Here is a 60,948-nt window from a genome sequence, read left to right as displayed (position 1 = left end):
AGGTGTTTGGGATCCTCTGGTCTTCTCTTCTGTGCAGTGCAGTGCTGTTTAACCATCAATCAGCAGTGGAGCAGCTGAGGGTGCAGGACAATTTCTCTTCAACTCCCTAGGCCAGTTCTCCAGGGCAGATTTTGTCTAGAGTTGGAGTCTGTTTTCACCAATATTTCTGTAAAATCCATGGAAGAGCTTATGTTTACACCACCATAAAAGTGTGTCTTGCTGATAAAGCTTATTTTGCTCACTGAATTGTTGTAGGTTCTACTGATAAAGCCTGCTCTCGCTGCTACTGATTGCAAGTATGCTAGGTTTGCTGTGATCACTAACCTGAAGCTCCTCTAGTGTAGATTAGACTCAAATTACTGAGAAATCTGATTGTGATGTTAATGTAATGCCCGGAAGATCAAACCTCCATGTCCTCTTCACAGGTATCATGGTTTTCTGAGATAAACACTTTTTATAACTCTCCTGATGGATTTCTGAGCTGTTGTTCAAACCCAGCCAGGAAGGTGCTTTCTAGCAATCTCCTCTGGTGCACCCAAAGGTCTCTGTTCCCTGCAGTGCCATGGAGTTCATTCCGCCCTGTTTCCCTCATATCTTTCTTTAGAGACCAAAAGATCCTTTAAAGTGCCTTTCAGCCGGTCTCTTCCAGGAGCCTAAGGAAAGCCATGAGTTTATGGACGGGCTTTTCCTCCAACTGAAGGTGTTTTCCAAAGAGGAGCTGGTTTCTTACTACCCCTCACTTCCATTGCAATGTCTTCCATTAAAACCAGAAGAGCCAGGCACCAATGGTCTCATGGCAGTGTCCTGGCTGTGTAACTGCAGACGGGGCCATCCCCAAGGCTTTGGGAGGGCAGGAAGCCTTTGGAGGCAAAATGTGAGCGCAATTGCCGGCTAAGCATCATAGATGCCCCGAGGTGAAACCATGAGTCTGTTTCCCAGGCTAGAGTGTGGCCACCAGCAGGGACACCAGGTGGGGCCTGGGGCATGGCTGGGGCATGGAGTGCATCTCCCATTCCCACCAGCACAGTCCCTGACTGGAGCTGTTGCTTGGCCCAGCCCGGGAGTCAGGATTTGCAGTGCCTCACCATAGCGCATTCTCTGGTGCTCCTGAAAAGGCTGCTGTAATGCCATGGGTAGGAAGAGTTTGTCCTCTTCCATGCCAGCCCTGGCTTGCTGAGAGGCCGGGAGGCTCCAGCGTGGCGCAGGAGGCAGCTGGGAGTGTGCCGTGGCAGGGAGGAGGGTGGAGGAATGTGGAGGTCCTTTCCAAGTGCTGCCTTGATCCATCAGGTACTTGGCCTGAATTTTCTTCCCCCTCCTGCCTCTCCTATCTGAGCACTTCCCGGGGGCTGCGGGCAGAGATGGGCTCTCCCAGCACCTGGCCTGATACTCCTCAGAGAGCTTGCATGGATTATTTGCTGCTGCTTCGGATCAGCTGTGCTGGGCAGGAATGAGAGGCAGGATGGGGATGCCAGAAGGAGCTAAGCTTTGCTTGCCTGGAGGGCTCCAGGGAGGCAGGAGGCGTGGGATCTGGCTGGGTGTGGGACATACCTGTGCCCTTTCACCCCTCGGGCATCCCTACCCAGTGCTTGCTCTGCAAAAGAAGAGGCTCCACTTGCACAGGGCAGGGGCTGGGCGCTGCTGGGCCAGGGAAGCAGGAGGGTGCTTTGGCCAGGGCATGGCCAGGGGTGCTGTGGGCAGTGGGTGGGGGTGCCTGGTGGGCAAGGGCTGGCTGCAAAGGCCTTGGTGATGAGGATGTGTTGTTCCCTCTTCGGAAAAAGTCAGGACTTTTTGCATGTTTCTCATGATCAGCCGATGAGGTTGCAGCCCCTGGCCCAGGTGCAGCTGTGGTTTGGGTGTGCTGGGCATTTACAGTGCCTTTATTGCTTTTGAAGATAAGGGCATGTTAGTATTTTATTGCCCCCTTTCTTCATCTGAGGCACCATCCAGAGCAAGAAGAAGAGAGGGGAAGGACTCGTTTCCTTATTATAATTAATGATAATAATTATATTCCTTATATATATGACGGGGGATTAGTCATTGCAGCCTGGCCCTCCAGCAAGGGGCTGCAAGGCTCCCTGCTCCATCATGCTGTCCTGGGAGGCGAGGGCTCCAGCCCTGGAGCTCGGAGGAGGGAGCTGTCCCCACCCAGCCCTCTTCCCACCCCTCCTCTGCTTTTCCCCTGCCTGGCCATCCCCCTTGCATCCCACTCGTGTCCTGAGCTGGGGCTTTGCTCCTCCGTGGCTTTCATGCAGGAAAACCCAGAGCACCCTCAGCTTTTCTCACAGAGCTGGTGAGGGGCAAGAAGCGACCCGAGGGCCTGGCTCTGTGCTGCGCTGGCTGGTTCGGCTCCATTGCTTTGCTCACGCTCACCGTCGGCGGAGCTGGCTCCCAGGGCAGTCTGGGCTCCCGTCCTCTCTGGCCCTGGGCTGGGCCGCATCCAGCCTGCCCTCAAGGACCCGGCTTATTGATAACAGGGAATGTGGCTATTGCGTGAGGCAGAGATAACCACTGCCACCACATTCATGCACCCAGTGTCCTTCCCTTCCCCATCCTCCGCTCCTGCTGGTAAAGAAGTGGAAAATCCTTTTCAACCTGCCTTGCCCTGTAGCCAAGTTTCACATCGTTGCGTGCGTTCAAGTTAAAGGCCAGGAAAGCTGGAGGGGACCAACCTTCTGCTCCCTGAGTCCACCCATGCTTAATGCAGGGGCTGCCCCTTGGCAGGGCCGGAGGCACGGGGGGCTGGGGAAAGGCTCGCCCCCTTTTCAGTGTGACGCTTGTCAGCTCCTCTCCTGCTGTGCCGTGGCTGAAGCCGCTGTGCTGCACCCATGGAACGGGGGTCTGGCGTTGCACAGGTGAGAAAGAAACCTGAGGGGCTGTTGGGGACACGGAGGCCCCTTGCGGTGCCTCTGCCCTGTGCTTGTCTGTCCAAACCGCAGGCGTTGCTGTACCTGAGCTCCTCGCTCTGCCTGCCCTTGCCTGTGCTGGCTGCCTCTCTCCTTCAGGGGAAAGCTGTGCAGAAGCTGGCTCCTCTAAAACCAGAAATCTTCCCTTCTGCTGCTTCAATTAAAGTGTTAATAAACCCAGCAGCAATCAAACTCTGAATCGAGTGTTTCAAATGCCCCTTTGTTTAATTAGTGGAGCCCCCCGCCTGCAGGCACAGGCAGCGCTGTCCGGCCCGCAGCCTGGGGTGGGAGGTGAGGGGCGAGGACGCGGCACCCGGGAATTCCTCTTCTTCAGAGGCGCGACCTCTCATACCAACTGTTTTCTCGCCTCCTCTCTGCACCAGCTGCCCAGAAACAAAACATTTATGGCTGAAGGACTTAAGTGACCTCACGGCATCTTCTGGGGGCTGCAGCCGGCAGGCTAAGCCCCTTGCACGCTTTCCATCCTCTGCACCCAGGGCTCTCTTTTCCCCAGGGCAACAATAAGTAACTCAGCCGGCCCAGGGTCAAGGCTGCGCTTTGTCCCTTGGCCATGGAAAGGGGGCGACTGGCCTTTGCCTTGAAATCCACCCTGGTCCCCTCCAGCGAGCGTCACCCTGAGGATGGGTCCCCGTGTGGCCCCTTGCTCGGTGAGGAGGGGAGAAAGCATGACTCACCATTATCAGGAGTGTGTTAACCCCATGGCAAATATGATTTCACTGGTGCAAGGGTAATGGTGGTGACGTCTGAGCAAGGAACATGGTCCCCTCCTCTCTGGGACCTAATCTAAATTGCTTTATGAGGGGCCAACAGGTAGACCAAAGCCTCCTGCTCCCTGGGGGACAGGGAGCCAGGGCAAGGGGGTCCCCGGGCAGCCCTGTGCTGTGGCACAGCAGCGCAGGTGTTATCTTGCCTCCGGTGGTGGGACGTCAGAGGGGGCTCGGTGGTTAAAATGGACTTGCTCCTCGGTGGGCTGTGGAGCTGGGCTGCCTACACCTCCTCTCCTCCTGCCGTGCGCTGGCATGCACCCAGCATCCCCCGGTGCCACCGGCAGCCTGTGCGAGCTGTCGCGCTGCTGCTGCTGTGCAGGGCTGCGACCATGCAGCATGTCCCACTGCTGCCGAAGGGTCGCGTGGAGCAGTTTGGCCCCTGCCTGCCCATCCCTTGCAGCTTGCTGATGTCTCGCTGGTGGTGTTTTTCCTCCCAAAACAGCCCCCTGCAAGGACCCCCAGGCTCAGGACCCACCTGCGAGACCCCTCTGCAGCTGCGTTGGGGTGCTCAGCCTCCACCATGGCCAGCGGCTGCCTCCAGTGCTTGGGACCGTGTTGCCTCCTGAGTGCTGATGCTCACAGCATCCTGGGATGGAGATGCAGTGATGCCAGGGCTCGCCCCACCGCCTGGGAACCTTGACGTGCCACATGCACCCGGGGGCAGCGAATCCCCCTGTGGGCACCCCCGTCCCAGTGATACCTGCACCCTTAGAAGCAGAGCAGGGCTGAAGCAGGGGGTGTTGCCTGCCATTAGCCCCTGGGGAGCTGTGCTTGCCCCCACTGGCACCCTTGCAATGGTGGCACATGGCAAGCTCCCAGCACGGTGCCCAGGGACAAACCATGCAGGGGAGTGACACCCCTCCCACCCCCTGACAGTGCTCCCACCTGCCTGGGCTCCTGGGTGGCAAAGCCATGGTGGGGGGACGGGGGCCAGGCCAGGACAGGGGAAGGGCCAGGGGCACTCTCTGCGGTATGGACCTGCCAGGTGGGCAAGTGTGGCCCCTACCACAGCCCACCATGCTGGGGGAGCTACCAGGGCCCCTCAGTGCCGGAGGAAAGCTCAGCCGCAGCCTGGCTAGAAACACAGATTTATTGTGACATTGGTTTGCAACCAGCACTCAACCCCCAGCGGCAACTCCAGACCCATGCAGATGCCCTGACCCCACTGTGATGCCTCCAAGGCCAGCAGGCTGGTCCCTGGGGGCACAGGCCCACCCATTCCCATCCAGGCAGGCTCTCTGGGGCTGCAGGCTGGTGTCCCACTGTCCCAGGGGCTGTCTGTGGGCTGGCAGCACAGAGAAGGGAAGAGAAGCTGGATTCAGGGTCCTTCACCAATGTAAGACATCGGCTGGGATCTCTGAGCAGTCACAAGGCTCTTGGGATCCCCAGGGAGAGAGCGGGGTTAAACCCCCCAAGCATGTGAGTGAGAGGGCTGAGCATGGGAGATGCCGCCATGTCCTCTCCTCCTACCGCGCTCCCTCGGTGCCAGCCCAGATGCTTTGGGAAGCTGGGAGAGATGCCAGCCCAGTTCCCACCTGCCGCCGCTACACATATCCCGTCAGGTTGTAGGAGTTGAGCTCACTCTTCGTCTTCTGCGTCTGGCTGACGGAGGGCCGGGGACTCTTGCTCGCCAGCAGCCGGGGCTGGTAGGTGCTCGTGTAGGTGGTTGTTGGGTCCCGGGCAGGGCAGGAGGTGCAGAGGATGAAGCCGCCGACGAGGGAGAGGAGGGAGGAGATGATGCCCAGGTAAAGTGCCTCCCCGAGCTCAAACTTCATGCTGTCAGGGAGGCTGGGGTTGCGGAAATCCCGCAGCACCACATGGATGTTCCACACCAGCGGGATGAAACAGAGCAGCCCCCCGAGGATGAAGACAGTGCCGCCTGCCACCGCCACCCGGTCCTTGCCCGGCGAGCCCTGGCTGAAGACGGTGCACCTCATACCCACGACGGTGAGGAGGCAGGCGAGGGACGAGACAGCGCAGGAGCTCACCATCAGGGCTTGGGCCGCCTGGATGTCGGCAGGCAGGTTGAGCAGGGAGCTGTAGATGTCACACTGGGTGATGCCCGTGCTGTACGTGGCGCACTCCATCCACAGCCCCTTGGTGAAGCTCACAGCTGTCACGATGCTGGAGCCGATGTAGGAGCTGGTCTTCCAGCTGGGCAGCAACGTGGCTGTCAGCGTGCCGATGTAGCCCAGGAAGGCCACGGCGTAGCCTAGCAGCTGGAGCCCCATGGAGACCATGATGGGGGCTGGCTGTCACCTCCCCGGGGTGCACGGCTTCTCACCTGGCTCGTCGTCGGCTCGCTCCCACGCGCTTACCTCCCCATGGCCCTGCTAGCGGGTCTGCTCGCCGCACCGCAGCTCCACCCCACTCCCGGGGTGCTGGTTTTGTGCGGGCACCGGCGTGTGGGTGGGAGCCAGGGGGAGGAGAGGTTACCTGCAAGAGTGGAAAGCAATCCCTCCCCGATTAACGATTGACCCAAGCCTGTGGAGGAGTGCCAAGCGCCCTTTCACCTCCGCTATCTCCCCAGCCAGACTTCAGAGGCAGAGCAGCGCTGCCCGGGAAGGACGCCAAAGCCCTCCCTTGCACGGGGGCCACGGGCAGGGATGGAGAGCTGGCCGCTGGCAGGGGAAAAGCGCCTGCTGCCTTCCTGGGGGTCCCTTGTCTTCTGTGATATCCCGAGCCAAGGAAGCCAAAAAGCTACGGCTGCACCATGTTTTTTGGGACCTGCCGGAGGCGATATCAAGTGGTGACCCTTCCCAGCCAAGGAAGGGGAATTGCACCTCATGCCCATCTGCATGGGGCTCACCCAAGGCATCTGCAGCCACCCACCACGCACCCTGAGCTACCAAGACTCCGCTGGGACAACGGGATGTGCCCACCATGGCTATCAGCCCTTCTGTGCTGCTGGGGATGACGATGGAGAGGGATGCAGGTGGCAGTAACACCTGCATCCCCAGGACAGCCCGGAGGTCCATGGAGGGCAGAATTACATCGGGGCAAAGCACGCTGGCAGCATCTCAGGGATGCTTTCCAGGAGCACCCCAGCCAAGCGGTGTGACCCGGCCCTCAGTGGGGTGAGCATACTGGGGTGCAGCTTGTGCTTGCTGCTGCCAGTGGGGGGGTTTCTGCTGGTGCCATCTCCTGCCCGCAGCCCTGGGTGAGGGGGGTGGGCAGGGGCAGTGGAGTGGGGTGGTTTGTTTTCCCTCTGCCTTGTTTCAAAACTTCCCCTCCCGTGGCGTCTTGCGAAACTGGACTGAGCCCATGCCACATCATGCCGACACCGCGGCTGGCGGCCTCTTGCTCTGGGAATGCTCCCGGCTGAAAGTGCCGCCACCGCCCAGTGCCTCTGCTCCTCTCCCCATCCCCCCGCTGGCACCTCAAATGCTTGGTACCAAAGTTCCCCAACTTTCTGTCCCCTTTCCTGTGCGCTAACCAAGACCTCCTGCTCTGTCTCAGGGGTGTTGCTGCAAAAGAAACACCTAGGGTGCTCAGGGTTCTGGCAAAAAGTCATGGGAAGGTTGTGCCAGTGCTCTGAGGTACTTACGGAGGTGGCTGCAGACGTGGTGCAGGACAGAGGGTGGCCGTGGCTGGGGGTCACCCGGGACCAGAGGTGGCTGTTCGGGGCAGGGCGAGTAGCCGGGGCCCCGGCCAGGGGGATCAGAGGCTGCGAATTGTTTAGCTACGGCTTTGCAAAATCCACCTGCAAATCTCAGCCTGGATCAGAGGCTTATTGCAGATCAGAATTAAACCCTTTCGGTGTCGGGAAGGACTGGGGAGCTGGGATGCCTCATTTTGCTTGTTGTCTATTAATTATCAGGGTAGGTTTGCCTAAGTAGCTCAGGTCTGTGGCTTGCTGTCACCTTTCTGGCCAGCCTTGGTGGCCAGCGGGTGATTGTGTGCCACCATCCATGTGTCTGCTTTGGGCTGCATCGCCTGTGCTGGGGTCAGAGGGGCAGTGAAACACCAGCAGGTTGAACTCCCCGTGCCCGCAGGGTGAGCTTGGGCTTTCAGTTCGCTCCTCTTGGCCCTGCTTGTCCTCTGCGGGGTTTGTTGTTGTAAGACTCCTGGCCCAAATGAGGAGCAAATGGAGACAGTAATAAGGGCTGCGCTGGCCCCGTGCCCCCTCCCGCTCACCGGCTGCCGCAGATGGAGAGGGGCAGGGAGGGCCTCTGGTGACAAATTGTGCTCAGAGCTGAGCAGGGTCCAGCCGCCGTTTGGACAGGGGTGTTTGGGTGCTGATAGCAAAGCTACAGCAGGGACCATTTGCTATTTTCTTTCCTTGTCCCAAATTGAAACCCTCCTGGGAGCAGGAGGTGACCTGTCTGCGAGCAGCACCTTGCCTTGAGCACTTGGGCAGGAGCAGCAGGCAGAGAACGGGATGTGTGGCGGTGCTGGGGGAAGGGGGAGGTGAGCCTTGCACCCTTGTATCGAGAAGCTTTGCTTTACCTCCCGGTATTGTCCACATCTCAAAAAGCCAAAGGAGAGGGCAGGGAGCACAGGCAAGCAGGTGCTCTCCTCACTGTGCCAGCAGTGTGGAAACGGGGCCCAGCAGCTTCCCGGGACGATGCCCCTGCCAGCCGTCTTCCCTCCCTGTCCGCTCTTCAACTTCCCATCACCTGCCTCCTGGTTGCTCTGTGCCTGCCACCACTGCAGCCCATCACACTGTCCCCATCACCTGGTCCTCATCATGCCCATTGCACTGTCCCCATCACAAGCCCACCACACTGTCCCCATGGCATGCCCATCAGGCTGCCCCAGCACTACCCATCCCTTCCCCACACCCCCCCTCCCTTATGCAAATGGCTACAAAGAGCATTTAATCATCCTTGTTAATTGTCTCTGCCCTCCCCTGTTCCCCCCTGGGGATTTTCTCACAAATGGTGTCTAACTTTTCCCTTCTGTGTTTTGCTTTTCCACCAAAGATTGCAGCCCCTCCGCCCCCAGCCTCCCCCCCCCGACCCTCTGTTTACACAACTGGGACAAATTTCACGCCCTGGGGACTGCTATCCCCCCCACCCCCAGTCCCTCGCTCCCCTGCCCTTGCCCCTGCCCCAAAGAATTTGTGAGTCATGGGCCAGGGCAGGGCTATAAAGATGTCCTCGCCAAGGGTCTGCAGTGTTAGAGAAGACACTGTTGCCTGCCACCATGGAAGCTGCTGCCTGTTGTCTGCCTCCCGACAGGCTCCTGGTGCCTGGAGCCAGTGCTCCCCTAGCCCTGGGGCTGGAGCAAGGGGGAAGGTACCTGGGTGCTGCACAGCCTCGTGGGACTGGGGAGGGTGGGGAGGGCAGGGGGTGTCTGGGAGGTGGGATGGGGAAGGCTCCAGCTGGATTGGGGTGAAGGCTGTGCAGCTCCCTACTCTGATGGGGACCCTTCTGATCCCAGCAGCTCTGAGTTGGAGAGAGGGGACAGAGCCTGGGGTGCAATGCCGGGGGCTCCCGGGGTGCTGTGGGGCTGAAACAGGGCGAGGAGCACTGAAGCCAAGGTGGTATGAGTGCATCCACATGTGCCTGGCACCCTAGCCATGCACCCAAGCAGGGGCTGAGCTGGGCGGGTGAGGCTGTGGGGCTGGGGGTGTGTGGCTGCGGTGGGGGGGGAGCAAGGCAAGGGGAGAGCGGGCCAGGGTGGGCGGCCATCGCACTGAACCCGCTCTCTGCACCTAGATCTCTGCCTCTCTGGAGACCGTGGCTGCCCCGAGCAGGGGAGGGAACCGAGCAGCGGAGGCAGCAGACGGACACTGTGAGTTCCACATTCCCTGCTGCGTCCCCCCCCAGTTTCCTGCTGGCAGGGTTGGGGTCTCTGTTTGGCAGAGAACCAGCCTCTCGCCCCAGACTCCTTCACCCCCAGCACTGTTGCATGGCAGTGCTGTGCCCACCTCCCCTGCTGCATCACCTCTCTGCCCCACAAGCCACGCAGCCTTGCTGGGGCAGGGCCAGGCAGACCCCCCCGCACAGCCACAGCCAGCACAGCCGCGCCGCGGGGGCCTGAAAGGGCCGCCTGTTCCCAGGCCTGGCAGGCATTCCTCAGGGGGTTAGCGGGACGCCTGGGCATGAGCTTTTGAGCACGGGGCGGGGGGGGGGGGATTACACTGGCAAAAAGCCCGTCGGGAGCGGGGATAGATGCCAACCTCCTTCGTGAGGGCACGAGGACCTAGACCCAGGGGCAGAGGAGGGGGGAGATGCCGGCTTCGGGGCAGGCTGACCCTGCAGGGCTCTGCCGGGTCTGTGGGGCATCGCCGCCCGCCAAGGGGAGAGAAAGGTCCCTGCCCTCGCCGCCGGCTTGGGGTGCCCGTGCGCCGTGCTGGCGCTGTGCCGGGAGGAAGGGGCAGCGGGAGCCCCAGGGCAGGGCCCACCCCGACTGTGTCTCTGCAGGCTTGGGCTCGGGAGGCGGCGGGGAACGGTGGCCCTGACAAAGCGCTGGCGTTTTTCCACCACCCAGTCAGGTACGCTCCCCTGCTGCCGGCGCCCCGGCCGGGACCGAGGGCAGTGGGCAGGCAGGGGCCCTCACCCCGGCTCTGCCCACGCAGGCTGCTCTGGCCCAAGTCCAAGTCCTTCGACTATCTGTATGGCGTGGGGGAGAAGCTGCTGGAGAACTTCCCAGTGCAGGCCACCCTCTGCCTCTACGAGGACTCGGGCAGCGAGGAGGAAGAGGAGGAAGAAGAGGAGGAGGAGCCAGGGGACATGGCGTCGCGTCCCCCGCCGCAGGCAGGCAGCGCTGGCAGGCCGGTGTGAGGGCGCGGTGAAGCAGGCGAGAGGGCAGGCCCGGCGGCACCGAGGAGGTGCAGGCAGACGCCTGCCCCGCAAGCAGCGGGCACAGACCCCACCGCCGGGGGTCACCGGCCCTCAGGGGCGGCCCTCGCAGTGGCCGCGGGGCCCCGCCCGCCGCCCCCGGCCCCCGGCCCCCGGCCCCCGGCCCCCGGCCCCCGGCCCCCGGCCCCCGGCCCGCCCCGGCAGCGCCGCCCGCGGCGGGCCGGGAGCGACTACAACTCCCAGCAGCCGCTGCGGCACCTCCCGGCAGCCGCAGCCCTCTCTCATTGGCTACCAGTCCCCCTCGGGTCGGGGGAGGAGCGTGTGGCCCCGCCCGCTCTCCCCGCTCCGCGTTCCTATTGCGGGCGCGGGAGGAGGAGGGCGGTGCGCGATGGCTGCGGGGGGCTCGATTGGCCGAGGGGCGGTGCCGGGGCGGGAGGAGGCGGGGCGGGGGCGGGGCCTTCCCCTCCCCTCCCCGTCGGCGGGAGGGAGCGGCTGCGGCGGGGTGCGAGGCCGCCATGAGGTACGGGCGGGGCGGCGCTGCCGGGGGGTACGGGGCGAGGGAGGCGGGAGCCGTGGGGAGGGTCACGGGGCGAGGGGGGCCCGCGGGGCGGCAGGCAGGCTCGTGGGGCGGGGGCCGGGAGCTGTGGGGCCGGCTGTGGGGTGCTGGGGCCGGGGAGGTGGGAGTCGGGGGTCGTGGAGCTGGCAAGGGGTCTCCGGGAAGGGCTGCGGAGGTGGGGTGTGTCGGCGGGGCAGGGGGATGTGTCGGCGGGGCAGGGGGTGGTGGGGGACTAGAAAGGCCCGCTCAGTTGGGCAAGTTCACATTTGGGCTGATGGAGCGGGCGAGTTGGGGGGGACACCCTGCTGCGGGGTGGCACTAGAAGCTGAGGGCGATGGAAATAATTTGGAGGTGGGTTCGGGCAAGGCAGGGCCAGTGCTGGGATGGAGGGGCCGGGGCGGAGGCTGGCCGGGGACAGCGTGAGGACCGGCTGCGTGGGGTCGGATGGGATCCGAGGGCTGTTTTGGGAGGGCAAGGCTTCCTGGCAGCCTGCGGGGACCCCGCGGTCCCTGGCAAGCAGAGCCGGTGCAGCCTCTTCTCCTCGCTGTGGATCTTGGCACAGAAAACCCCAAATACCGCTAGGATCCTGCTGAGCGGCTGGCAGCCGCGGCTACGTGACGCCAGGACAGCCGGCAGCCTCCCCGCGTGCTGTGGCACGTCACTGGCGGCTGTGGATCCCCCCGACCCGTTCCTGCGCCCCCCCAGCCTGGCGAGGAGGTGCCGCCTCCCGGTGTGCCCCCCACGCCCCCCCCCCACGCCCGCTCGAGGTCTGCGGGGAGCCGGCACCACGCGCGCACCATATTTTACCAGCACGATTTCCTCCTTTGGCGTCGGTGACGGGAGCGGGGGCGGAGATGGGGGGAGCCCGGGGGAGACACAAATGTGCGACTGCAGCATCCTCGCTCTCGCGGCTGCATCCCTCGCGCCTCCTCACCGTTGCCTTAGCAACCTCCTATCGATGGGGTATTTATAGAGGAGGCAAACGCGTGTTAGAAGCCGGAGGGGGGGACCGGGACTGGGTGGGCGTCTGCTAGGTCAGCCTCCAGCTTCAGGCTTCTCTCGGCTTGCGTGGTGGCTGTGCGGAGGCGGGAGGGATGCTGCTTGCCTTGGCATCAGCGCGTGCAGTGGTCCAGCTTTTCCTGCTCATCGGAGCCGGGGGAGGTGGTTAGGAATTTGCGTGTGGAAAATAAAAATAAGCATCTGGGATGTCTGCCCTTCTCGCAGGCGTTGCTCGTGCTCGTAGGCTTGTCTAGACCTGGCTTATTGTTGCACTGGAATAAACCATCTCTGAGCTCTGACGCTGGGTGCATTGGCACAGATTCTTGGAAAAAAGTTAAAATCTTCCTGATGCATTAAATGTGTTGCCCGATGTATGACCTGGGTTATGGAGCTGGGGGTCCTGACGAATCTGGTCTTGAATATCCTTATTTCTGCGTCTCTGTTCTCCTGTCTATCAAAGGGGGAGAATGCCTGTTACAACGAGCAATACAGAGGTTTGTGTGGAAACTGGCAGGTTTTCCATGCCGTGCGTTCTTTTATCCTGTGGGTTTGGGTCTCTCTGTAAAAACTGATGACAACAAAAGCAGGTCAGGTGGTCCCTGCTCAGAGCTGATGCAGCCTGTGGGGAGGCATAGATCTGGAGGCCTCTCAACTGCTCTCACATCTCCCAGGACAGCTCAGAGAAGCGGGGTTGGGTGGGCAGTTTCTCGAGAAAAGTCCTCCTGGTGCGGGCTGTGGGGCGCAAGAGGCAGCAGACCCCTCCTGTGTAATTCTGGTGCTCTGCTGCTTTCCCTCGCTCCTGCTTAAGCTCCAGACTGAGGTTTGCAATCTGAGTTTTGCAAACTTGGAAAGAAGCTGTTTTCTGCCTCCGGAGACAGCTCCAGGCTTGCTTGGCCTCTTGCCACTTTTGGTGCAGGAACCTCAGAAACCACAGGAAACCTGATGTTGGCAGGGAGAGGTGCTAGATTTACTGAGAAGGTGGCTGTTGGGGAGGTGTGGTGGTGCCTGCTGTGGTGGTGTGCATCAGCCCTTCTGTGTGTCTGGATGCCTGCCTTTTATGTGAAATGAGAAATGCATTTCTAGTCCTGCTGACCCTGTGAACGGCTCTGTGCTGTCCCTGACCTCACTCCAGCTGAGCGGATTCAAGTGCTGTTGGGATAACTCTGAGTATCTGAAGATCAGCACATGGTTTAGTTCCTGCTGTTTCTAACCGTGTTTGCTCCTTCATCCGCAATAAATCACTGCAGGAGCTGGTTAGTCCTGTCCCCTCTGTCTCCTGACAGAGCTGTGGTTTTGCCACAGCAAGGTGTCACACAAGGCAAGAGGAGATGAGTTTGCACAGAATGGTCTGATCGGTGGGGCACTGGACACGGGGAGAAGACAAAGCATGAAAAACAAGTGAGTGAAACTCCTCCTGTGAGCAGAGAGGGATATACTCTGCTTCTGCAGGACTTTGTTTCGCTCCTGTGGGGTTTTGTTTAGTTTAGTTTTGCTTTTGAAGCAGAAAAGGTGCTTTTCCAGCTGGAGAGCTGTTGTTCTGGGTGTGCAGGGAGCTCTGTCACTCTTGCTGCTGCCCTCAGCTTGGCCCAACAGCCTTTAGGAGATGCATATGCTTTTCTTTCCTCCTGTGTAGTCAGCTTTATGGCAGTGGAGAAAACAGTATGGCCCTGTTTATTGCAGATTGTGGGTAGGAGTTGCAGAAGTGAGAACAGTCATGGCTGTGAAGTTGATTTAAAACAGGATGACTTGCTTTACCTGTACCCATCAATCTTTTGTGGAAGGGAAGAGCACCAGGCTGCTCCCAGCAGCCTCTGACATGCAGGTCATCTCATCTGCTGATGAGATATGGGGACTTTCCTTCATCCAGTTCTTCCCTTCCTACTTCACCTGTCTGCAGCCCTCTGGGCTTCTTGGGCCGGGCCCTGGCCCTCCCTGGAGTGGTGCAGCACAAGTACGGCAGAGACCTGCCCCAGGCTCTCAGGGAGCTGAGGGTGCCCTGAGCCCCTCCAGTCCCTCCAGCCATGTGATGAGTGGGGAGGTAGCGTGAGTCCTTGGCTCTCTGAAGAGGCATTGCTTGGCTGGGAACTGCTGTGGATCCACCAGACAGCACCCTGCTTTCTGCATGAATCTGACCCTGGGTGATGGAGGTCTTGGGCTTCAGGGCGTGAAATTTAAGCTGTCAGTGACTCTCCTGTTTTCTTCCCTGCAGGTAGGCAGGAGCCCCCCGTAGCTGAGTGAGGCAGCATGGCAAGTAAGTGTTCCCCAGTCAAGATGGAGAGGTGGCGGTGGTGCTGGAGGAGAGAGGGGGGATGTTTGGCAGCCACCTCTCAAGGAAGGGGTGCCTGTGCTTTTTGGGGGGTGTTATTCTCTGTGGGGAGCAGATGCCATCGGCTGTTATCCCTGGATGAGGTCCGGCCTGACTTGTGCTTCTCTCTCCCCTGTGCAACGTGGGAGTTGAGAGGAGGTGCTGAAGGGCTGACCTCTCCAGGACTCCCCGCAAGCTGCAGCATTTCTTTATTTGCGTGATGCTGTGCAAGGCAGGCCTCCCTGAGGCTCTTTGGACTGACTGGCCCCTCTGCAGGGGTTGCTGGTCTGCGCTGATATCTCCTGGCAATGGTGCTTGTCGTGGCCCATGACTGGCATCTCATGAGCTGCCCATCCTGGGGGCCACGCTGCCTTGTAGGTTGTGTGGCTGGTGGCACTGGGGCTCTGCATTCCCAGTGGATGGGCAGCAGCCTAAGTCAGCCCTGCCGGGAGCTCGCGGCGTCTTGGTGCCTGAAGGAGTGCCTGGCAGATGGGGCTGCTCGGGGCCAGCGGCTAAAGCTGGGGCTGAGGCTGGCAAGGGTGCAGGGTGGAGGATGGCGTGTGGTCTGTAAAGAGCTAGACTCAACCCTCCCTCCTCGCTCTTCTGGGCAGCCTGTGCGGAGGCTGCATGCAGTGATGTGATGGGAGCTCAAGGAGGATGGCAGCTGTGAACGGGGAGATGTAGAGATCTGGCTGGGATCTTGGGATTTGCTCAGGGTGTTGCTGGAGCCAGCTATGAAGGTGGAGGCAGTAGCCACGCTGGGCAGGAGGAGGACCCCAGGGATGACAGGTATGCCTTCTTTCATTATCTGTGCTAGGTGGGGGAGGGAGCAGTGATCTTCGGGCAGTGTTTTTAAAAGGCACTTTTAGTCTTCTGTTAATGAGGAGGGTACCCAGCTGAGTCCCTGCCTTCCTCCACTGCTGCCTTTTCTCCCTCCCAGACCTCAGGTGCTGGCTCACCAGCACTTACTGGTTGTGGGAGGTGTCCCCTGTGGTGGCAGTGTCCCTTGCCAAGCAGTCTCCTTCGTGAGGACCCTGATGAGCAGAAGGGGGATGTGGTGGTCAGCACATTTCACCACCATGCGCTCTCCGGCAGCGTGCAGCCCTGGCTGTCCCTCCGCAGACACAGCCACATGTCATTCTGCAGAGAAGCAGCTCCGGGGATGTCCCCACAAGCCCGACAGCAGAGCTGTGGGGTAGTGGTGTGACCAAGCCTGCCTGCCACCAGGGGCCAGCAGCACCTCAGGAAACCCAGCAGGGATGCAGTGAAGCCAGCCCTCTCTCCTCCCCCTGCCTAAAGCTCTGATCTTTCCTGAGCACCGGTTCTCCAGCTGGTGTGGGGAGACTTGGAGAGGCACGAGGGGTCGGTGCTGAGGCTGCTGGGCCTTGGGAAGTCCCCTCTGCCCTGCGGTTTGGGGACAGTACCTGCTCAGCTCTGCTCTTCGTGTCAGTTGGGCATCCAGGCTGGAGATGAGAGTTGGCAAGCCTCTTGTTTCCTGAACCCACTGGTTTTCCTGCTCTGGTCCCCAGGCATGTGGGAGCTCCTGGCACTTTCCGTGTAAAAGAGGGGAGGGGACAGTGACTTAGTTTCTGCTCTTCTGCCATTTCTAGGTTCCTGAGGGAAATTGGATGTGGGGAGAGGCATGCACCTCCATTGCAGCATGCTTTCAGTTGGGACTTTGCTTGTGATACCTGCCTGCCTGTGTGTCTGTTTTTATTTCCCACCATAGTGGCCAGTTCAGCACAGCAAAGCAGGGAAGGGGTCAAGTGACTGGTATCTGCAGGGGTGGGAAACCCTGACAGCGAGATCTACGGCCAAGTTTGTTGCTCCAAGGTGCACTGATGAAGTTGTAAAGAGGCTCAGACTCAAGTGCTGAGGAGGGGAGAGTTGATATCACAGCCTGATCAAGGTGAGAGGCAAAGGAGGTGAGGCCAGGCTTCTCCAGCAAAGGATGGGACATTTGCGGAACGGATGGTGTCTTTGTAAAATTTCATCTCATCCTGGAAAGCCTCAAGAGAAGGTCAGCCTGCCAACCTGCTCCCTCTCCAGCCAGGATAGCCCTCCTCAACTGTGAAAGTCAAGGCAAGCTGATCCCTGCCCTCCTGCAAGATGCCTTCTGTGCCTCTTAAAGATGCTTTTTGGGTTGTCCTTGTAAAAAAAAAAAAAAAAAAAAAAAAAGTGGTTTGCATAATAAAGTCAATTCTGAGGGAAGGTCTCTGACTCACATCATTCATGCTGCTCTTCATTCACACCTCAGTGGTTCAGCCCTCTGCAAACTCTCTCACTGAAGCAAGCCATTAATAAATCATGGGGGGGAAAATGCACCTACACAGCACAAAAAGAGCATGGTGCCTCCGAGCACAGGGTGGTGTAGCACAGTAGTAGTTGCTTACGCCATGATCTTGTCCCTGCCTTGATATTTACAAACATTCTCACAAATACCTTGCTGTATTGTTTTAGGAGCAGGATGCATGGAAGGAAAAGCAGAAGGAAACCTGCTGGTTTCTCTGGTAAAAGACTCCTAAAGAAAGAAGCTGGTAGCTTTTTACTAACCATTACGTTAGTAAACAAGCTCCTTATTGAAGGACTATTTCTGTGTTACAGCCAAGCTGGTCTAATGGGAGGCTCTGGCTGTCCCCTTGCCTCCTTGTCCTGCATCTGTTGATGTTGCTGCAGTGTGAGTTGGTTCATCTGGTTGATCCATTGGAAGACTGAGCCTGAGGGTGAAGGAGGTAAATAGGTTTCTGCAGATCAGCCAGCTGAAGGGATTCATCTTTCTCAAGGGAAGCAGCACAATTATGTGACTTGGTGGGAAGAGATGGTGCCAGCCTACAGCCAAGTGTGTTGAGCTGCATTATGGAAACACTCTCTTATGAAATGCGTGCATGAGATGTTTGGATCATGGAAGGATCGTGGTTTTTGTGGAGGTTCTGCTTTCTGGGCAACAACTCGTTTGCCTCTCCTGTGCTGCTGCAGGTCCTGGCAGGTATTTGCTCCCTGTACCCCATGGAGGTCTCCCTCCTGCAGAATATGGAGGGAGAGGCTTTGAAAGGGCTCTGTCTCTTGCAGGCAGGAAGGTGCTGTTCCTGCTCAGTCTGGCTTCCTGACTGCATGCTCTGTGGGAAGATCTGATGTGGGCAACATAGAGTCTCCCGGGCTTTGGGAGCAGAGAAAGGTTTGTGAGGCCTCTGCAGCAAAATGCAGTAGGGATGTGAATATGATGCCACGTGAGGAGAGGTTGCTCAGGCCCCTTTCAGTATCTGACTTGTGACCGCCTGTGCTGTCACCATGTGTTGGGGATGTTTGCCCTTGTTGGGCCTGAGCCTAGGAGAAGACATACTGGTTTCTTTGGGACCTGAACAGAGTCCCTGAAGCCACCTGAGCTGGCATGACCACACAGCAGCTAGCAGCAGGGACACTAGCTTCCAGCAGGCTGTCTGTCCTCTTCCTGGGGGGTCTGTGGAGGTGTGAAGCAAGAGCTCCTCTCTTGCCTCCTGCTCTGGACTGATGCACGGGGGGACTGTGGAATGCTGCGCAATGCACTGTGTGTTGTGAGTCCATCTCGGTGCTGGCCCCGTGTCTTGGCAGAGAGGCCTGGCTCTGTATCCCAACCCTGCAGGGTCTTGCTTACCCAGTGGGATCTCGCTTGCCCTGCAGCACAGGGCCAGCAAGGTGAAATCTCGCCAAGGGCAGGAGGTTGAAAACAAGTCTTTTTGGAACTTTCTGTCTCTTCTTCAGTTGCCCTGTGTGGTCTGCAGCTGCCACTTCCGATGCCTCTAGCATCTCAGCTCTGCTGGAAGGATGCTCTTGGTGTCATTCGTCTCCGGGCAGACCCCAAGTGCCCTGCATCCCTCTGGGTGTGCTCTCCCTCAATGGGAACTCTGCTGTGCTAGCTGAATTGTAGCCCTGGGCTTTTGATGTTTGGGATGCCTGTACCACCAAAATCCTGTGGGAAGCCAGGTGGGAAAGCCTGGCTGGGCAGAGGCCAAGTGTGGGGTTGTCCCTGCTCAGCATGTTTCTGCCTTGTGTGTTGCAGTGTTCTTGGGGGCCAGGAATGCCCACTCGGTCCTGAAGCGCTTTCCCCGAGCCAACGGCTTCCTGGAGGAGATCCGGCAGGGCACCATTGAGCGGGAGTGCATTGAGGAGGTCTGCAGCTATGAGGAGGTCAAGGAAGTGTTTGAGAACAAGGAGAAGACGGTGCGTTTTTCCTGGCCTGCTCCCCAGTGGATGTGTGAGGGCTTACGCCTTAGCAAGCTGGAGGCAGAGAAGGAAAGCACAGGGGCAACAGCCTCTCCTGTTCCCTTTGTCCTCTTCTGCCTGCAGACAGCATGCTGTGGCCTTGCTTTGCAGCATGACTTTCCCTTCCCAGCCAATGCCCTCACCTTGGTATTGCCAGGACACCCTGCCCACAGCTGCAGGTCGAGCTGGCATTCCCATGGCATGTGTGGGAAATTTGTGCTGTTGTCCCCGACTCTCCAGGGTGGGGTTGGTGTTAGCCAAATTTCTCCCTACTTGGTGTGGGGGCTGTTGGCTGCTGCTGAGGGATGTTCCCATGATCTTTTGTGTCGGTTCCCACAGCACCTCAGATGCTGGCAGCACTGGTGAGAGTGGTGGGGGACGGCTGAAAAACTGCCTCTGTGGGCCTAAGGAGGGCAGCGATTATTGCTCCAAGTTGGGGGGGTGCTTGTCCCATCTGCAGCATATGATGGTTGCTTCTCTGTTCCTGCCACAGATGGAGTTTTGGAAGGGCTACACCAACTCTGTCTACTCTGTCAAGGACCCTGGGCACAGCACGGAGCGCTCAGACGCTATGTACGTAGTGGTGCCCCTCTTGGGAGTGGCTCTTCTGATAGTCATCGCCCTCTTCATCATCTGGAGGTGCCAGCTTCAGAAGGCCACCCGCCACCGCCCTTCCTATGCCCAGAACCGTTACCTGGCCAGCCGAACGGGACGCAGCCTTCCCAGGGTCATGGTGTACCGGGAGCGGTCGCAAAGCCAAGGGGAAACCCAGTATCAGCGAGATGCAAGCAACCGGGTGGCTGGAGATGGCAGAGCTGGGGGCACCCCCCAGCAAGATGGCACCCTCTACCCGCCGGAGCATTCGGTCTCTGTCCTCTCCAGACTGTCCAGTGCCACCCCTCCGCCTTCCTATGAGGAGGTGACGGGCCACCCGGAGAGCAGCAGTGGCGAAGAGACCAGCGTTTCCTATAATGACCCGCCACCCAAGTATGAAGAGATCGTGGCCACTGCCCCTGCTACGGGCAAATAGCGGGTCTGCCTCCCTCCTGCCTCTTCACACACTCACGCTCACCCACCCACCCTCCCTTCGCCATGCCCGGGACCCCCTTCAGGTGCCAGTTGGCACCCCGTCTCACCTGTACGAGCTGGTGCCATCACACAATAGCCTTACCCTCCTAACCAAAAATAGCTGTCCCCAAGTGGGGTGAGGCTGGGCTGCGGGGATGGCTCTGGAGCCAGCCAGCCGTTTCGTGCCCCTCACTTCCCACTCACGTAAGTGCTGTAGCAGCCAGAGCAGAGCGGCAGCTTGTTCCTGGCTCAACACGGGGGTCTCCCCATGGTGCATTTGATTTCCTCACTTCCCCCTCGAATAGACATAACATTTCCCATGATTAAAACAGCCTCGCTGCCTCCCTGGGGTGCTGCTCAGCCTTACCCCCTGTCCTCACTGGGCCCCATTTTGCTGGTTGGGGCTCTGATTAGGAGTTGGGGATGCAGGAGGGGTGCTGCGGATTTCGGTCCATCCCCACAGTTGGTGCCCACGCTCTCTGTTTAGGGAGAAGGTGTTTCCCTTGTGTGGATTTGCTGCCAGGTGCGAGTGGGGAGCCCAGTCCATCCTGCGGTGCCTGTAGCAATATTCGCTGTCTGGAGATCAGGGAAGAGCAGTCAGGGAGGTGCCCTCTGATCTCCTAGATCCCTTTGGAAAGGGGGAAAGGCTTGTGGTGGTCTTGTACGTGAGGTAAGTGACTTTGGAGTACCAGGTCCTTTTCCTGATGCTCTCCACTTTCCCCCTGTGCGGTGCAGGGCAGCTGGATGTCTGGCTGCGGCGGAGCTGGCCGATGGGGTCATCTCTGACCTTGAGCCAAAGGTGGTCCCATGGCTTTAAGCAGTGGGGGTGCTCCTCTTTCCTGGACTGTGGCCTGTCTGGTGTCTTCCCCAGAAGTGAGACGCTGGCACAGGAAGCCTGCAGATGGGCCAAAACCTCCCCTCTCCCTACCCCAAACCCCTGCGTCCTGCCTGGCTCCTCTCTTTGGGGCTCTTTGTCCTCCAGTGCAGGTAAAGGGAAATTCGAGACCCTGCTCTCCTCCAGGCCTCTCTGGTGCGCCGAGTGCTTGGTGGCCATGGCCACGGTGCGGAGGGCCTGCTGACGGAGGCGGCTGCAGAGGTGAGAGCTGACTGATCATGACACGACCCGGCGATGCCAATGGGTTGAGAGTAAGGCCAAACCCTGACTGGCTGGTTGTGGTGCCAGGGCAGTGCAGAGCCAGGTGCTTTGCTTGTGGGACCAGAGTGTCCCCTTTTCCCAGGCAGCTGCTTTTGGGGTCCAAGCAATGGGGCTGTCCTTTCTCAGTCATGTCTGATGGGTTAAAAAGGGGGTTGTGCTCACCAGCCCCCAAGGAGTAGCCCAGAAACTCCCAGCACTGCCACCCCTCGGTGTTCACCCCAGCACCAGTCTCTCCACCAGCACTGAAAGGCTATTGTACATCCACTGGCTGCCCGCACCCCGCTCAGTCCCAGCGATGCTCTCGCAGCAGGTGCCCTCAGCCCAGAGCTGAGGCTTGCCCAGCATGGCCATTCCTAGGGCAGGACATGTGGGGTTTGCAGCTGCTGGCACCTTGTCTGTCCCCTCCCAGGCCTTTACTCTGCCTTTCGGCCTTAGCAAATTGGGGTTATGGGAAGGCCTGGCAGTGAGCGTCAGGGTCAGAGCCTGGAAAAGACCGGAGGGAGACAGAAGGGCGCTCTGCCTCCTCTGTCTTTGATGCTCGGTCATTAACCCTGCAGTTTGTATTCTGTAAAACTTGGTATATTTCTGTGCAAAAAAAGGTATTTATTAAAAAACCCTCACTGTCTGAGTGGCACAGGTGGCTTTTTCCCCACAGGGAGGATGCCTCACTGGGCACAGCTGGATTTCCATCTTGGGGTGCTGGGGCTCAGCTCTGCAGGGTGATGGAGGCAGCTGTGGGATGACGGTGCCAATACCCCCCCCCCCGGGCACCGCTGCAGCACAGTCCCCAGTGAGGAGGGGACCATCTCTGGAGGTCGGGTGCGTGCTGCTGTGGGGCTGGGAACAAACCCCACACATCCGACAGGAGCCTTTGACTTCCCTGGGCATGTGGTGCAACTCTCGGTGAGAGCTGGAGGGTGTCCTGTGAGCCCTGACCAGTTGGTGGGTGAAGTGCGGAGGGATTTCCCAAGGTCTTTGAGGGGATTTAGGTGCACAAGTTGTCTTGCTGTTCCTCTGTGTGCTCCTAAACCTCTTAGATAATCCCCTCTAAATAGGAACGCTAGGGCAGCGTGGGATTTATTTTAAGCCCTTTCAAAACCAGATTTTATGGTCAGGTCTCGGACTCTGTCCCCATTCAGAAGTGTTTAAAACTGTCGTTCATCCCAAACGGACCATTTTATCGCTGCGAACTCCACCGAGACAGGAGAGATTAGCTCTGGCACAGCTTGCCACTTGGATGGCCGCCGTCTCCGCTCCTGCCCGGGCTCCCACCGTGGCATGGGGACATGCTGTGGCTGGGGCTGCCACGGGCAGCAGCGTTGGGGTGCCAAGAGGAGACGGGCTGAGCCCTCACCCTGAAGCGCGGGTTGGTTTGCCTGCAAACATCGCTGGGCAGCGTGTGCGTGGGGACGAGGGGGACCTGGGGAAGCTCCTGGGTTTGCTCTGTCCCCCGGATTTGCCCTGGCAGGAGCCATGCTTTCGCTCCGCCAAACTTCTTACCTTCGCGATCGGTGCTGGGAGAGGCTGACCCGCGGGGGGGGGGGGGGGGGCGGGCACTGCCCCCGGAGAGGTGCCGCGCTGATGAGTCGCAGCTCGTTAATTACCCCGGCTGCGGCTTTAAGCGCGGCGGGCGTGCTGCCGGGAGGGCGGGCTGCCGGGGGCTGACCCGGCCGACACCGACACCGTCCCCGCCCCGGCTGGCAGCGGGCGCGGCTGTTTACAGGTCCGACGGTTGCCTTGGACTGCAAAAAAAAAAAAAAAAAAAAAAAAAAAGAAAAAGTAAGTGCCCCCCCGCCCCCAATTAGCAAGCTGCAAAGCCGGTGGGTGCCGGAGCCGGGGTCGGGACGGGGCTGGGCTCCGCGGGCAGCCCCGGTGGCGGAGCGCCTCCGGCGGCGGGAGGCACTGGGGCGTCCCGGGGGGGGGCGAGGGGCGGGATGCCTCCCCTGGGAGGGCATGGGAGCCCTCCGTGCCCTTGAGCCGCCCCCCAGCCCCGCTCCCGTCCCCATCCCCCCCGTGGGTGGCCCGCTCCTCTCACGCGTGTCCCGTGGAACTGAGTTTCTCAGCACTTCCCCCCCCCCCCCCCGCCGCGGTGGTGCTGTGTCTGGGATCCCCGGAGCCCTTTGCTCCTCCGCGCATCCCTAGGCCGAGGCCCGGGGACCCGGGTGGCAGAGGAGTCCTCCCCCAGCTCTGCGTGGCGGTGGCAGGCGGCAGGAGCTGAGCCGGGTGACAAAACCCGTTCCCTTCCCTCTTAGCCCCTCTCTGTCGCGACAAGGTACAGCCTCAAGCCGAAGGGGAGAGCTGCGAGTGAGGTCAGCTCCTCTAGCAGAGGGCTGCTCACTCCAGCATCCCATCCTGAGAGGTGAAGGGGCGGGGGGGGGTGCTGGAGCAGGCTGGTACCCTCGCCTGCCTTGTGTGGAGTATCTTGGGCTGGGGAGGGATGGAGAGAGGGAGGTTGTGGGGTTTCCCTCCCCAGGGCAGGTTTTCCTGGCTTGCAGGACTTAAACCTACTCACAGGCTTAGTGAGCCGGAAATTCCCTGTCGCTGCAAATGCAAGGAGAAGTGCCAAAGCAGAGGCTGAGAAGCAGTCGTCTTCCGCTGGCGAGGGGGGGTTGCTTGGCAATAGCTAGAAAAAGCCCTAAAGAAAGTTAAAGGAGGAAATCCAGCCACTTAAGCATTTTGTTCTTATAGGTTTTGACAGCTGATTGTTTTTTCTTTTCTTAATAGCTTAGTCTCTCAGAGCCTGCTTCTCACTCCACTCCCATCCCTCCGCTCTTTGGGAGCTGCACCAGTTTCATAGGTGATTAGAAAATGAACCGATCTGCCCTCTCCAGATTTATTGTTGTTAATATATTCTGGTTTCCCAGAGAGACGGCTGAGAAAGGAACACAGGGTGTTCACTCCTCTAAAGCACCAAAAATGTGAAGGAGAAACCCGGTGGTCTCCATGGTGGTGGACTGTGGGGCTGGGTGTCTCATGCGGGTTTCACCTGTGGGACTGACACCACTTTGGGACCTTCCCGAGACTTACTGCCCTGCTCTCGAGTGGGGGGGTTCCTGCAAAAATCCACTTTCTTTGAGGTTTTGGGGAGAAGCAGGCTGCATGTGTGTTGTGACACCCGCGGGTTGGTGTCACCCATGCCAGTGTTGGGTCTGGGCAGGGTGGTGGAGGTGTGGGGCAGCCCAGGGCTGCTGTGCCCCCGTGCACCGTGTCTCTGACAGCCCCTCTGGGGCAGACCTGGTTGCAGAGACAGGGATCTCATCTCTGTGTGGCTGGAAGCAGGAAATTGCCACAGCTGATGCTGGGCAAATTTCTGTCTCTTTAATTGAAAGGTTTTTAATGACAGAGGAGGAGAGAGCAGCGTGAGGCAGGTGTTCACTGGAAGTGCTCGTTACTGCAGACGTGGAGCCGGCTCTGCCACCCTCGTGTACCTGGAGTTACAGGGCCCAGCTGCTGCAGGGGACGGGATCAGTGGCTCGGGGGCCATGTCTCCTGTGGTTCTTCAGGCTTTGGGTGGCGGTGCTCCTTCCCAGGGATTTCCCTCTGCTCCTCTCCCCTGGGTGATATCCCAGGGGGTGGCAGGGGGCTGGGGCAAGCGAGAGGGTCCGAAGTACCCTGAGAAGTAGCAGCGAGGGTGGCAGTGGGCAGCCCTGGCTGCTGCCGGCTTGGAGCAGCCTGGTGGGCTGGAAAAGCAGTGTCAGAGACCTGGCTGCTAAATATAGACCCTGGACGTGATCAAAGAAGGCAGGGCCTCTGCATGCTCCTGCTTGCTCGCCTCCTCCCGTTTCCCCCCCCTTGAGCTTTGAATAGGAAAACCTCTCCTTCCTCTGCCTGTTTGGGCTGTGCCGGTGCAGGCAGCCCTTCTTATGCTGGAGATTTTGACCTGGAAGCAAAGGGGGACCTTTTTGGGCATGGTGAGCTCAAAGGGTGGCAGCAAGGAGGGTGCAGGGGAGCTGCGCATGCATGTGGCACGTCTGGGATGCTGGGGCAGCGCTGCGGTCTGTCAGCCTCAGCAGCCCTTGCTTGTTGGGGTTTTCTCCTTGGCTGCAGCTTTTTGAGAAAAAGAGTGCAAGTGCTGGGAGCCAGGAAGGTGTTTTTTGGGGCTCCTATCCCAAAAATGTACATTGATTGCCCTCTGCTTGCATTGCTCAGTGAAAGTGTTAGGACATTGTGGCCCCGGAGCACTTCTCAGAGCCCTGGGACTTGGCTAAGGGGAAGCTGAGGCATGTGGCAGTTGTGCGTCCTGAGCAGCTGCAAAGCCCCAGATAATGTCCATGTCCCATGTCCTGCTCCTGCTGTTGGCTACCACCAGGAGCCATGAGAGCTGGGAACTGTGTCCCTCCTCAGTGCCAGTCCTCTCCTGGAAGAGAGCCGAGCCGGCACTGGCCTGGGGGAGCTGATGTGTGCTTTTCCTTCCCCTCCAGGAGGATGTTTCAGTGTCTGGCAGCTCTGCTCAGGGCAAAGTTCATCTTGTTCAGCTTGGTGTGGGTCACTCAAGGAGATGGGTGCTGGATTGGGTGGGGAAAGGGGTATGGTCCTGGGGGATACTGAAGCGAATGTGTGTGTCGAGGAAGAGTTTAGTGCTCAGTTTTTCCTGTGGTAACCTGGGATCTTATCACCAAAACGTGTGTTTTGTTTCTAGAAAACCTTATTTTTCCTTAAAGTTGTATGAATGTAAAAATGTGCTCCCAGCCCTCCAAAAAACTTTACTTCTGGATGGAGAATAATTATTTTTTCATTAGTTTTTAGGGTATACTGAATCGCTCTTCTTCCACAGGTGTGCTGAACTATTGCCCTTTCCTTGCTGTCAATTGAGGCAATAGGTGCTAAGCTCATGCTCTGCTCCCAGGACATGTAGAAGTTTTCTCCTTTCTCACCCTGCTGGGCAGGAGTTTGCACCTGTAGTGGTCCTGCACCCTTGCCCCCGCCAGCTGGGCTTCGTGGGACACCCTGTTCTCTGGGACAACTCTGATGGTGTCTGTCTTTTGGGTTGTTTCTGCCTGTATTTTAGCTGTCTTATAGCAAGTATGTTGTCCCTGTGCAGGTGCCAGTTTGGAAGAGCTGCTTGCTACCACTTTCACTCAGCTTTCTTTTCCAATATGTGAAACCCCAGGGTGCTTAAGCAATCTGAGGAAATCAAAAAAGATGTGGCCGTTTTGGGGACTGGACCTGAACCGAGTCCGCTGTGACCTGCTCTTCACAGAAGCCATCAATCAAAGGATGCAGGTTCCCAACAGGCTGAAGGTAGCAGATAGCTTCAGCCCTGTGGATGAGGAGCCAGTGACAGAGGATGTCCCTCCTTCCTTTCGGATGCACATCCCTGATAGGATTTCTCTTGCAGGTAATGTCCTGGGTTGTCTTTTGGGGTGGCTGAAGGCTGGTTGGGTTCTACAACATCCTAGGGAGTAGGATCCCTTTATAAAGTCCCCAGGTTTGCTTTGCAAGAGGAGAGGACGGGGCAGATACTGTAGTCAGCTTTCTTCCGAAAGGTAGGACAGGACATTGGGGAGATGCTTGGGGAGAGGTGGGCAAAGGTGACCAACAGAAGGCAGGAGGTGTCTTAGTTCCAAAAGGTGAGGAGCAAAATGTGGAGGTATTTCCCTCTACATCTCTTACAGTTCCCTCTTGGCCTTTAGTAGGCTCCCTGCTTTGGCATGCAGAGACATATGTCCCTATCTCTTTGAAAAACAGCTCCGAAACTTCACTTTCCTGGAGCAGTGTGTCTGGTTGCCTTCCAGTCCATGCCTCTCCGGGCTGTCCCGCCACTCACAGCTGCGGGACATGTTTTTTGATGTACGTCTGGGACTAGACATGGGGTTGGCTCTCCTATATGGTTGGATCTCTCTTCTCTCCTGTCCTGAGGGCATTTGGGTTGGTTTAATTCTTCCCTCTCTCCTCTCTGTAGAAATATCAGATGCCAGTTTGAGGCCCATCCCACTGAACCAGCAGAGGAAGGTCCCCTCTGTCGTGGTGCACATGTCCCCGGACTCCTCTGCGCAGCCCACCCACCTCGGGGAGCTCCCTTTTCTGCACGTAGCCAGCAGATCAAGCTCCCAGAAACGCAAAAGATCGGTACTATATTGAGAGCAGATGGTGTTGCCTGTGGTGGGAAGGGGAGCAATCCCAGCACTGGGTTTCTCCAGAGGTCTGTTATCAGCCCAAGCCAGAATTCATCTTCCAGATTGCTACCTCCTCCTAGTAGTCCTAGGAGTGAGGGGGTGGGGGTGGTGGGATCTGTTTCTGTCCCATAACCAGTACACACCTGCGTGCTGGAACACCCATTCAGCCAGATGTCCTACTGCATTTTGTGAGCAGGAGATAGGCTGAGGTAGGTGCAGTCCCCCAACAACCTCCTTCTGCTACTTTTGAAGTCCCTTTTCAACTACTGTTTCTCCTGGATGAAGTACGTGATGGAGCTGTTTCATCATTGCAGCATAAAGGGTTCTGGTGTCAGAGTTGAAAGCAGATTTTTTTTTTTTAAAACTAATTCAAAGAGAGGCCCCTGACATGGGCAGGCAAAGGCTTGGTATGGCTGCTGGAGCTGCTGATCTGCCTTCTCAAGTGCTTTCACTTCCCTGAGATTCAAGAGCCATTCCCGAATGCATTAGGTTCAGGATTTTTTTATCTGAATAGAGATCAGATCAGCAGGGTCCTTGCTGGTGACCCTCACCCTGCTCCGACCATGTCTTCCCACCCACCCCAGCATCAGTTCACCAGGTTTGGGGCTCACGTAGCGCTCCCACCACTGAGGGCTTTCCCTTTGCTGACAGGCTTCTGGCACTGCAGACCATGCGTGGCAGCGGGCTGGGCTCACCCTGTGCAGGATCTCTGTGCTAACACAGTTGTGTTTGATGCCAACAGGGCCATCACAGCAGCAGGTCGCGGCGGGAGAAGACTCCAAGTGACTGTACCCAGCTGGCCTTGCGCAGCCCAGGCCAGCACCATGAGCGGTGAGCACAAACCCAGAGCCGTGCGGGGTGGATGGGGATCAGCATCCCCTGTTGTCTGTGCTGCTTTGATGCTCTCTGGTGTCGGTGCCCCGGGGTGGGGGGTATCCAGACTGGGGCAAGGCAATGCCTGGCAAGTCCTACTCTTGCACAAGAGGAACATGGCTTCTGGTGTCAGAGAGGTTTGTGCCAGGCAGTGTTGAAGGCAGCTGTGTTGGTCCCCAGGGTGATGAGCTCTCTGCTGAGATGCACATGGGAGAGCATGTCCCCTCTTGCAGCAGGCTGGGAGTGCTGTCGGTCCTTGCCTGGCTTGTCCCGGTCTCTCTGGCTCTGCCCATCTTCCCGTTGGTGCTTTGCAATGTGCTCCCCTGTTCCAGCACCAGCATGGCAGAGTGCTGGGGGCTATGGGCAGGTGACCACGGGCAAATGAGGCACCAGGGCTTAACTGAGTTTCTGAAAGGGTTGTTAAAACTTGTGGTGCTGTGCAGACAGGGTGGGCTAAGAGCACACTTGCTTTTCAGCTCTTTGAGTGTAGCCTATGAGCAGTATCATGGTGATAGTGATCCTCTGCTCATGGCCTGGGGCTCTGGAGTCTCTCCAGTGGAGAAGTCGTCTCTAACTTAATCCCGGAGCAGAGCCACCTTTCCCCCTAGAAGTCCAGGGTTGTCCTGGGTGGCAAGAGGTCTGCCTTCTGCAACCCCTGTGAGGGCAGCTGGTGAAGCTCTGGTTATCACAGGGCCATGGCTTGGCTTTGGAGGAGTCAGGCAACTGCCTCGGAGCCTGAGGGCTGCTGTAGGGGATTCTCCCACCTGGTGACGTGGGGGTCTGGGTGCCAGTGGCATTGCCCAGAGGTGCTTGGAGCTGCTGAAGGGATGAAGGGCACCGCCAAATGCCAGGCTGTGCCTGTGCTGTACGAGGCCAGAAAATAACAGGCGTGATTCTGTGTGCACCCCAGGCCGGACGCGTGCCCCCCGCCTGCGCGCAGTGCCCCACTCCCACTCCTCACAGAGACGGGCAGGATCTACTCCATGCAGAACATCTTCCAGACCATGTACCTCCTGGGCCAGGTGCTCTTCCACCGTGTCCAGGACTCTCGGCAAGACCCAGTGCCGTCCAGGTGACTTTGGCTCGTCTTGAGCCACCTCCCTGTCATTCTGCAAGGACTTGCCTTTGCCTTGCTAAGGCATGAGCCAGGCATGAGCTCTGTAAACCGCAGGCTGCAGGGCGTGGGAGCAGGATGGTCCTGCATATCTGCCCCAGACTCTCCTTCTCGCCTGTCCTGTCTGCCAGCTCTGGGTGCCTGGCCCGGGGACGCCTGGTGCAGCCAGCCTGGGTGCACCCTGCTAACCCAGCCCAGCTTGTGTCTCCTGCTTGGTGTAACACCGATCCCCCAGGCACCCCAAGTGATTGAACGCCGCCTGTGACATTGCTGGGATTACAGCTGCTCTTCACTGCTAAGCAAGTGCTAATTTTTCTGCATGCCTTAATAGCTTGATGGAGAGAAATGTGTGAAGGGAATCAAAATCCAGAACAGACGGCCTGACCCAGGTCCTGTCCCTGAGACACCCTCTTCTGCAGGCTCCCAGCACCCTTGGCTGTATCTTGGTCACTCTTAATTAACCTTTTTCCACGAACTGGCTGCACTGAGTTACTCATCCCATAGCCGATGCCCCTGGCCAGGGTGCAGTATGCCTGTGTACTCACTGGAATAGGTATGCAATGACCTCAATCTCTCTGGATGTGCTGGAGCAACTATCTCCACCACACTCTTATCTGTGTACGTACAGTAAATTTAATGTGTTCAAAGACATCATTGCAGCCTTAAGGTGTCCCCACTGCTCTAAGGCTGCTGAGCCCCCAGAGGAATGTCTAAATACTTCTAATTCTCCTTGAGCAAAGCCTCCAGGCAGAAAGGGAGGAGAGTGAGCATCCATCATCAGTGCCATCAGTGGCACATCCTGCCTTCCCTCCCCAGCTGGCGCGGAGGTGCAGGCAGCAGAGCTGGCTTCTGCCTGCGGATGATGCAGCGGATGATGCAAAGTGATGTCCCTGCTTTTAACCACAGTAGGCTGACTGTCTTCAAATGTCGCTTTTTTTTTTTTTTTTTTTTTTTTTTTTTTAAATGAAGTCTAGGCATGCCAACAGGTCTGATTAGTGGCTACGTAAGACCTTCTCCCTCCTCCCATCAGCAGTAGAGGAGGTTTAGGCCATGGTACCATGAGAGGTGGTAGCTTGCAGACTGCTGTAACACAGTGGGGTGAGTCCCAGGCCTCTCCCCAGGTCTTGATGTCTCTTTGAAGCCAGCCACCTTGAAACACCTCTTCTTGGTACTTTGCATCGCTTTAGATGCATACGGTATCTCTTCGATACAACAACTTTGTACCCTTATGCAACAATAAAAAAAAAAAAAAAAGACTGAGCTGACTTGTTTATCCTGAAATTTTAGTAAAGAGAAGTCTGGTCTTGGACAGAGACTGGAATATTTGCCTGACAGTGACCTCTTGAAGGGTATGAGTCATCAGAAGGTAATTTCTAGTCTCTACTCTGAAGGGTGTTCTGTATCAACTGGGATTTTTCAATCAAAAGCTGCAGGATGTGTCCTTTTTTAATGGCTCTGTGCTGTGAGAAATTGGATTTTCTTTCTGTTGTGACTTTCATTTTACACTGCAGCTACATTATGTGAAGGTATTATCTCACAAACATATTTTCAGAGATCCACTGAATCTCCTCTGCATGCTGTTATGGCTTGTCTTCAGCAAGATCAGCATCATGTTGCAAACAGGAATAAATACTGTCTCGTCCCCAGAGTCTCCGAAGGAGTGGTGTTAGACACTCATTAACCCATACGGTATCAGCAAGTGCCCATGCGAGTTATTGGTGTGCATAGGGGACTTTTGATTATAGCAGAACTGATGTAGAGCTAGTCTGTGATGATGGGAACAACAGACCGAACGTGGCAATTTTGATTTTTCTCAGTGTGGATCTACTTTTATTTTGTGGCTTTATTTTGTGGCTCAGTGCTGTGGGCCCTGCAGCAAGCCTGTGTCTCCAGGGGATGCCCTGGAGATCCACGGTCTGTATTGCCTCTGCCAGTACAGCAGCTAATCCCAGTGGTGGCCTCTTTCCTTCCACGGATGGAAGAAAGTGGTGCATGCTGGGGTTGCTTGTTTATGTTTCAAGTTGCAGGTAAAATGTGCTTTAAGAGCAAAAAGTGATACTTTTTTAGGTCTGGGGAGTTGGGGGAAGTGAGCTTGTGGTACCTGGAGATACTGGAGAGGAAGAAATCCTTGTCTCGGCAAACAGGACCCTTTTCTGCTGGCTGATGCACTTGCTCAGATAGTTCCCCCCCCCCGCCGTTGATGGCTGCTTCCCACCAGCAGGATCCTCACCTGCTGATGTAAATGAGATCATCCCTCCATTTCGGCATTGGCCCTGTGATACGTATTTACCTGACTGGCTCTAAAGATGTTTTATCCAACCCTTAACGAATTCCTCTGGCTACAAAGAATGGATGCTCGGTAAATATGTTTTCTCTCTTGGACCCCTAAAGAAATACAAGCATGCAGGTTCCCTGTTGTCTGTCATGGCATGTGCTGTATGTTTTGTTGTGATCACTATGGGGTGCGTGGTGGAGGGGTATAAATATGCATGGTGGGGGTTAGGAAGAGATGAGTACGTGCTGTGCAGGTGCTGTTTCCTCTCTCCTGATGCTGCATCCCGGCAGCACATCCTGGGCACGCACACGCTACCTGCATGGCTCGGCTCGCCGTGGCAGTGCCACGTGTGTGGGAAGGCAGTTGCACCTCTTGAGCAGTGTTTGTCTGTCTGCATCTCTGTTTTCCTTCCCCAGCTCCCAGGAGGCTGGCCTAGGCCCAGAGAGCGCCTTGGAGGAGGCTGGGGTGGCTGAGATGGCGGCAATGAGGAAGCAGGTGAGATGGGGGTGAAGGGCTGCAAATGTTTCCTGTGGAAGCCATGGGAGGGTGGGTGGAGGGGCTCCAGGGGTCTGTTGCTCAGTCCTGATGGGCTGGTGTTGCCAAGCTAGTCCTGGCTGATGCTGCGAATGGAGAAGCAGGGGAGGGCTTGTATGTCTGTTGACCCACCAAGCTCCTGCCCTGAGGGGCTGTAGGGCTACAGGAGACAGCCAGACCCCTCCATCTGCTGGCAGTAAACGGCTCAGATGCTCTTCTCGTGGGAAGGGCTTTTTCCTGAAGCATCTGCTCAGGAGCTGAGGTACTGCTGCTAATTCTCCCCCTTCAAAGACAGCTGCTGCTCTAGAAAAGGAAGACCTGAGGGAGAAGGCAGCTCCCATCCCTCCGTCGCTTGCTGTCCCACGCCTCTGGGCTGCAGCCAGTGTCCTGCACTTTGCTGCAGGGCTGACAGCGGCCCCGCTGCTTCCCTTGCAGTTGACGAAGATCTCGGGGAGGCTCCGCGTGCTGGAGGAGCAGTGCAACGCCTGGCGTCAGAAGGAGGCCCTGGTCTACTCCGTGCTGATCTCTGCCTGCCTCATCAACACGTGGCTCTGGCTGAGGAGATGATTTCCCATGCCCTGACCTCCCCTGCCCAACCCTGGCAGGGTGGGTGAGGGCAGGGAGAGGATCCTTGCTCGTGTACTTGGAAACAGTAAAACTACTACGTGTTTCTTCTTAACTTGACCTGCTTTTTGCACTTTAGGCCCTTGAGGATCTGTGTCCTTTAGGCCCCGATTACAATGAAGGTGCCGTCCCTCTCCCATGCTCTAGTATCAGAGGTGGGCGAGGGAGACGACGAAGCTGGACCTCGTGCCACAGCAGCTGGGGACGGGTGTGAGGGAGAGGTGGGGTACAAGGAGTATGGCCCAACACGTGCAGTCCCAGGGCTGGGCTGCGGCCACAAATGCTCTGTGTGCACTAGCAACCACCTTGTATGTTTGATGGGTCAGTGCTTGTGTGGGACAGTGCTGCTGTGAAGAGCCCAGGTCTCGTAAGAAATTGGTGGCTGACGTAGGAGGTGTCTGTCCTGTGCAAAGCAACGGGAGACCCACTGGCCCTTGGGCTGTCTGCCGGAGGAGATGCAAAACCAAGGCGTTGGGTGTTTGCGGACATGGGGTCCTGTTACAGTCTTGGACTGGTGGGCCCAGTCCCCTGACCATGTCCCAGCTTGGATAACTCAATTCTGACCCCATAAAAGTCCTCAGCCAACTGCTGCGGTCTGTTCCTCATCTTCCACCCCAAAAGCTTGTGTAGAGTGGTTGAGTGTTTTTTAAACTGCTGGTGGGTTTTCTTTTCTTCCTTGCGCAACTGCTCTTTGGTGGAGGTAGTACTGCTGGTTCTCCTGTGCCATAGCCCCTGCTCTAGGAGGTATGGAGCCAGAGGACCCAGGAGCTCCCATCCCTGCAGCCGCTGCTGTGCCACCATCTCCTCGGCTCCTGTCCTGCTGGAGGCATTTCAGCAGCGGGTTTGCAAATGTTCAGATCCAAAGTGATTGTAAGAGCGTTGCTGAGGTCTGGACTTATCCAGGAGCTTGGCTCTTTCCCAGAGAGATTTAAATGGGAAACCTCCTCATGGTGACTCTCTGGTTTATAAGACCTCGTACCAACAGTGATAGCACCAGACAGGCCATGGAAGATTGCCCATTTGGGCAGCAGTAGGTATTTGTTAGATTGCCAATGCCAGAGGGTAGGATTGCTCCCAGGTCTGCTGCCAAGCTGTAACTTCAGCGATGGTGCAAGAACACAGGTGAGGGGAATTCTTGGCCCAGGCCCAGATGCTCTTTAGCTAAAAACAAGCCCAGTTCAACAGCTTTGCTGTTTCTTTCCTTCTGTGGAGTTTAGTAACACTTGGATCTGAGGTGACTTTGAGATGCTTTTGGTGGTTCATCCAGCACATCTGCTGGAGTTGTGCTTGCAGGCTCAGGGGGCAATGTTTTGGCATGGCTTAACGGGACCTCTGTGTTCCACCTATAAGTAATTGTAGCTGGATCTGCAGGTCATCCAGGTGTCCCAATAGCTTATTTACAGACATCGATGCTTGGGTGTTTTCTGCCTGCAACTGCATCAAGCATCTGTGACTGTAAATCTGGCAGCTGGACGTTGACTAATAAATAACTGTCCCACAAGTAATTGCAGGTCTGAACCTGTGCCTGATAGCTGAGCTGAGGAGAGCACTAAGATTTATTGCAGATGAGAGCCAGGATGGTGTGGTGGGCTTGGCATGCCATGCTGTGCCATGGCAGCGTGTACGTAAGGGATGGGAGCACTGGTGCAGGGGTGGTTCCCATGGCTTGTGGCTCAGGGATGTGGTCAAGGTTACCAGGGGACCTTACACAACGGGCCTGTATAAGGAGGCTCCTGCTGTGTGACTCGTGCCAGGAAAGTAAGTAAATCGTTTGGCTGGTTTCTCTTCTCTGACAGGTGCAAACATGTTTTGGAGAAAGCTTATGGTTGGCTTTTTCTTAAGCTTTATTTTAGGGTAAGAAGGGCTGACCATTTGGGGGACACACCACCTTCAATGTGTGGATTGAAGATGTTTGGAGGAGAGGTGGTCAGACTGTATGTGTTCTCAAAGGCTAATTATTGGCAGGTTGTAGGGGATACAATATGACTTTTACGTGAGGCATAAATCCTAGTGTAAATCTGGAAACGATGACCCGTAAAATGCATATTTTAATAAACTCCGTGTGTTCTGGATGTGTTCTTCTGCCAACCATGGAGTCTGATCCTAGTATCCCAGTGGATGGGAACAGGTAAGATTTATTCCTTCGGCAGCAGGACCCTGACCTGGTGCTGGATGTCTCAGCCACACATGCTTATTTAATCGGGGGCTGGCTTACTGACATCTCTAGAGCTACAGGCCGTTTGGCCTGCTGGTGTAAAACACGCATGCCGGCCACCCTGGCTGGGGGTGATCTGGAGGAGGAGAGTTTCTGGTTAATGCCATTCCTGTTGGGGTGTGATGCTTTTATTTATTTCCTTTCTCTCTTCCCTGCTTCCTCCTCCTGGCTCTTCTTTGTCCCAGGGCAGCACATGTGGCAGGGCTGGGTGTCTCCTAGGGTCACTGCCACAACAACGTGTATGGAAAATAAAGCGTCTTGTGCAATATGGTGCTCGAGGGAGCTGTGAGGGAGCAGCTCCTGGAGTTCCCATGTGGCCTTCGAAGGCAACTGCAGGCAGGGAGCAAAAGGAGAGGTGGAAGGAGGACACATGCTGCTGCAGGGGCTCCTGGTCTGTGATCTGTCCCCAGTGCTGGGGTCTGTGGCGTGGGGACAAGAGCACGGCGATGCATCCCGTGTTCCTGGGTGCTCACCCAGGAAGCACCCAATGCTGCCAGCAGCCCTGGCCAAGGCTGCAAAAATTCCGTTTCTTCTTTCGGGCTCCTTGCTGTCCAGGTTTTCAGTGAGATCAGAATAAGTGGAATTTAAGGCTTTGGAGTAAAAAAAAAAAAAAAGGTAAAGCTTTGATAGCAAGGGACTCCAGTGCTGGTGCTTTCAAATCAGCCATGCGCATGGTGCAGGACTCTATGTGCACGACAGGGACTGATCCAGCCTCAGCCACTGCAAGGGGCCAGATGCTGGAGGAAGGGGGTAAAAATTACCCTCTTCCTTATTGCCTTGGGGATGCAAATTTTTTGCTAACTGGTTATTAGAATGACTTTGTGAACAAAATATGAGGGCAGAAATCGGTGAAAGATGCATTTCATGATCATCTTCAAACTCTGCATCTCTCTTCACCAGGACTCCAGAGCAGCACGTTTGGTTTCCTGTTCCCTGAGCGTGAGAAGAGGTAACTGGATGGGAGGGTGTTAAAATGTGGCTACTTCTGCAAATTTCCCATCATAGCAGTAGCTGTGGCACAGCCTGTGAAGCAGAGAAATAGTCACCAGCTTTGTTTTTCCCTAGGGTAGAGGCCTGGGAGGGGAGCAGAAGATGTTGGCCCAGGAGGCAATGCCAGTGCATTCCCTCACGCAGCAGGACCTGAGCCCAGCTGGGGCTCTGCTACCTGTGCCTGTCCCTGAGTGGGCAGTGATCCTTCCCCAAGGTTTGCTGGGGACTCGGGAGCTGCTGGACCCAGAGCTGCTCAGGACGGCTGCAATCTCCAGCTGGGCTCTGCCCTGAGAGATGTCTGGGGTCCCTCCAGCCACCAAGGAGGTGACAGAGGGAGAAGGGGACGTGTGGGTGGGGAAATGGAGCTTCCCTGAGCAGCACATTTCCCTCCTCCCCTTTTATCCCCCAGACACAAAGCTGGCTGCTATTAACTCCTCTGAAGTGCGCCTTGCTGCTCTGGGCATCAAGGATGCTCAGGGGATGGGCGTGCTGTTGTGATGAGACACACACACGCACGCGTGTGTATCCTCCCTGTGCACCGCTGCTGCCCGGGCACCTCACCTGCTTCTCTGCTTAGGCAGGGGAGAAGGGCAGGCGTGCAGGCAGCTTGTGCTAGCTTTGCTTTGCAGCTCTACGTGTGTTTTAAAAGCCCGAGTAGTCCGGAGACAGCTTGGGAGGCTCCCAGGGCAGGGATGCTCCCCAGCCAACCCTGCTAGCCCATGTTAGGCAGCAGCCAAGTGTTGAAGGCTTCGGGGGACGCCAGGGTTGTAAGTAGACAGTGGTAGATTCTTGGCAGTGACTCTGCTGCCCCAGGGAGGTGGCTTGGTCGGGCTTGCATGACTGTCCCTGTGTGTGCAGCGTGGATATAGTCTTTGTGTGTTGGTAGAGGTGTACAAGGCATTGCCTTGCCCAAGCGGAGCCTCGGCCATGGGCTGCGCTGTGTGAGAGCATGAGTGGGTTGTCTCCAGGAACCTGCCTTATCCATACATTGTGGGTATGGAGGGCATACTGTGCCCTGGGGGGAGCAGGCAGGGCGGCCAGGGTGGGAGTACGTGATCTAGGTAGGGCTGGGCAATGCCTGTGTGCCTTTGTGTCCATGCATGTGCAAGTCTGTGTTTCAGTGAGGTGCTTTTGCACGGTGTGATCTATACTAGGGTGCAACAGAACAGTGAGGGCTGCACAGGATGCTGGAGCTGGGTAAGACCCGTGGGCATCTCTCACTTTTTAGATAAACCCTGATGAAATTCCCCACTTAACAGCTCCACAGCAGCCTCCACGTATTAATGTAGGGTCTTCTCTGATGCTCTCTGAAACCAGATGGTAGCTCCTGCCAGCAGGAACCTCAGCAAGGGTCTTTTTAAATAGAAAATGTTAATTTCCAATGCAGGGGAGATTGCTGTGGTGATGAGAGGTGGGGCTCTCTGGGCAGACCACCAGTAAGTTGCAGTGCCCTGGGGAAGGGAGACGGTTGCTCAGGCACAAACACCCTTGTACACGCAAAGTCTACCCCGTGCTGCTGCACAGCATCATCTCCCTGCCAGGGCTGGCCTTGTGCTTACATTCCTTATGGGTCTATTTTCTTGTCCTCGGGCAGGCAGTGGTGCGAGAGCCGTGGGCTTGTTGTTATGGCACAGCTCGCTGGCAATGCTGTTGCCCTGGCAATGGCTGAGGAGCCTGAACAATGAGGAGAGCATCTTTCATGGGCCACAGGCAGATGTGGGATCTCTCGGGGAGGGTGAAATGCTCCGCAGGACTCTTACTGCAGCATCAGCGACAGCTGGTGGTGGAAAACATGGCGTGGGCACATCCCGTGGCGTTTGACCCTCTCTTCCTATGCTGTGCTGTACCTCTGTGTTCAAACCACGTGACGTGTCCCGCATGGCTCTTCCTGTGGCTGTTTTCTGCTCTTTGCAGGCCTCTGGGCCAGGGTGTGTGCCCATGGTCTCCTCGCATGGAGGATGACTGCCAAGAGTAATGGTCTGCACAGCTCACCAGCAGACTGCCATCCCTGCCCGCCCGCCCAAGCCCGAGAGGATGGTGACACAGAGGGCACGGGGCTCAGCACCAGGAGGTCAGACTTGTCCCTGGTTTGGTTGAGGGAGGCAGCGGTGGGGCAGGGGAGAGGAAGGCCAGTTCGGTGTGTCTGCTGAGACCTGGCATGGTCCTCAGTTGCCTGCTTGCTCCACCTCATCTGGCTGTGGGCAGGTGCCATGATGGCACGGTGTGGCTGTGAACCCCCTTTTCCCCACTGCAGGACCAGCTCAACCCAGGATGACACCTCCTCAGAGCTGCAGAGAGGGCGTCCTCCGGATGGGGGGGAGCAGCCGGCTGCCCCCGCTTTCCAAGGCAGGCGAGCCTTGGCCAGGTACCTGTGTGTGCTGCTGGCCTGGGGTGAGCCTGAGCCTTTTGTGCCTGGCTTTGTCACTGGGGGCTTGCATGGGTTCAGGATCCTCTCCTGCTGTATGGCATTCAAGGGTTGCAGGGACCAGCGTCTGTGAATGCTGCTCTGTGTGCCCTGGTGCCCGCGGAGGGGGCTGCGGGAGGGGACAGCTCCATCACCTCTGGGGCCCCGGGAGGGCTCGGGGGCTCCTTTCCCTTGCAGGCAGCCTCACTCTGCCCCAGTCACCCACACATTCCTCATGTCCCTGAGGGAACGGCAGCAGGATTGGGGAAGGAGCTGTGGGACTCTGCCAGGGTGGGCTTTCTTGCTCATATATTCTTGGTCCCAGACCATCACTACAAGGGGGGAAAAAGGAAATGTTTGGACTTGAGAGGAAGCTGTGAGAGTTTTCTTCTCAGCTGTAGCCCCCACTTGCTCTCAAGCTTTTGCTTCTCCTTGCTCTCCAGTCTCCTCCTGACTCTGCCTCTCTCCCCCATCCAGGATAGTCCGACTGGTGCTGGTGCTGAGGGACTGGGCCAACAAGAGCTTGCACGAGGAGCAGCAAAGGCCAGACCCCTTCCTTGAGCGCTTCCAGGGCCCTGAGCTCCAGACAGTGGCTGCAGGTGCTGGGAACGATCTAGAGGATGAGGAGACCGAGGAGGAAAACAAAAAGTAGGGTCCCTTTCCTGTGGCCTCAGCCGCTCTTGGCTGGAGATCAGCTGTGCACAGTGCTCGGGGGCCCCCAGCAGTGATGGCTAATGGAGGTGGATGAGGATGGGAAAGGGGGAGGTAGGACGCAGTGGTGAGAAGAGTCCTCCCTGCCCTCTCCAGCCACCGTCCTGGCAGCCAGCCTGGCTTTGCTGGGCTGTTGTGCAGGCACACAGGACCCGGTAGTCTGTCCCTGTGGAAAAGACCTGGCCTGTCCCTCACCCATGTGGTCTTCCTCCCCTGGTCCATGCCCTGGCAGGAAAGACACATTGCATGGCTTGTGACAGCTAGCAGACCTCCCCGTTTTCAGAGCAGTTCAACACTAGGGTTGGCATTTGGAACCAGCCCTGGGTCTGTAAAGAGATGCGCCTTCAGCTTGTGCTTATGAGGAGCTGGGGACAAGCCAAGGGATGTGGGGTGTCTGCCCAGGAGACCACAGCAAGCACAAACGCATGGGATTTGCCAGTCTCATTCATCATCTGCAGGATGAAGGGAGATGAGGGGAGTGTGTTTGCTGCCCATGCCCCGCTGAGAGCAGACACTGTGATGGCAGCTTTCTGTAAAGGCTCTTTCATATCCAGCCCTTTCATCTCCTCAGCTCACGCTCCTGGTGAAAAGTAATAACCTGGCTTTTCTTCTGCTGGCTAATTAAAGGGCAAAGCTCATGGACTACTCTGGACCCTACCATTATACATGGTAATTAAAACACCAAGAAATAATTGTTTTCTGTAGGAGAAAAATATCTGAGCCTTGTATCTGAGTCTTTACTAGTCATGGAAAAAACCATTCTGCCCTGTGAGATTAAGGGGAGCTTGTTAATTATCAGAGGGAGCTGAAGCATGCTGTGAAAGGGCTGCTTGGTGCCAGTGGGCTCCTGGGGAGATGGCGGTAACTTCTGCTGTTTTGTAGGTCCTCAGCTCCGCAGGTAAGAAGAGCCCTGAGTCTGGTAACTCTAAACATGAGCTGCTGTTCATGGCCATGGGAGCCTCCATAGTTGCAGGCTTGGGTGCAAAGCCTTTGGGAAGAGGCAGATGATTACTCCCTCTTCCTGGGTTAACCCAGAGCCCTGGTTTTCCAGCCCTGGCTCTGCTGTCAGCGTAATGTCAGTGACTCTGGCCACCTGTCGTGGGCAGTACTGGTGATTTAAAGCTGAAATTACCAATGTAATTAAACACCGTTATTGAGGTTATTAGTGCTTGTGGGTGTTAGAACAGTACTGGCTGGCTGCAGGTGAGTCAGTGCTTCCCATGTGTTGATGCTGTACATCCCAGGGAGCAGAGAGTCCCTTTCTCAAAAAAACATTTAAGTCGTACTTTCTGAGCAAAAGATAAGCACTTTTAATGGGGAGGTTGGACCATCTGCTTGCCTGTGGCTGTACCCAGAGCGAATGTGAAGGAATGCCGCTGGCTTTGCACCGAGTACCACTCCACACACTCCGGGCAATGCAGGTGCTGCTGCCTGTGCCGCTGGGGAAGGAGACTTCAAGGCAGAGGTTTTGCTTTTGAAGCTGTCTGAAGCAGTGGGGTAGACAGGGGGAATCTGTTGGCAAGTGGGTTGTTTTTTTCCTATCACTGGAGGGAGTTTTGCATGTTCAAAAGCTGGAAGGGAGGGAAGGAGGGAGAGGAAGAGGGAGTTTTGCCCTACCACACTGCAGCAGCTAAGCCTATCAGCCCAGCTGCAGACTTTCTCTTCCATGGCTTCTCCAGTGAGATCTGGTGACTGCAGCACACACATCTTATCTCAGAGTCCCAAGATGAGCAGGATCAAACACTTGGGAGCAGTTCAAAGGCTGGACCCAGGACTGAGCAGAGTGCAGGCAGGCAGCTGCGAGCAGCATTGTGGTGGCAGCCTTGCAATGCCAGCTGCCCCCTGGGTTGCTGCTCTGGGGTTTGGGCATTCCCTCCTGGTGCTCCCACTGATCTGCAGCACACTTTCCTTCCTGCTCTAATCTTTTCTTAAGATCTATCTGGCACCAATCCATACCTCATCTGGGAGAGGCAATGTCATGTAACGAGAAGTTTTCTGATCACCCTCTTCCATACAACTGTTTCTGGCTCTGCCACTGGGGTGCTGTGTGCATGTAGGCCACCTGCTTTGCCTTACTGTCCTACAGTTTCCTCTTCTGATACCTTACTGAGCCCAGTTTTGGGAATAAAGGAGCTTAAACAGTGCTGGACATTTTTGCTTAGCACTGCTGGGATTGGTTTTAGCTTATAGACTGGCACTCAAGCTGCAGCTATGTTTGAGCCAGTCTAGTGCAAGGGCTGAAGGATGTGGCTCGGATGGTTCCCTTCCAACCCTATTTTCTATGCTTAGCCCTTTATTCGTACGTTGCCAGCTCTGGCTTCTCTCTGCTTCCAGGAAAAAATGGCAGATCTTTGTGGTGGACCCTGCAGGGGACTGGTATTACCGTTGGCTGGCTGTCATTGCAGTTCCTGTCCTCTATAACTGGTGCTTGCTCGTAGCCAGGTGAGCTGGGAGGTTGTAGGGTCCCTGTCTCCTCTAATCCTCCTGTTCACATGGTTGTTATGGCTCAGCCAGGATCAGACAACTGATACTAGTGGTGCTGGGGCTGGTGGGAACCTAAAGGAAAGGGACTCCCCGCTATCACTGTGACTTCTGCAGTGTAAATGCAGAGCATCCATTCTGTGGCCCTGGTTGGAAAGGACCATGATCTCTGGGTAAAGCTGCAAGGTGCATTTGGGACGTGGTTTCAAGAAGTTGCTTTACCTACGTCAAGGGAGGTCGGATTTTTCAGAGAAGGGCATTTTAATCTCTAGGAGAAGAGGGGCAAGTGGCCAATCTCTGTTGTAGAGTCAGGAGCCTCAGAATCAGCCTATATTCAGCTGTAATAATTGGAGATGATAATGGAGATGTGTTGGTCTCACCACCCTATTTTATGACCTTCCTCCAGGGCTTGCTTCAATGACCTGCAAAAGACCTATGTTGTCCTCTGGCTGGTGTTAGACTACATCTCGGACTCTATCTACATTGGGGACATAGTGATCCACCTGCGCACAGGTAAGCAGAAGCAGCATCCTGGTTTGTGAGTGCTTTGCTTGAATCCCCTAAAAGTGGAGATAAGCAAGGGAGAGGCCTACACTACAGCTCCATTAGAAGGAGGATTTTGTCTACCTTGACACTCGCAAGTACGAAGCAGTCTCCAGAGAAAGAATCTAATTAAAAGATCTGAGAAACGAAGTAAGTTTCAGAATGAAAGATTAATCATCCCAGCTTTCAACTTCACCTTTGAATAATTGTACAAAATTACCTGCATTACTGTTAGTATTCGGGCATGGTTGAAGGTCTGTATCTCTGATTTTGCATCAGTTCAGCTAATTAATTACCTACACGGAAAAATGGTAGAATTTAATGTTCTCGGAACACGGCAGGTGGCTGTACGTTTTCTGTTGGAACTGCAATAATTCATGATCTGGGGGATGGAAACCTTTGTGTCCCCATTTCTTCATGGCAACAGACTAAATCCCTTAGTGATATCTTTAGGTGGCTTTTGCCAGATGAAGGGCTTGAGTGATAACAAAAGCCTGTAAACTGAGTAGATCAGGTGGAACTGGTAGTACTTGGATGATCTTGTGTATATATGCACACATGTGCATGGCATACCATAAAATGTTTCTCAGAAGTGCTTGCAAAGCCTGCAGAAGAGTTGAACATAAGGCAAGATAATTCTGTCATTTGCTTCTCTGTTAGGTTTCTTGGAACAGGGCCTCCTGGTTAAGGACCTGAAGAAGTTACGGGATAACTACATCCACACCTTACAGTTCAAGCTGGATGTTATCTCCATCCTGCCCACAGACCTGGCATACTTTGCTGTGGGATTACACTGCCCTGAATTGCGTTTCAACAGGCTACTGCACTTCTCCCGCATGTTTGAGTTCTTTGATAGGACTGAGACCAGAACCAGCCACCCTAACATCTTCCGCATCAGCAACTTGGTTCTTTACATCCTGGTCATCATCCACTGGAATGCATGCATTTATTATGCCATCTCCAAGGCCGTAGGCTTTGGAGCAGACACCTGGGTCTATCCCAACATCACAGACCCTGAATATGGGTATCTGACCCGGGAGTACATCTACTGTCTCTACTGGTCTACGTTGACTTTGACTACCATTGGAGAGACCCCTCCCCCAGTGCGTGATGAAGAGTACCTCTTTGTGATCTTCGATTTCCTCATCGGTGTCCTCATCTTTGCCACCATTGTGGGGAATGTGGGATCCATGATATCCAAAATGAATGCCACCAGGGCAGAGTTCCAGGCAAAAATTGATGCCATCAAACACTACATGCAGTTCCGCAAGGTGAGCAAAGATATGGAAACCAAAGTCATCAAGTGGTTTGACTACCTCTGGACCAACAAGAAGGCAGTAGATGAACGGGAAGTCCTCAAGAATCTCCCTGATAAGTTAAGGGCAGAGATTGCCATCAACGTTCACCTGGAGACACTGAAGAAAGTGAGGATTTTCCAGGACTGTGAGGCAGGTCTACTGGTGGAGCTGGTGCTGAAGCTTCGCCCTCAGGTGTTCAGCCCAGGGGATTACATTTGCCGGAAAGGAGACATTGGGAAAGAGATGTACATCATCAAAGAGGGGAAGCTGGCTGTGGTGGCAGATGATGGAATGACACAGTATGCTTTGCTCACGGCAGGAGGCTGCTTTGGTGAGATCAGCATCCTCAACATTAAAGGGAGCAAAATGGGCAACAGGCGCACAGCCAACATCCGTAGCTTGGGCTACTCTGATCTCTTCTGCCTGTCAAAGGAAGATCTTATGGAAGCAGTCACAGAGTATCCTGATGCCAAAAAGGTCTTGGAGGAGCGTGGCCGGGAGATCCTGATCAAGGAAGGGCTGCTGGATGAGTCAGCTGCAGAGGCAAGCACGGAAGGGATTAGCATGGAGGAGAAACTGGACAGGCTGGCCTTGAACCTGGACACACTGCACACCCGCTTTGGCCGGCTCCTGACAGAGTACAATGATGCCCAGATGAAGCTCAAGCAGCGCATCACTGTTCTGGAGTCCAAGATAAGGCAGCAGGATCTGGAGGACTTCTTCTCTGATAGTTCAGACAGTCTGCTTGAGGATGAGGAGAAAGATTTACCTGGTGAGATGTAATGAGGGGATGCAGAGATCAGCTAGATGATGTCTGGCCTTGTGCTGAGACAGTGTTTGCTATTTCACAAGGCAGATACTGTGACTTCTTTCAGGTCCTTAGCACTGCTGCTGCCACTGCCTTGATGGCAGCTCCTGAGATGGCTCCAAGTCAGGTGATGGTCCTAGCTCCTCCTCTGGCCTGTCCCTTTTCTTGTTGCCTTGATCTGAGACCTTGGACTTTGATCACTAAAAAGAGGAGAATGGCTAATGCCACTGCTAACATTTCCTTCCAGCTTCTGCAAAAGTTCTGTGCCTATCACACCTCCTTCCTCCTATTTGCCTTAATAGAAAGTGGGACATGAACCTTGCATGGAGGGGTACCTGGACACGCTGACCTCCCACGTATGTTGAGAAGACACAGAGTCATAGTGGACTGAGCCTGCCATGTGCCACCTACCCATCCACACAGGGACAAAGGAGCAGATGGGCTTTGGAAGATTCCGCATTCCTTGCAGATAACAAAACCACCCCAACGACAGAGACCGAAACACAAGCCAGATATTTACAAATGCATTTTGGGTTGGGCCTTTGTAACTTGCTTTAGGTAAATACTCTTCACTGAGTGTCTGCAGACACCCAGTCTGTACTGAGAGACTCCTTACCTGCAAAATACCAAAACTCAACTAAGACGGCCCAATCTGTGCCTCTTATGTCTGCAAATGGAGAGGCTTGTCTGGGTCATTGTCACTACCTAGGTCATCTCCACCACCCACACTGAGGCTGGACATCTAGCTGGAAGGGTAGGCAGCTGCCATCTTCCTGCCTGCCTCTTTTCCCTCTGCTATATTTGGTGCTGTCAAAGGGCATCTGGTGCAGGTGGCTCGGTACCCCAAGCACTGCACCTTCCTGGGGGACAGCATTCCCAAGCCCTCCCGCTGTGGAGGCAGCATGATTTCCATTTGGGCTATGGATATCTTGGATGACAAGTACAATACAGAGGTAAAGACGGCGGCTCGCTGGCCCGACAGCACCTGTTGTGCTTTGTGCAGAAGGAAGACAGTGATTGTCTCTCATCCAGCTAATGATGGCCAGATGTGCCAGGAAGGGTTTGACTGAAATGAGACATTTTTAAAGAACAAAGCAGTGGTGGGACCCAACTGTGCCTGTATTTGCTTGGCTGTGGGTAGCTCAGAGAGAGAGTGCAGAACACATTTATTTTCTTAGGCAGGAGGTTTTCTTGTACTCAGTGGGAGTTTGGGGGCTTTGCAGGCCAGTTGCCTTCTGGAGGAGAAATGAGTGGCTGAGCCATGGGGACACATGTGCAAGGGTGAAAACATGACACCATCGCATGCGCTGGCAAAGATCTGCCAGGCTGTGCTGCAGCCCTGCAGGCTCCACAGTGTGAGCAGCTTGTTGGTGAGGGGTGCAGTGCAGGAAAGGCCACCAAAACCCTGCAAGCAACAGCAGCCTCAGCACAAGCAGTAATGCTACCCATGCCTAACAGTACTGAACAGGTGCTGGGACTGGGGCACGCAACCTTAGTGCTTGCTTCTGTCGTGTAGCTTGCCCTGACCTGCGTGTAGGCATCTGGGACCTCCTGCTCCTGCCCACTGGGTCCATGGGGTGGGCTGGGGCTGGTTTCCAAGGAGGAGAATAGTTGGTGGAGAAGGGAATTTTGGAGGAATTAATGTTCTGGGTCAAATTCAGCCAATAGTTTGGCTAAAATAATGGGACGACACATGGGGAGGTATCAACCCGGAAAGGTTCATCGTGGAAAACTGAGGGTATTTGCTTTGTCCTTTCTTTTCCCTCCAACGTAAGACTGCCTCTCTCCATTTTGTATGAGAATTTTCCATTTAAAAATAATGGCCTTGTTTTTTGGAATTGGTGGGGGAGGGAAGGTTAAATTACCAAAATGAGAATTTGGGGTAAGATAAAAAGGTTTTTGTCATCTGTAAATTAAAGTGTAGGGTTTCTGTGTTTCGGGGTTTTTTTTTATTACTAAGATGATTTTGGCTGAATCTGCGGTGGTTTCTGCTCTGCTTTTTCTTCTAACACCAAGAGCCCTGGCTCCCAGCTTTCCCCTTTCCGGTGACTTACCGCTCCTGAATTTGCCGCTCGTTCTTTGCCTGCGGCAGGCGGGGAGGGTGCGGGCGGGCAGAACCCCCCCTCCCAGCCCAGCTCCGCCGGGGGACCCGCGGCGGGCGAGCACCCACCCCCGCCGCCGTCGCCCTGCGGATGCGGGGAGGGAGCCAGGAGAGGGTGCTGTGAACCGCGGAGCGGCCGCGGAACGGCGGCGGCACCCAGGGCCGGCGGGCACCCAGGGCCGGCGGCACCCAGGGCCGGCGGCCGCCCGCGGCCCCGGGGCTGCAGGGGGCTGGACGCCGGTCCCTCCGTGCGGGCTGTGGGTTCGCAGCCACTCGCGTTTCGGCAGGTGCGGAGAGCCGAGTAGCTGTAGCTACTCGGAGTAGCCGAGTAGCTGCCGGCGGGAGCTGTAGCTCCCTGGAGGGTGAGTTGGAGCCTCTTCCATCGCCCCGGCTCTTCTCAGTTCCCTTTTGCCTGCCCCATGCATCCAATCCGCGCCCCTCTCGGTGGGTGGCAGGTTGAGAGCCTGGGGGCTTTGCTTCTCCGCAGCGGTGGAGCAGCGGTGGCCGGGGGATACAGCCGGCCCGGGACAGCGGGTGCCTGTGCTCCTTGCCTGGCCCTGCCCGTCTCCAGGACAGGGCAACTCCTGCCTCCAGGTTGGGGAGCTGCTGGCACTTAGGGGATGTTCTGGCTTATTCGGGGGGGGGAGCAAAACCACTCCCTCTCCCAGTTTTAATCTGAGATAATAATCCACTCGGGAAATTTTAAGCCTTCAGACAAATTGCCCCAGAGGACGGCTTTGTGAATTCAGAGCAGATCCCGCTTGTTTCCTCACGGCAGCAAGCCAGGAAATCATAGATTGATGAACCGCTTGACGGGCCTGCTAATGAAATTAGCAGCAGCTCCGTGATTTTTTCAGTGAGCAGGACAGGCAGATGTTGGAGAGAAGCACACAATGGCACAGCTGCACTTGCAGGCTGCCTAAATTCCCGGCAGAGCGGACATGGGGCACAGCAGATACAGCTTTGGCTGCTGCCTATTTCGCAGGTGGTTTCGGTACATACCTTTCCCCCGTAAGGCTCTCCTAGAGATGGGGAGCACAGGGTTGCCAAAGGCTGCTCCTGAGGGCTGGCATCCAGGAGGAAAACCTGAGGGTGCCCACTGTAAGGGTCTGCTCAGTGCCCTGCAGAAACTTGCCCATGCACCATACATCAAAATGTTTTGTCCATATATTATCATTCGCTTCCTTCTTTTAGATCTCTCCTATTGCAAAAAATAATCCTCTATACAACAGAAGCTTTCTCAGCTGTGTGTTGTGGGTGGGAGACATTAAATATGGAGCAAATATGTTGACCTCCAGAGAGGTCAGACCAGGGGGGGAATGTGTGTCCCTCACCAGGCAGACACCCCTTCCAGTGCCATAAAACCAGGGAAACCTCCTGACTTCTGTGGTGGATGTTTTCTGCAAAAGTGCTGCTACCAAAGGGCGCTTCTTCAGACCTTGCCTGCCTCTACCAGAGCTGCAGGAAAAGGGCTGGGATCTTGGGTGAATCAACCATAAATGCGTTGTATGGTAATGGGTTTCCCTCCTTCTTTCTGAGCACTGCTTCTAGGAATGAAATAATCATTGCTCGCTGATACCCAGAAAAAGCTCTCTTATCAGCCTCTGGGAAATATAAGTACCCGTTTCACAGCTGGGGGAAATGGAGAGAGCTTGCCAGGACACAATGGTGATAACTCCTGCCTCCTGGCTGCCTGCTTTTTGTTTTTCTTAAGAAAAGGCCCAAAATAACCTCTTCTCTTTAGGCTGTGGACAGCAGGGCTGGAGACTGCAGCACAGGAGACCATCTGGCTTTGCCCCTTCTCCAGAAGTAAGTTAGGTCAGCAAGCTGCAAGCAGGGTTCATAGAAGTTTGGACCACTGGATTTTGGGATTGCAGAGTAGGCCTGGGTTCGAGCTCAGGGTCTGGCATGAAGCCTGAAGCTGCTGAGTCTTGCAGCACAGCAGGCTCACCCTGGTGAGAAGACCTGTTGTGGTACATGCAGTGCTGGGGAAAAGGTGTGAAATGCAGAGGTTGTGGGGATGGTTGGCTCATGGCTCACTGGGATCCCTGATGACTGCAGTTCTTGTGTGTGGCATGGCAGGGGCAGCTCTTGGTGCTGCTGAACTTGGTGATGGTCTTCTCCGTAGCGCTGTGATGCTGCAGCAGTCTGCCCTGCACTGCTGAGATGGAGTCTGGCTGTCCAGCCAAGACCTCAGTGGTGCAAAGCAGTGGGCAAGCTCCAGTCTTGCTCTGTCTTCCTAACTGCATCGTGTCTTTCCTATGGGCTCAGCTGGACTGAAGTCTCTTGAAAATCAGGAAAGTTTGGAGGCAGCTCCAAGCTCTCCAGCACGGGCCCCTCTGAGCACTCCCTGGATGGCTTTGCCTCCTCCAGCTCCTGTCTCCTCTGCACCCGAGGGAACCAGGACTGCCTGTGTGCTGCTGGTGCTGCCTTCCCAGGAGTGAGGCACTGCATGCAGAGGGCTGCTGTGAGCAAGATTTCCACCTGTTCTCCAGGGGCGGGGATGTGGAGGTGGTGTAGAAGGTCACCAGACTGCCATGCAGCTGTTCCCTGGAGGAGGGATGGCTTGCTCATGATCATTTGGATTCAATAGCTCTGAAATCAAAGCACTGCCTGCTTCTCCTGCAGGTATGAGTGGGGTTTCAAAGAAAAGGCTCTATGCTCAGCTTGTTCTCGTAGTCCATGGGTGATGCTGGATGTGCTGTGTCCTGGGGCTGCTCCTGGGAAATGGCTGGAGAGGACAGCTACCACCCACCAGCGTAGGAGCTACTGCCAAAGGGGTTTTGGTGGTGCTAGGCAATGTGTGTTTTCTTTGCAGCCCCTCATGATTATCTGAGGACCTTCCTGAGGTGTTTCAGTGAGTCGACTCACTGAGGTGTGGTCTGCCCTTTGGAGGGGAAGATTAGTGCTGAGCACCCAGTATGTCATATAGACTGGTGGGTGCTCAGTCCCGGTTTTGTCACATGGAGCTCAAGCCCTCTATCACCCATTTTCATGTGGGGTCTCGGTGCAGCGTGGGGGCAATATCACCATCACCAAGAGCACGTTTCCCAGCCATGGGGAGCAGAGCTGATGCGGCTGACATTTGCACCCCTCTTGCAGGTGGCAGGAGGCTGCAGACCTGCACATCGTACAGGTCTAGGTCAGCCTCTCTGTGAGCTCCCATGCTGACTGTCTCACTTGCTCCCCTCCTCCTTCCCTGTTCAAAATACTAGGGTGCTGCCTCCTCCTTGGTTAAACAAGCAGAAGTACCCATTCCTTCCTGAATCATGTGTTGCCATGACAGCAGCTCAGGGCAATGGGTGAGCAGGAGGTGAAGCCTCCTCAGCTGTCTCCCTTGGAGGGAAAACCCTGGGATGCCTCCCCAACACCCCTTCTCCCCCTGACCCAGTAGCGTGAGGCTTCCGAGGGTGAAGGCTGCCTTGCCCCATCATGGGGCTCTCCCTGGTGCCCTCCTCAGCCCAGCCCTGCAGGTGGTGTCCTAAGAGAACTCCCGAGGCTGGTGGTCCATGGGAGAAAGGCTCAAGCCTTTCTCGGTGGTCAGTAAATCAGTTGGTGCCAGGTGGGGTTTGGGAGAGCCTAGCAGGCTCTGCCCACTGCTGGGAGCTCCACAGTGCAGGCAGCCTTGGCAGGGTTGCAGTGGTAGCGTCTGAGTTTGGTCTTGAAGCCAGGATCCAGGCTTGGGCTGGGTGACATTGGCACAGGACTGGTTGCCTGTAAGCTTGCCACCTCCTGTGGTTCCTCTAGCCTCTGAGATGGGACATGTCTCCTCCACGCAGTTGGTTTAGGGTGAGAGCGTGCAGAGCCAGAGTCTGCAAGGAGGGGTGTTTGTAGACTGCGGGTCTCCTTCCTCTGAGACTTCAGTCACCCTGGTCCCCTCCTGCCCCAAGTGACATGTTTTTCCTGGACGTGCTCCTAAACATTGCCTTTTGGTCTTGGCCACATGTCATATTACATCTTCTGGACTAGAGGGTGGAGGGGAGGGAGGGGAAATACAGTAGAGAATTTAGGCTTATCCTTCTTGGAGCCAGATAAAGTCTGCAACAGAGAGTGAATCCCTCTGCCTGCCTGGCTGGATTACCTGCAGTTGTAGCAGGACCTTTGATCTCCTCCAGCGCTGTGATCCCTGCATATGGTGTGGGATGGGGGACACACACACCGGGTGAGTGGCCGCTGGCTCTCCCTCTATCTGGCTGTGCTCTGGGAAGAACTGCCTGGATGCTTTGCTAGGGGGGATGGTCTGCAATAGCTTGGGTAGAGCAGGCTGCTGTCTGGGGAAAACAAGATAGGCTGGAGGAAGCAGAGAAGAGGGAGCCTTAAGCATGTGCCTGCAATCCCCCACGGCTTTCCCCAGAGCTCAGAGGAAGCCCTGATAACACACCAGGCAGAGGGTGAAGATCCTCTCAGGGCCCGGGCCCATGATGTGGATGCAAGCCTTGCCGAGGAGGCTGCCAGGGCAGTTTTGAAGGTAAGAACTTTTAAAGGTACACTGGCACTTCTCTGAGAAGCTTTTGGAGCATAGCCAGAGCAAAAGTCCTTGCCTGCAGGATCATCCTTGCTTCTGAGTCCTCAGATGGTGATGCTGCACTTGGGTACCCTGCTCCCTTTGTAATCTAGGCCATGGTGGCATCTGCTCGATGTGTGTGATCAGAGGGATGGAGAGCAAGCATTCAGTCCCAGTTTCTGGCTCTTTTCCGACCCCATGAGGACAGCTGCCGGTAGCTACTCAAGACAGAGGCGTGGGGAGATGGTGACATGGGCAATGCGGAGCAAGAGAGTGGCAGTTTCTCACCTCATGGGTGGCTGTGGGTGCTTCTGAGTCTATTCATAGCTCTGTCACTGGCAGAGCACTATCTAGATGCTCTTCACTTGGCTTGTCTCTTGAGTCACAAAGTTTTTGCTCTTATTGAGAAGTGAGGATTCAGCAGCCACCTTCCTCTCCGGGCAGACCCATGCTGGCCAGGCACAGGCAGCCTCAGCTCCCATCTTGTCATAAGCACCTTCCTCATCTAATGAACTGGGTGTTTCTACTGAGAGAAACCTAGCCATGGCAGAGACCTGAGTCCCTAGTGATGGCCTCTATCTCCCCTGCTCCCATTCCCATGTGAGCTACAGGCACTGACTTTGGTGCTAAAAACCATCTTTTTGTAGCAGGGAGGATTCAATGGTGCGCAGAGCAGATGAACTGTGGACCATCTAGACTGGAAGTTGTCTGGATTTGCTGGCCCCAGGCACCCTCCTAGTCCTGCATGTACCTGAGTCACAAAGACAACAGCATACAACTTCGCAGATGTGAAGATCAGAGGGTACTGCAAACGGTAACCTTCGAGCGTGCTGTGCCATTGCTGTAGAAACACATCCCAACTGTGCTTTTCCCCCATTTCAGGATTTTTGTCTGCTTACCATCAGCTAGTCTTAAAAATACATGGGGCACGCCAAGCTTCAGTGAGGGTTCACATGGAGCTGATGTAATGGGAATCTTGGAGACTTCTCTGGTAAAGAAAAGACACAGTGTCTTGGCGACAGTGCGTTGTAGGAGCAGGATTGTTAAAGCAGAAGGGTCTTCCCCATGGTAAGAAATCACAGGGAGCAAGGGTACACCCATCTGTGCATCCTGCTATCCCCTCTTCTTCTTCCAGGCTCCTTATTCCTCTTTCCCCCAGCTTGCTCTGGATAGTTTTGAATGCCACATGAATCGATACTTTTAATTAGCTGCCATTCCTCATTTCTGCTTTATTGCTTGGGTAAGCAAATTAAAAGTGAGCATGTTGTGGTGAACTCTCACCCTGGGCGGGCTGTAAGCACAGGCTGTTTCTTGCCCCCAGGAGGACTGGGAGGCTGCCAGGCACTGGGACAGAGGCTGAGAGGAGCCGGGGTGGGGGTTGGTGGCATGCAAAGGAGCTGGAGAAATGCCTGGCTTGTTTCAGGTGCTGGGGGGAGCTGGGAAAAGTGCCCCTGCTTGAGATGCAGGATCTGGGGCCACCCAGCTCTCTGCCAAGCTCCTCTGTATCCCTCCACCTGGTTTTCACGGTGGGGAAAGCCTCTGGACTGAGAAGGTGCAGCTGACGTGAGCACACAGAGGGGTTTTGCCAGGGTTAAGCAGCCCCACAAAATGCCAAGTTTTGGGGTTGCACAGTGGGGCAGAATCTGGGGCACTGTCAGGTCCATGCCAGCCTTCAGGACAGTACCTGTCACATTCCTGGGGGAGGCTGCAGGAGATGGAGCAAACAGAGATGGACCCTGCCTGGGGCTGGTGTAGGGCTGAGCTCTTGCTTGCTGGCAAATAACCTCAACTCAGCCCCACAGCATCCTTCCAGCCCTGCTCAGAGCCAGGTTAATGCTGTGGTCAGATCCATGGTGTCTGCAGGCAGGAAGCTCCAGCAGCCACAGGGGGATGTCCTCTGCCCCAAAAAGGGATCCTGCTGATCCCCATGCGTAGGAGCAAAGGGCTCCCTGCTGCTACAGGGGCTCAGCATGGTGTAATACTCTCAGGAGCTTATATGAACTGACAACAAGTTGCCATCTGCATGGGTGTAGAGGTGCTTTCCCATGGGCAGACTTGTCCTTTGCAGAGGTTTAAAGCCTCCCTTTGCTGCCTCTGACCTGGGCTGCTCCTGGGGATGTGGCTCAGCTACCTGGAGCATGGCTGATGTGAGCCAGTCACTGCTATCCCCTTGACCTGCCTCTGCAGCGGTATCAGCCACTGAAGATTAAAGCTCTGTGCTTTTCCACTATGCCTGTGTGTGCCAAGGCCTTTGATGTAAGGCGGGGACTGGTTGCTGAAGGGGATTTCAGAAGTCAAAACGGCTGCGTCGGGCAGCCGTGCAAGGTGGACACAGTGAATTAGTCTGCGTCCTGACCCACAAACAGCATTAGCTCTGACTTTGCCCCGAGAAGAGTCTCTGTGAAGGGGGTGGTGCTGAGCCATAGGGAGGATGGCAACTCCCTGCATCCCATCCACCCTGGGAGGCAAGGCAGGACAGAGATGTGTTAGCCAAGCTGGGGGATGTTACCCACCATAAGTCAGACACACCTTCTTATGCCAAACCAAGAATTTATTGTTAGTCTAATTAAAGCTTTTAACAATATAACAAAAAATGCAATGAACAGTTGTTATTATTAGTCCAGTTAAAATGATACTAACACTGACAGCCTATCGATTCTGCAATCAATACTTAACAAATGCCATCAGCAGCACTGCAGTTACAAGCTTCTGTGCAAGTAAAAGCCAGTATTTCCCCTGTGCCCCTGGCACTGGGCTCCCCCTCCATGCCTAAAGGTGGGGGCAATGAGCCATCACCCTCCTCAGCTCTTTGCCAGCAGCAATGTGCCATTCACCGTGGGAGTTTCTTCCTCCTCTCTCTTGAGTCCACTTGAGGCTGGTTTTATGTTTTCCAGCAGGCCTTACTCTCAACTCTTTCTTCACCAGTCTGTGAGTTCACGTTGCACCTGACTTGACTACATCTGGTGCCTTGCACATATGTGGGTATCCTGGTTTTGGCTGTGATAGAGTTAACTCTCCTCCTAGTAAATGGTGTAGTGTTATGTTTTAGATTTAGTACCAGAAGAATGTTGATAACACACTGATGTTTTCAGTTGTTGCTAAGTAGTGTTCAGACTAAGTCAGGGATTTTTCAGCTTCTCATGCCCAGCCAGCAAGAAGGCTGGAGGGGCACAAGAAGCTGGGAGGGGACACAGCCAGGACAGCTGACCCAAATTGGCCAAAGGGGTATTCCATACCATGCGATGTCATGCCTAGTACATAAACTGGGGGAATTGGCCTGGTGGGATCGCTGCTGGGGAACTAACTGGGCATCGGACGGCGAGTGGTGAGCAATTGCATTGTGCATCACTTGTTTTGTATATTCTGATTCTTTTTTAATTATTATTGTCATTTTATTATGGTTATTATTATAATTATTATTTTCTTCCTTTCTGTTCTATTAAACTGTTCTTATCTCCACCCATGAGTTTTACTTTTTTTTTCCTGATTCTCCCCTCCATCTCACTGGGTGGGGGCTAAGTGAGCAAGCAGTTGCATGGTGCTTAGTTGCTGGCTGGGGTTAAATCATGACAGTGGGACATCTGCTTTCTGATGTTTCTGTTACCCCTGGAAGGGATTTTGCTCAGCTCCCAAGTTTGCATTGCCATCCGTGAGATGTGGGTGGCCCTGGGGTCTTTTGCATCATCTGTGCCTACATCGAGGCTTGGGCTTGTAGTGCTGCCACTGTAGCTTATTCTGGGGCCTTCAGTAGTTCACCCTACCTCAACTAAGGACTTTTTAATCATTTATCGATATCACAGTTATGAACAACAGGTGCTCTACTCCACAATGAGCCTTCTCTGCTTCCCTCCTGTCCTGGCAGTCCCTTCTCCCTCCTGCCTGGTCCCTGGTTCCCATCTGACAGCTGTCCCGAGCAGGTGTCCCTGGGCCACCCCTCGCGTCCCAGTGAACTCATGAATCTGGGCTGGCGTGAGCTGTGGATCCCAGGCATGGCTCGTGCCCACCTCCAGCCCCCTCAATGAAAGGGAAGTGTAAATGATTATTCTTAATGATATGTGCTGATACAAGCTTTTCTTGGAGCTAGCCCCCATGATGCTGGCACGTGCATGGCTTGGTCTGGGTCGTGTCAGCTGTGGTCCCTGCTTCGGTGCCATCCTCCAGAAGGACTGGCAGGAGCAGAACAAGTTCCTCGCACAGTTTCTTCATTGTGCTCAGGGTTGAGGAGGACCCTGCACCCAGTGACCGGGCTCTCCTGGCTGCTCTGCAGTCTGCAGGTGACACAGAGACATGCCCTGCTTGAGAAAAGGCTTCAAGCCCTGCCATTTCCAGATGCTCTCTCCTGCCTGCTCACCTGGGACACAGTGAGTCTTATTCCTATTCAACCCCCTGTGATCCCTGCAAATCTCACCATTATCTGGATGCTCCTAAATTTGGGACTGTTCTGTATCCTGCTACCTGGATAATGTCTGCTTTGAGATTTCCTGCTGTGGCCGCCTACTGCGGCATCTCCCTGGCAGTAAATTGAATTGTAAGACTTCTCCTGTGCGAAGTTCTGCCTTGTGCTGGTGCTCTCTGGTTTCTGGTAGTGCAGTGGCCTTGAAGGAAAAACTCCATTAGGAAAATAAAAAAAGTTGAATGCAAACCTTGACTGTAGCCAGGAGGGAAAATGTGGTCTGACAGTTCCTTTGGCTTGTCAGAGCCTCTGAGTGATGGGCGCCAGTGGGCTGCTGTCTTCTTTAAAATTGACCTTTTGTGAAAGACAAATTGAGGGAAAATGTCTCATGAAAAAACCCCAGCCAACAAACTAGCAGTTTATGGAAATCTTTCTACTGCAAAGCAATGGCAAAGGTTCCCTGTGAGTTGGCCTTGGCTTGATTGCTTTCTGTCAGACACGAAGGGCGTAGCTTGTGCTTTCTGTGAGAACTCAGACTTATGGACCTGTCTGCATGGAGTAGTTGGCTGTTATTCCTTTTCACTTCTCCAACCTTGGTCTCAGACCAGGAGGTTGGTGAGGCTCCACTGCTGATTGATAGACTTCAGGCTGAGATGTTTCCTAGCTGCTCATCAGCATGGGTCGTGTCATCTCTGGAGCCAAGCAACAGCCCAGAAAATTTCTCAGCTGCCACCTCCAAACCCAGTTCTGGCCAGGACTGGTGAGCGTTCTGGTGACCTACCCAAGCTGACTATCGAGCTGCCATGCATTGACCCACCAACCTCACCCTCTTGCTCCAGCACAGGATATTCTGCTTTGGTTTCTGCCACGGCAGCTCGTGACATTGCCACGCAGCGTTCGTTACACTGGGTGCCACAGTGCTCTCCAGCTGCTGGCTAGTCTGGCACCCTCCAAGCTCCATGTCCCCATGTGCCAGCCACAGCTGGGATGCAGGGGAGGGGGACCACGTCAGCTGGAGGGCCTCAGGCTAAGCTCGGCATCTCCAAAGGCCCTGCTGGAGCAAATCCCAGTGCCTGGGGCCTCCCATCCCCATGGCACTTCACTGCCTGCTTAAGCCCATGCCCTTCCTTCCCGGCCTGTTCTCTCTTTCTGGAGTGGGTTGGCTTTACGCTGCAGGACCTTCAAAGGGTCAATGAATCGTATTGATGATGTTAACTTTCTCTGTAAATTCAGAGAAATTACCAGATGAATATTTGATGAGGCTAATTAAGGCTGAATTACTGCCACACTCCTCCTTCCCTTCCCTCGGTTCTCTCTGCAGTGTGGATGAGCGTTTGGTTCCCTAACACGTCCTGTCCCCAAAGCCCTGGTCTTCTGGTGGTCACAAACCAGCCATGGCCCACGTTGGAGCAGAGCAGCTTTTAAATTAAACAAGTCAGCCCGAGAAGCTCCTGCACCACAGCTTGCTGTAGGCTGGGAGCATGGGGCAAGTGTTCGTGCCTCCTTCCTCTGCTCCTATTCTCTTTCTGTTTTTCTCCTGGTTTTCTCCTGGTGCCTGTTATAAAGCCACAGATTTTCAGGGTCCTGGTTCTGCACTGGTGAGATTTAAGGCTGTTTCAGCCTTTGGCTTCTTCAGCAGTTAGTTCAGGCAAGAGCCAGCACTTTTGGGGAATCGTGGAAGGATTTCCCCAGCATGTGGGAGCAGCGCTTATATGGTAAAGCTGGAGGTTATTTATAACAACCACGGCATTTAACACGGTGTGAATTTGGGAGGCAGGAGAGGGAAGAGATGCTGGGACCATTTTACTGAAGGTGAGACATGTCTGAGAAAGTGAGACTCATGCCCTGAGGCTGTAGAGCTTTTCCACTCCAGCATGCGGCAACATTGGAGGTGCCAATGAGCTTACAGTGGAAACAGTGCAATAATGAGCTGCTCGATGCCAGATAAGGGAGGAAGAGAGCCTGCACTTGCGCATGGCAGAATCTCACTCCTCTCGTCCTGCTCTGCTGCTGGAGATGGGGCAAGGAGATATGAGAAGAGGGATTTGGTGAGTGCCTGGCTGCTGATGGAGGTACTGGGAGTACCCGTTGCTGCGTAACCTGCTGAAGCCTGGATGGAGCATCCTTCTGGGACAGTGATGGAGTCCAGCCACATTTACCCATCCAGGCCTCAGTTTCTCTGCCTAGGAGCGTGACAGAGAGCACCAAGCAGGGCTGTGGTGAAACTCTTGCACGGGATGTGCAAGCATGCACCTTCAAAGCCCACCAGATGGCAAACAGCATGGGAGTAATTTGAACCATTGATTTGGAAGCCCTGGACTGCAGTCTTACACTAGAATACCCAAAGCCAGTACGTAAACCTTCTTTGCATCCTATCCCTTTTTCCTGATCTTCCCAAGAATCCAACAGGACTTTGTAAATAAGGACGTGTCCTTGCAGCCTCGCTGTTATTGTCCTTTTTCTGTGAAAGCAATTTCTAGCTGAAATGCTGGGACTACAACATGGGGACAGTTTTTGTTGGAGGCATGAATCTTCTTCAATTTGTCTGCCACTGGTGGTTGTTTCCTCATCTCTCATTTGTGGCTGTGGCAGAAGGGCAAAAAATGGTCTTTGCATCAGTGTCTTGGTTGTTGCTTGCTCAAGCAGGGGCAATCTGGTAGTTCAGAGAGAGTAGTGGAGATAGCAGCTTTTCTGTCCCTGAGCTGCTATGGGCCATGAACTAACCAAGGTTTAGTCCCAGGATTTCTACCACACAAGGCCATTGTGACTCAGGACACACCTGCAGCACTTTGTCCTCCTGGATACCATCCTACAGGAGAACCTTCAGTGAAAACCCGTAAGTTCTTCCAGAGATCATCACCATGATATGTATCCGTCCCCACTCCTGAGAGGGGTGTCAGGTTTGGCAGTACCTTTGGCCATATTTTCATGGAGCTGCATGTTCCCACTTCAGCCTTTATCAGTGCTCCTGGGAGCAGCCATCTCACACTGCTTGGTGGGGTCAGGATTTGGGGATTCCTGGGGATTTTCTGAGGTCTCAGTCTCACTCAGGAAGGGCACTGGTCTTTCTCCTGGCTTTCCAGGTGAGTCCACACTCTGTACACGTATTTGCTTACTTTTGCCTGGAGAACAACAGGGAGCTTTACAGTTACAAGCCATCCTTAGGAAAGCTGTGATAGGCACACGGGACTGACACTTGCTGAGGATCCAGACCTACCTTCTGGCCAGGGTCTGGGTATCCAACCCCACCTTGTCCACCACATGTAGCTGTGGTGGCTGTTCATGAGTTTAAGCCTCTGTTAGTGCTCCAAGCCCAGTTCCTCAGCAGAGGGTAAACCAGTCTCCGGCTGCCAACCTTCATGACAGATGGATGTCCCAGTGGTTTTGGGTGTCACTCTGAACATACTATGCGCACACTAAACATATGCTTCAGTGGTGTCCAGAGATGGGGCCTCCAGTGTGCTTGGTCCCACAGAAAAGCAGGAAAATATGGACCAGAACCTTTGTGAGGGTTTCAGCCCTGCCAAACCCTGGGGAGGGATGGCTGGGCAATCTGGGCATCCATCAGCTTAAGCCCTCTGAGAAGTGGCTCTCTGCTGAGTAAGAAGGGACTTTATTCACCTGCTCTGAGACAGAAAATCCTTCTCCTTCCCCTTGTTCTTCTTGCCACAGCATGGCCCACATTAACGATAATGAGTTAATGAGCCAGGGTAAGTGATAGGGCTTTGTTCTTGGCCTCTCTTTTTCCCAGTTCACCTTTGAAGACACGAAAGGTGAAAATAAAACAAGAGCAGCTCTGAGGACACGCCTCCATCCTCCCCCTTTTCTCAGTCTTTCTTTTCTCCTTTCATCTGCCTTTCCCTGTTCCCTGCTTTGTCCTGCTACGCCATGATACAGCCGGGGTGGAGAGCTGATGCTGCTGTTCGAGATGCCCTTATCTCCAAGGGTATGGCTGGTGCTTTGGATTCAGAGATGGCATTGGGTTCAAGGTTCTGACTAATGTCCTCCCAGAAGGTGTGTCACAGCAGGAGTCACAGGGCAGAGGGTCCGACATTGCAGCTCGGGTGGCTGCTGCCTGATTTATATTTGTGCCTTCCCAGGCACAGTCAAGGGGATGCTCCAGCCCTGCCAAGATGGGGTTTCTTCTTGACAGAAAGCAGCTCTGTCTGCCGGGCTGCTCATCTCCCAGCCCCTGCCCAGGAGCTGTGTGGGCACTGCAGGCTGCCACGCGGTTCCCTGCTTGGTCTCTCTCCTCACCAGGGAAGTGGAAACGCGAGAAAGGAGGCTGACATGAGCTACACATTGTAAAACAGGACAGGTGTACTGTGGTAAATCGAGTGACAGGCAGAAATAAGCACAAAAGAATTAGATGGATAGATAGGAATGAGGGATCAATAAACCGAGACTAAAGATAGCAAAAGAGATGCACTGAGGGCTGTTGACAGAGAAATAGATGTTGCAGCCAGAAAGATCCTCGAATAAGAGAAACATCAAATGAGAGAGATGAAGCTTAGAGAAGGGTCATTTTAAGTGCACTTCACTGCTAGGCCAGGATTAGCCCAGACAATACATGTTTAATGCTTCCTTTTTTCTCTCCTTGTTTTAAATCCCCTGAGTGGTGGGATGGGAACAGCTCCACTAGCCCCAATCTCAGCTACTGGATTCAGACCTCCATGTTAGAGTCAGCCCATTGCATGTTTTGAAATAATCCTTTCTCAGGTACCAGCTTAGCCAGTGAAAGGCTGCTTGGAGCAATCTCATGGAGCTGGGCTGTGTAACTGCTGCTCTCATGGTCTCTTGATCAAATCGATGTGCTGCATAGCCATATTCCAGATTTAAATCAAACTTAGCCATAATCGAAACCTGCCTTTCTCTCGAGCCTGCCACTGCCAACTAGAATGAGTGGCAGTTTTGGAAAAGGAAAAATGTGTAGAACGAGCAGCATTGGGGTGCTCAGGTACAGGGTGTCCTGGAGGACACAGCCTGACAGAGGGATGTCAATGGGAGGGGATTTTGGTGGGGTAGGGAGTAAAGGCTTCCCAGGTGCTGATCCCTGGCAGGTTGATTTGTTGCACTAAGCCTGGATTTGGCTGGGTTGGTTTGTTTTTCACCAATCTAATGACAGTGAGCTTGTTAGGGAGTCCCTGAGGCATCCTGTAATACCTGTCTTTATGGGATCCTGTTCCCCAGGTATTCCCAGCACAGCTCTCTGCCTAAAAGCTGACTGAGCTTGAGGAAGCCTCATACTCTGGAATTGCTTTACTTCTTAAGGGCTGGTCTGTGAAGGGAGTGAAAGTGTTCAACAGCTTCAGAGCAGCTGTTATTTTCCTCTTGTTTTTATTAATTAGGCAAGCTACTCCCCATCTCCCTCCTTCTTTCTGGGCATTTGCTTAAACCCTGTGAAACCACTGAAGGCAACTGAAGCCCACCCCTTCTCTTCATGCACCTTGGGAGGCCCAGCCAGAGCAGGCATCCCCCTCCGGGGGCTGCGATGGAGGCATCTTCTCTGGCTCTGCGGGCTCCTTTCTCAGTCATGTCCTCCACAGCAGAAGACCCAGACCCTCCAGCTCTGCTGACCCACAACCTGCCCCTTAGACAGAAGAGAATGGCCGTAAATGGGGACAAGTGACAGTGTGTCATGCTCTGCAGCGGTGGGCTTCTCTCCACCATCCTGCAGCTGTCTGGGAGGGCAAGATGCAGTGGAGCGACCAGCCCTGGTGCTGCTCCAGGAGCACCTGAGTCCCCTGTGACAAGGGATGGGGAAACAGGGGACCAAAATCCTCTCTCATGCCAAAGAAGTGTTTGCAGAGGTGCTTGAGAGAAGTGATAAAAAGGGGGTGGCTGCAAGTCCTTCTCTGCCAAGGCTTAGGGAGTTTGGGGAAGCCTCCAGCTCCTCCTGTCCATTGGAGGCTTGGGCAGCCTTCCAGAGCATGCTGGTGTCTCATGGTCACTGTCCCTGGACGCCTGCACCCTGGCTGGCGTCTCTGCAAATCTAGCAGGGCTGAGAAGCAAGGAGGACTTGGAGGGGTTCATCTGCTCCAAACTTGACCTGAAAAGAGAGAGGACAGACATGAAGCAAGAGCCCAAGGGGACTGATTTATTCAAGGATGGCTCAGATACCATCTCCTGGATGGTGTCTCTGTTCAGTGGTAAGAGCAGGGGACAGGACGAGCTGTGAGAGGGGAGCAAGCCTGTCCTGCA

General features: G+C 55.3%; 4 protein-coding genes across 15 annotated transcripts; 3 read left to right on the top strand and 1 right to left on the bottom strand.

The window, feature by feature from the left end:
• Positions 1–4,767: 4,767 nt before the first annotated feature.
• On the bottom strand, positions 4,768–11,915 carry CLDN2 (claudin 2). 3 transcript variants are annotated; one of them, XM_052813922.1, is made up of 2 exons: positions 11,804–11,915; positions 4,768–6,127 (listed from the first exon to the last, which is right to left on the bottom strand). In XM_052813922.1, the coding sequence occupies exon 2, from the start codon at positions 5,929–5,931 to the stop codon at positions 5,236–5,238; it is 696 nt and encodes a 231-aa protein (XP_052669882.1). In that variant the 5' UTR covers positions 5,932–6,127; positions 11,804–11,915; the 3' UTR covers positions 4,768–5,235. The 3 variants fall into 3 exon arrangements, with proteins under 3 accessions (XP_052669882.1, XP_052669883.1, XP_052669881.1); XM_052813923.1 differs by having other exon boundaries at positions 11,794–11,883; XM_052813921.1 differs by lacking the exon at positions 11,804–11,915 and adding an exon at positions 7,239–8,428.
• On the top strand, positions 10,447–21,391 carry PRRG3 (proline rich and Gla domain 3). Of its 5 annotated transcripts, XR_008239158.1 has the most exons (6): positions 10,733–10,960; positions 14,205–14,246; positions 14,912–15,089; positions 16,030–17,286; positions 17,370–17,475; positions 18,337–18,407. XR_008239158.1 is itself a non-coding variant. In XM_052813919.1 (4 exons), exons 2-4 carry the CDS (start codon positions 14,240–14,242, stop codon positions 19,567–19,569), a joined length of 705 nt encoding a protein of 234 aa, XP_052669879.1. In that variant the 5' UTR covers positions 10,711–10,960; positions 14,205–14,239; the 3' UTR covers positions 19,570–21,391. The 5 variants fall into 5 exon arrangements, 1 of the variants encoding a protein (XP_052669879.1); XR_008239159.1 differs by lacking the exon at positions 10,733–10,960 and adding an exon at positions 10,447–10,469 and having other exon boundaries at positions 16,030–17,475; positions 18,337–18,411; XR_008239157.1 differs by having other exon boundaries at positions 10,724–10,960; positions 15,911–17,475; positions 18,337–18,422.
• A 1,822-nt stretch (positions 21,392–23,213) lies between these two features.
• Positions 23,214–34,371, top strand: FATE1 (fetal and adult testis expressed 1). 3 transcript variants are annotated; one of them, XM_052813917.1, is made up of 7 exons: positions 23,214–24,674; positions 25,874–26,101; positions 26,666–26,832; positions 27,622–27,710; positions 28,663–28,824; positions 31,558–31,636; positions 32,111–34,371. In XM_052813917.1, exons 2-7 carry the CDS (start codon positions 25,906–25,908, stop codon positions 32,240–32,242), a joined length of 825 nt encoding a protein of 274 aa, XP_052669877.1. In that variant the 5' UTR covers positions 23,214–24,674; positions 25,874–25,905; the 3' UTR covers positions 32,243–34,371. The 3 variants fall into 3 exon arrangements, with proteins under 3 accessions (XP_052669877.1, XP_052669876.1, XP_052669878.1); XM_052813916.1 differs by having other exon boundaries at positions 23,215–24,674; positions 25,805–26,101; XM_052813918.1 differs by lacking the exon at positions 28,663–28,824 and having other exon boundaries at positions 23,218–24,674; positions 25,805–26,101.
• Positions 34,372–34,473: 102 nt separating this feature from the next.
• On the top strand, positions 34,474–45,683 carry CNGA2 (cyclic nucleotide gated channel subunit alpha 2). Of its 4 annotated transcripts, XM_052813897.1 has the most exons (7): positions 34,474–36,271; positions 37,419–37,575; positions 37,759–37,869; positions 38,386–38,556; positions 40,954–41,061; positions 41,507–41,613; positions 42,304–45,683. In XM_052813897.1, exons 2-7 carry the CDS (start codon positions 37,463–37,465, stop codon positions 43,722–43,724), a joined length of 2,031 nt encoding a protein of 676 aa, XP_052669857.1. In that variant the 5' UTR covers positions 34,474–36,271; positions 37,419–37,462; the 3' UTR covers positions 43,725–45,683. The 4 variants fall into 4 exon arrangements, with proteins under 4 accessions (XP_052669857.1, XP_052669862.1, XP_052669861.1 ...); XM_052813902.1 differs by lacking the exons at positions 34,474–36,271; positions 37,419–37,575; positions 37,759–37,869 and adding an exon at positions 39,191–39,288 and having other exon boundaries at positions 38,423–38,507; XM_052813901.1 differs by lacking the exons at positions 34,474–36,271; positions 37,419–37,575; positions 37,759–37,869 and adding an exon at positions 39,191–39,288 and having other exon boundaries at positions 38,469–38,556.
• The last annotated feature ends 15,265 nt before the right edge of the window (positions 45,684–60,948 follow it).

The sequence above is a fragment of the Harpia harpyja genome, chromosome 18 (assembly GCF_026419915.1).
Source record: "Harpia harpyja isolate bHarHar1 chromosome 18, bHarHar1 primary haplotype, whole genome shotgun sequence".
NCBI classification, from domain to species: Eukaryota; Metazoa; Chordata; class Aves; order Accipitriformes; family Accipitridae; genus Harpia; species Harpia harpyja.
The sequence above is the reverse complement of the archived record's forward strand: the minus strand, read 5'-3'. Positions and strand labels throughout refer to the sequence as shown.

Bases quoted from the DNA above. Each gene is read 5' to 3' on its own strand.
- CLDN2 (XM_052813922.1), bottom strand. From the start codon at position 5,931: ATGGTCTCCATGGGGCTCCAGCTGCTAGGCTACGCCGTGGCCTTCCTG.
- PRRG3 (XM_052813919.1), top strand. The intron at 18,498-19,032 runs GTGCGTTTTTCC...TTCCTGCCACAG, and splicing joins TTGAGAACAAGGAGAAGACG to ATGGAGTTTTGGAAGGGCTA.
- FATE1 (XM_052813917.1), top strand. From the start codon at position 25,906: ATGTGGCCGTTTTGGGGACTGGACCTGAACCGAGTCCGCTGTGACCTG. The intron at 27,711-28,662 runs GTGAGCACAAAC...TGTGCACCCCAG, and splicing joins CCAGGCCAGCACCATGAGCG to GCCGGACGCGTGCCCCCCGC. The intron at 28,825-31,557 runs GTGACTTTGGCT...TTCCTTCCCCAG, and splicing joins CAAGACCCAGTGCCGTCCAG to CTCCCAGGAGGCTGGCCTAG.
- CNGA2 (XM_052813897.1), top strand. From the start codon at position 37,463: ATGACTGCCAAGAGTAATGGTCTGCACAGCTCACCAGCAGACTGCCAT. The intron at 37,576-37,758 runs GTCAGACTTGTC...TCCCCACTGCAG, and splicing joins ACGGGGCTCAGCACCAGGAG to GACCAGCTCAACCCAGGATG. The intron at 41,614-42,303 runs GTAAGCAGAAGC...CTTCTCTGTTAG, and splicing joins AGTGATCCACCTGCGCACAG to GTTTCTTGGAACAGGGCCTC.